General features: G+C 41.1%; 1 protein-coding gene across 1 annotated transcript; it reads left to right on the forward strand.

Moving 5' to 3' along the window:
* The first annotated feature begins 33,363 nt into the window (after positions 1–33,363).
* LOC126481469 (V-type proton ATPase subunit e 2-like) lies at positions 33,364–59,348 on the forward strand. Its single transcript, XM_050105246.1, has 4 exons — positions 33,364–33,562; positions 33,695–33,742; positions 58,035–58,122; positions 58,233–59,348. Exons 1-4 carry the CDS (start codon positions 33,465–33,467, stop codon positions 58,251–58,253), a joined length of 255 nt encoding a protein of 84 aa, XP_049961203.1. The 5' UTR covers positions 33,364–33,464; the 3' UTR covers positions 58,254–59,348.
* The last annotated feature ends 12,741 nt before the right edge of the window (positions 59,349–72,089 follow it).

Raw genomic sequence — 72,089 nt, forward strand, 5'->3', positions numbered from 1 at the left:
ATGACCTAAGATGTTGAGTCCCATAGTGCTCAGAGCCATTTGAACCATTTTTGAACCCATTAATTATTTTCTGATTGGTGATCAATAGACTCCTATTCTAATAGAACTGGTTTTTATGACCTACTTGGACAATATTGGGGAATCACCCTGTAAGTTTTGCAGTGTTTTCAACTTACGACACATAATGTAGGGTGTGGCCAGCACACACCTTTAGATGTGATCTAAAATTGTTATTACTCATTGTGTATTTGGCTAGTGCTATCTTTCCATTGAACAGTATGCAGAAGACCATTCATAACTAACTTGACAGATTTTTTTACACCCACAATGTGGGCCTCCTAATGCACTGGACCCAAAGCACTTGCTAACTCTTGTTACATGGCTACTCTGGCGCTGACACACGTACCAAGTGACCTAATGTAGGTCTCATGCTGCTCTCTGCTTTCAAAGAAGATTGTGTCCTAAAAACAAAAACTATTCAACTGGTTAGTGAATGGTAAAGTCTTTTCTTGGTAACTGGTGATAAGTTACCACATATACTTGGGCTTAAACTGAGTGATGATACCACAGAGTCTTCTTGGTCAAGTGGTCGATCCAAATACTGAGCAGCAGATGGCTCATGCAGGAAGGGTTCGAGCGTGCTTCCTAATTGGGCTTTGTACTGAGGCCTGGTAATCGGCCTGGATTTTACATGCTGCTGCTGACACCGACCTCAGACCTGAGAAATTCTGTCTTCAATTCTTGGAAAGTTCTGTGTGGCTTCCCACAAGTTTCCCACGACAGCTTAACCTCAGCCTCTAATTTACATTCAACGTAGCTCAGTTTCTGGCACTCATTAAGTTACTGAGCTGAACAACTCGTTTTCCATGACTGCATGCGGTATGTTTCGGAGTATTGCCCCCAAATCTAGGCCAATCAGGATCAGCCTGCAGGGACAATAATGTTGTGGTGAGTACTCACACCCAGGTGTCAGTGTACATCTTAGGTCCGGCTGTACGATCGTTGATGCAGGAACAGGATGGCCGGCATTGTTTAGCACTGGCAGCTGGTCGCGCAGCTGGCAGGCTGATGAAACTTGTCCCTGCAGGTCAGCGGCCAGGGTGCTTACTGGGCCTGCTTCCAGGAAGACAGAAAAGTCTGGAAGATTCACAGTAGAAACTGATGATGCACTCTGACACTCAACCAGAGTTAACATCGATACAGCTACACTGGCTGCAGCACCAGGTGTAGAAACCTGCCCATCGCCCAACATCTCATTCACAACGCACCAATTCTTCCAGACATTCAATTTTGATGTTAGCCAATCTACCTTCTGGGACACAGTTTAAACATTGGTGGTGAGGCCTCTACTGCTTCCGCTTGTGCCGTGAGGCTGCCAAGGTTGATCACCATAGAGGTTGCCAGTTCGAATACTGCTGCACAGCTGACGATTTGATGCTTATTTCATTTTGTATAACTGCCACTTGGTTCTCAGGGCATAAAACTAGATCTTGCATTGCTTGATGATCTGTTGCTTCAGTAAACTGATCGTTAAGTTCTTTGCCTGCATAATCAAGTCCTGTGTATACACGAAGTTGCTATATGCGAGACAGTACATCATATCTCTTCGCGCAGATTACCCATGTCTGCTTCATGATTCTGTACCTGTTGACTCAGGCAGTTGAATTTCATATCAAGACGTGCGTTTAAATCCTTCAACTCTGGTGCATGTTGCTCAACACTTGCGTTCAGTTCAACCCACAAAAGATTAAATTTATCTCTTTGATTTGCAAGACCAGAGTACAGAGTGGCAAACCTTTGACTGTGTCCTTGATTTTTGGTAATTATAGGCGCCAAAACCGAAGCACTTGAAACTGGCTGACAACAATGGCTTGTTATTTCGAGGAAAATGTGATGGTGGTGGCGGCACTGTTATCGACATGTTGTGTTGTTTCTGGTGACTGTCTCTGTGCTGACTGGGATCACCCTAGACGTTGCTGGGCGGACGCTCTCATGGTAGGTCACAATCCTTGCAGTTAGTTGCCATCTGGCCACATCATCTCAAAGTGTGCCCCTAGTATCGTCGATTGGTGGAACATCAGGTGGAGGTCACAGATGAGTACAACCTGGCAGCTCTTCTTGTCCTACAGCTGGCATCGCGCCATGTGAGCTTGCATCATCCCTTAGTGCATACTTTGTGAAACAGTTCCTAAATAAGTGTGAGTGCTGGTGCGAAATCTCTTTCGTAGTGGCCACCAACAAATCTCCTTGAACAGAGTATCTCGGAATTACTCGTGACACCTTGCAGCCATAAAAGAAAGAAGAAGTATGATTCTCACTGAAGGAAAAGCGGCTTCCTGGAATGAGCCAGAGCCTTTTGGTATGGGTTGGCTTTGGGGCACTGTTTCTACAACGGGAATGTGGGGGTGGTGAATGAACTGTTCTCACTGGCAAAACTGCTGTTACTAAACTTCTTGCAAGACACATATCTTCATGAAATCCTGTCCATGTTTGTCAAGGTTGTGTAGAAAGGGGGCGAAAGTCTCCTATCACTTCGTTCTAGGTACCAACACAAGTTTGGATGACCCAAAATAATAACTCTTGACTCTTCCTTAGTCTAAAACAACGGCGATGATCCCCTGCATCTGGCAAAACATGGCCAAGTAGTACCAAAGGCAATGGAGGCGCACTGCGTTTGGGGCTCTCAGCGGCAGGCTGTTGGGACTGTATGGTACCCCTCCACATAACGGCCGAAACTGACGCTCATTGTACTAGCTTTCCTGTCCTTATTTGCAACATTTCTGCTTAATCAAATAAAAGCGCTATTATTGTAGCACTTCATGTGATGACATTAGAAGTGAGCGAAATTTTAGTGAGATGACTAGCTGCTCTGACAGTTTATAATTAATGTCTTCAGTTGGATCATTAATTTCGATATTTAAGCCGTAACTTTTCAGAGAGAGGACGGCATCTGCTCTTTTGCACCTGCGCAGTGAGTCCAGTTTTCAAGCTCATTTATATTTGTCACTGGACTAAAAAAAAATGTAGTTATCATTGCCCTTTTCATTTGCAGAAACGATATCTCTTCTCTAAACCTTTTTCAGATTGGCATATGAATGTCTGTAGTCATTATTAGTGTAAGATTCGTCACAGTAAATTTTCAGCAAAATCCATAAGTTATTAAAGTAAGATGTATACTTTATCTTCTGTACAATTAATCATTATGTTTATTGGTAAGGGAACGTAATTCATTAAAGATAGTAGTAATGATATGTAAAAAATAATCAAAACCATCCTTTAGTTACTCATTCTCCAACACAGTGCTCGATCATCTTTGTGGGAAATTTGTTATATTTGTTGGTTTTTAACTATCTCACAGCCCTGGATTCTATTGTACATCATGATCTTTTCTGAACTACGTAATTTTAGGAATATTCCATCATTGCCAGATAACATATGTTTAACAGCGTTTAAAACCATATCACCTTTCCAGATGTTTGTTGTAACATTATCTACAGACATTCTGCCCTGTTGGCTTAAGTTGAGGCTGGAAAAACTGTATGGTTTGTGGGTATCCAGCAGAAAGTTACTTTTTGAAGTTATCATCATCACGTGGTTAAAATTAATTCATGAGCATCTTGATGTGAAGGAAGAAGGCAGCCATTCTCATCAGCCATATGGATTGGACATAACTGTTTTCCGTTTTCATCCACAAAACTTGAAAACTTCCAGTCTGGCAGATGATTTTTTCAACGTTTCAGGACAGCAGAAATGACTCCATTTCTCCAAAGAGTCACGCAGAATCCTGTTATGCATTATCTTGATGCATTTAACAGATTTTATATCAAGTAACACACAATTATTTTCTCATACTGAAGCAAATGCTACCTCACTATCCGGTGCCACATTACATGAATGAAAACAAAAAACAGTGAAATGTATAAAGATATAAAGAAGGTTTCACGAAATGTGCCGTAGACATTTACAAAGTGCAACAATACCCTATTAACCACTTATAAAATAAATGTTGTTTACAAACAGTTTCAATACAAAACAATTTTGTGTTATATTTTCATGACAATTGAGTCCACATGTATAGAAATTAAACATAATCCGAATATGACCATTTAAAAGAACTTAAACTGTCAACACAGACATGTAATATAGTGTAGATGCACAATCAATAAAGAAAGTAACCAAAAAACAGAAAAAATAATATCTATATGTATAGCCCTAGAATTATAAACCAGTGAGTCACCATTATCTGTAAAGGTCTATCGGACAATGCAAGAAATAAAAACGACTGTACCATTTTGAAGTGATTAATGACAATTTCAGCATTATCAAAATTCGTGTTAGTCAAGGTGCATGTCTGTTGAGTGTAACTTTACTCAAGGTGGGATGTGAGAAGGAGACCTTTGGTGTATTGTTTGAAATGTTGGCAGTGTCATAATTGGGCGACCCTGGCAGTCTATCGGTAAGAAAAGTAATGGAACTGCTAGTCTGGGTCACTGTAGGTATCTACCTGACTCCTCATGACACCCTCCTATATTATAGATGAGTTGCTTAAACACAGTGGGAGACCACTAAAGCGTAAATGGCCTCAGCTGACACCAGTCTGTTTGCTCCAGGGATTTATTGTCACCACACTCATTTCTGTCTGTCTGTATAGTGCAGAGTCAAGTGCAGCGGTAGGTCACAGTACGCCCTCCAAGTAAGCACAAAATGCATATACACACAACACTTCATCGTGTGGCGAGTGCAACTATCTCGCGGCATTTCTACATACTGATAGCACCAGACATGCCATAAAACTTCGTCACGACTTTCTCTTTGTAGCCTGAATCGGTTTCTTATGGTTCACTGTTCTCTTTCTGGCTTAAGTGAATTCCCTCCAGCATCAGCACATCACTTCCCTTTCTACAGGTCAAATAAATTTACATTGAATTGTGTAAATTCACTGCAGTTTACCTGAGCATTCTATTCATGTACTTGCATTTAGTAATGCTTAACGTTAGTGAAGGCTGAATATTGCGAAACAATAATTCCTGAATACATATATTTTTTCTGTTAAAACTGCTGTTGATTTTTCTGTCTCTACTATCTTATTCAGTCTCCACACTAAATCAAATATCCTCCAAAAGTATGAACTTTTTGATAGCGTACATGATCACAGACTACACAGATAATCATTATTAAAATCCTGTTAGCCTGTTGACTTTTATTGCTTCTGTAAATTGGCGAAAGTTGATTTCCTATTAACTGTCTGATGTGGGAACACTGTCAACACCCAGTGAGGGAGAGCTGCACATTTTTCTATGACGACTTGGCTATGCTTTCTGTGAGTGTTCTTTCATGAGAGAGCCCAGATACTTGAAAGAGGAAATCATTTAGATTTCACAATATGTGGTGAATGAGAAAACCCATACTGCACATAAAAACAGAGGAGATGAACCCGTTTTCATTAAAGAAGTCAGCAGTAGGGGGACAAGGCCGTTTGTGGTGCTTTTTGTTAGTGCAGGTTGCCTACATCAGGAGCAGGTACTCACTCAGGTATTCGAACCTATTGTTCTGTAATTGCTTTTCCATGTCAACCTATTGTTCTGCTAAGTGCTTTTCCATGTCACTGCACTTAACATATTGTTCCCCAACCCCTCTGCCTCCCCCAACCCCCAACCCCCCCCCCCTTTCACTGCTACAGGTACATTTTCAGGACTGAGCTATTGGAGCAGGCCCCCTCTCTCTCTTATCAATTTGATTCAATACTTAATAAAACTGATCAATTAATTAACCTCTCTGGTGGGAAGTTCAAATTCCATCAGGACAACACAACCTTTACCAACCCAAGAAAATGGCAGGAAGTTAGATCACATTGACTGCTTAATTAATTTGATCTATTAATTAACCTCTCTGGTGGGAAAGTGCCATGCACCCCTGAGATGCCCCCCTCCATGGTGGGAAACTCAAATTTTGTCAGATTTTCGCGAGTGCCATGCCCACCTGGACTTGGAATGAAATAGTTAAAGTCTCCACCACGATCCTCAACCGACCGCCACATCCCCTTACCAACCCATGTCGGCAGGCTAAGTTCAAATGGCCCTAAGCACCATGGGACTTAACATCTGGGGTCATCAGTTCCCTAAAACTTAGAACTACTTAAACCTAACTAACATAAGGACAGCACACACATCCACGCCCGAGGCAGGATTCGAACCTGCGACCGTAGCGGTCACGCGGTTGCAGACTGCCGCGCCTAGAACCGCTCGGCCACACTGGCCAGCACTATTGTGCACTAACATGTACTAATGTGCGGTAATGAGTACTAATGCGCACAGCGCACGGCCTCATACAATATGTTGACGGTGACGTCCGTTGATGATGCAAGTGCTACACCCCCCACCCCCCCCTGGCTGCAAGTTTGAATTTTAGCGAGAAAAAAGGGCAGTTTGGCTACCTCCGCTAACCTAAGTCATCTGACCGCCACCTCTTCCCAGGAAGTGGATGGAGATGGTATATTGTTTATTTATAAAAAAAAATCACTTTGTGGAGGTTGGATTTCTCTTGCTCATAATTCTCGACAGTTTGGAAGCATGTAAGTCTTGCAAGAAGTAATGACATGGGGGAAACATGTTGCATTGGGCGCTGATGACCCCGCTGTTTAGCGCCCGTAAACCTCAAACACACGCACACATGTTGCATAACCTAATGTTAGGCATTGTACTCTGGGTGTCTTAACCTAATGTTTTGGCCTTTGTCTGCACTTAACCCATTGTTCTGTTAAGTGGTTTTCCGTGTCACAGCACTTAAACTATTGTACCGTCTTTGATATCAAATTAAGTAATCAGTTATGTCCTCCCGCCATTTTCCGGAACACTTTTGGAATTTCATATGCTTTTCAGTGCTATTTCTGGCGCATTCTTCTTTGTCACACACCCCTTTAAACTATTGTACTGCGATTTACATAAAAATTATGCAAATGAGCGTAGTGTTCTGCACATAACCTGCTCTTCTGCTCCAAGTCACCCACTCATGCACTCCCTCCCATTAACTACTGTACCGCTAACACCACATTGATATAAAAAATTTATGCAAATTAATTAAATTCTTCACATGTATGGAGTAGTTTTATTTAATTCGCAACATATTATGGGTCGGTGACATCGATGGAACATAGTTTAAACAAAAGATTGCTAATAAAAAACACATCCCGCCACTCGACGCCGCCGCCGCCGGCCCCGCTGCAGCCGCAGCCGCCGCCGCGAGCCCCCGCCAGTCACAAGCCAGAGCGAGCCATCGCTCTCACACAGCTGCAGGTGAAAGTTGGGTCTATTTTCTTGTAGATAGTCAGAATTCTTCGAGTGTTATACTGATGTCACAGAACTCCAAGGCTCGCTCACACAGCTCTCGTATGCGATAGACCTCTCGGCAGCACTTGTCTTTACCGTTGATGACAGAGTAGCACAGGGCGCATTGTTCCTAGCGAAATATTAGACGTCTCTAACCGTGATTAACCGCCCAGCGTGACACGCAACACCGCGAAGTGCTATCGCACAGCTGCGAACCCTTGCATGCGCACCTAACAACATTCTCAATCATATACTGTGTCACATGACTATGTAAAAAATAAGAGCCAAGTCGACCTCGCTGAAATTGCATAGTGTCCCAGAAATAGTTAACGCTCACTTTCTTGATGTCTCAGCTTGCAAGCACGGAAATTCTTGCCATAACAGAACCTGTTTACGAAAATAGCGTCGAATAACGCCGAATGTAGTCCTTCTCGGAGACCTAACGTGGTACCCAGTCCATCATGTGTTACCCTTCCTGCTTTCATCACACACAAACGTTCCCTCATCTGTGTAGAGGCTCCTATATCCCAGCACAAAGGATGTGAATGAATCAAGCATTATGATTGGCTCTTATCGAATTTACCCACAGAATTACCGATGCCGCCGGTATCGAAACACTGTCAGCCATTTTTTTTCTTTCTGTGGACGAGACTTTCAGCAGTTATTTTACACATATCGCCATATTGCACTGGCAATTAAATTTTACAAACTACCGTACATATAGTAAAATACGGAAAGACTCCTACTCAATTACACTAATCTCCCACCAAGGACAGGAGCTTGAATATTAGTGCATGGAACTGATCTCCAACCCAGCGATATATCACTGTGTACCGTGTTGATGTAGTAAACATGCAATTCGAATCCTGTCCCAAACAAAATCAAACCTTTTACATCATTCGTACATATACTGCAAAGACGGACAATACCATATGTATATTCCCCACAGCACTAGATATTTTCCCGCAGCCGACGATCACGGTTCATCCACCCCCTACACGCGATCAGAGCACCCTCAGAGGACCGAAGTCACTCTCAGAACTGTTCTACAAATTCGGAATCGTTTCCCCTCGGCACAAACACGTTAATGTTTCTGCTCCAAACCTGCTTCCTTGATTGCTCACTTTTCTACACACATCTCCAGGTTTGGGGATTACAAGAGCACACGTATTTTTGCATGGTTCGCCACAATATTATACCATTTTCGCGGTACTTCTCGATATCAAGCACTAGGCAGAATCCCACTGGTCACTCACGCAACATAATTCCGAAGATATAGACTAGGAATTATTTCTATACAAACCCAAAACTTTAGCTAGGTGGATTATGCTGTAGACCAATGAGTAACTAGAAACAAACAGACGAAAACTAATATTTCCACCCATGAATACCGATCCTGGTGATGTAACTAATTCGAAATCATCCCTATAATTTACAAGGTCAACTAAAGTGTTTCTCATGTCTAGAGAACCAGCAACTGCGTCTTCCACATGCTAGATGCACACCCCACAGTCGATCTTCTCTCAGCTAAATAAAGGCGCGAAATGTGCAGAAGCAGTCAACCAAACAATTTACATAGGAGGGAATAATGGTTCAGTACAAATGCACATCCATACACAATCTTTTCAAATTTCTACTTGATCACGAAAGCCACCCAAAACATGCTAATTATTAGTTCGCTATTCGATCGTCTAGAGGATGGCAAAGTTAACTCAGATGCGTTCCTACACTCCAACAGGCCTTTGCATTCAGACAGCTGCTGCCATTAATGGGAAATGTGAATCATTCCCACACAGGTCACCGGCGCTGCAGGCTGAGCATGCATAGGTAGAATCAATCATCCTAAGAAATCGGTCACATATATATTTTATCCCCGTACTTACAACTAAATGTTACGATCGCGGTCCAATTGAACGGCATTCGACAATGAGCGCAGTATTGGAAATACACCCTGATGACGGCTGTGGCTCTGGAAATGGAAATACCTGTAACTTCCATACGACTGGACATAGTCATTTCCTTTACACATGTCGAAACACAAACACATCCATTATAAGCCTGATGCTCAAATGCTAACATATCACGAGCCCCCCACTACTACTAAGTATAATACTTGACCAATAAATGATTCCACACGATGCAAAATAATACTGACCGAAAATCAACGATGGGTGAGCATGTCTCTTAGGTTTTTCTTGTGAGTGCTACCACTGTGTCTTGGAAAGAGAGATGTAATCGGCCAGATGTTAAAAATAAACCCAGATCGCAACAACTACTGTATATTACTGTCACAAGCGGCCTTGGTTCTACAGGTGTACGCAAGTATCCATGTTAAAAGCTATACCTGGTTTACAAATCGAGGTACAACATTACCTCTGAATGAAGTGGTTTTTTCCAGACAAATACCATGATGGTGATCGTAGGAATGTGTATTATCAGACCAACACGTAGCCCACGATGCAATCTCTTGATAAAATTACCGCATTTTAAAAGTGATTCAGCTAAGAAACGTGGTATGTAAGCGATATTTGCGACTCCCTCACACCGCCCCAGCAATTCTATAGTATTTGTAATGCATTCTGTGTCGATACCATATCAGAGGTTCCGTGTTATATCCACTGAATTATAGGCGATGATTGATTGAGAAGGAACACAAACAGTAGCAGTAGATGATGTGCTGATTGAGGTCATAAGAAAATGTACACTAGCTTCTCAGATCTCTAGTGTTACGCTGTCCGCTAGAAATGATGTCTGGTATTTTGAAACAGGTCCTTCCATTCAAGTACATACCTGCGTTGGATCCTATTGACAATTCCTTTAATGATCACAACCACTACTCAATCATATTTCTGGCACTCTCATATCTTGAAACGAGGCAACTTTCCCGAGCCTAGCAGCTACAGTAAAATTCCAACGTGGTTTTAGTCACCCCCTACGCACCTTGCAACTGATTTCATTTCTACAGCTTTCCGCATGTGATCATTCTAATTTAAGTTGTAACTGCGCAGAAATCGGAGAAAGACGTATCGACCACCTTCTGCAACCCGCGTAGAAACAGAACGACCTGAGTTAGTGCAACAGAACCGTGTTTTGACCATTCAGCGGAAATGTGTGCAATGTGCTACGTATCCAAACTAGATACAGCTACTACAGTCCGAAGCAGATCCATGTCCATTCAAGTCTAACATGCTATCATCGTTATTCTCTACCCCTCAACAGAGAAAAATTACAAACTATAAAAGGTCCACTAACTTCATCCAATATAGAAATCACCTAGGCACCGATGCTGGCGCAATGACGCAAAGCTGCAGTGCGGTCCAGCGTGGAGAAAGGGATTTCGCAATGCTCCCTAGAATAGCGCAGCGTGCAGCCCTCCAAGCATTCCTAACGGTATACCCCCTCCCTCACCGAATTTACGCATCAAACTGCTGCCTGTGTGACAAGAGCTTATTAAATATACAGGCACTGCAGAGGCCACTTCAAAGTTTAATCACCTATACTCTAGGCGAATGATCTTATCCACAGACTATACTAAGTCGTAAGAGACGCTCCATCTGATACTATTTAGTTGTTTGAACCACTGTTTTCTAACTCACTTTTGTACAATGCCAAACATTTCGTTTTTCTGCCAAGACTTCAGCTCCTGTGCCAGGTTCTAAACTGACATTAAGAAGCTCTGATCTATGGCCTTTCGCAGGAAACTAGACGTTGCATGGTGTAAATCATGTTCTTATGACAGATACCATAACAAGCCATGGATCAAAAGACTGTTACAACATAAGAAAACCGGAAGTCTGCTCGTGCTGTGCAGAGTCTCCAAACTACAGCCCGAAGGTGATTCATGAGCTCTACATTTAGACTCGTCTCTCACACTGACGGAATAGCTGATAACTCTACGTTGCATTTCGACTGATTCTTCATATTGCAGTCACGTATGCAAGCACTGTTTCGCTGCTAGCAACCCTCAGAAGATGTCACCCCTCCACAAAACTCATTCTCCAACTCAGACAAGCGCTGTCAGTCAGTCATTATGTGGTAACCAACAGCGCCAATGCACGGATGGGAAAAAGACACCGCCGATGTACTGTAATAATAAGCATCACAGTTGATAGCTCAAACAATTTTAGCAATTTTACAGTAACTTCAACACAGACCAATGATGCGACAGCACGTTTCCCCAATTTCAGTATCATAGCTAAACCACCCCTTCTCCACTTTGCGAGTATCATTGCGAACGTGGATAGATGACTGTGCAGTACCTCCATTCAGTGTTAATTTCGAACACATAAATCATCAAAGTATACCAGACAGGGCTCCACATATTTCTAACACTTCGAACATAGTGATTAATTTACGATCTATCTCTATGTGTATGGGAGTCACAGAGCATTCTCGCTGTCTTAGGGTAAAATTAGAGAGTGAAAGACCCTCCTCACACTGTCATTGACCAACCCGCCATGCAGCACCATTACCGAATTAATATGCAACCGTCCAGAAGATCGCAACACTCCACGTCTCCTGGATGAATGGAGCTTTCCGATTCCTCACCCATCCAACTGCAAGAGCTTTCTTGAGATGCGCCCATGCGAGGAGCTTAGCACTCCTTATCGATGTATAGTAAAAGATTTCAAAGTGTCGTGATATAATACCAGACGACTAAGAAGAACAATAAACGACTGATTTTTATGCATGCTGGAGATCCAGACAGCTGGAGTTCAAGGTATTTTTACGTAAATGAACCATGCTATCAACTCTAAAGTATTGTTCTAGAGTCTAGGATCGGTACCTGGAAGGTATCGGTAAGAGAGACATAAATACACGCACTCCTGAGGCTACGACGTTCTGCACTTAAAACGAACTATAATGTTAGATCGCCTGCATTTCCAACCTATCAGTCGTAGGGAATGTAGCGTTGTTAATATTCCAGTGTAAGAAATATATTTCAAGCGCATGACATACATCCTTCTTCCTGGTTTCTCTACGATAAACTACGTTATCGAACAGTAAAATGAAAAAACTACTTCCGTAAAACATTTGCTCTACGTGATACGAGCACAATATAGCTTTCCGGGGACATATAGTGTCCAATGTTCACATCCGACCACGGTTCAGAAATTAAACGATGCCTACATCAGACCTATATAAAATGATCGTTAGTAGCAGGGGATACCTCCTACAAGGAAACAGATAAACGCATAGCAGAGCATCTGACATGTGAAAATTACAAGTCATTCCGTCACAAACTTTGTAAACAGCACATCTGCCAGGTAAATGTGTACACGTGGATTCCAGCGCCTCACAAGCTCCCATCGCTAACTTAAGTTACGATGCTGAAGTCTCGATTTTACACCCAGGATGCGACAAGGGGGATGGAGTACATCGCGTAAATCAAAGTTCATTTAGATAAATGTGTCAAGTTTCATCACACAAGTTATGGAAGTCCTCTGCTGACCGACTGGTGTATCACTAACGATCGCAAGTAGACAGTGCTTTAAACCACATACAGAACACATAGCTGTATACGAGTCACGCGACTGATGCATCTGGACAGAACACTGGAAAAACTGACCTGCAGCAACTTTTCCTTGTCGAGAATGCATCAGTCAACTATAAAATCTTACCTCGTTACAGCTCCAGCTCAATAGATCACCCTGTCCACTCCCTGTTATCCTTTAATGCAGATGCAAGTAAGTTTAGAGGTGAATGCTTCTCTGTCCTCCTGAAAAGCATCAAATCAGTAGTCAAATCACGTGTATCACTGGTACCTCATTAGACATACGGTATAATGCTGCGTCGACGGAAAAAAATTGACTGCCTCCCTGATTCCCTTCGTTTCGAAGTCGACATATTCACGGATTCCTCTTGTTGCCGCATACTTGTTCCCACGTACAAATTGTTTGTCGCGAACCAGAAGTACTTCTTCAATTTCCCCGCATTTCGGTGTATATTCGGTCAATTTTACCTATTCCCTCATCATTTTTCGCAATTCTATCGATTTTATGTCAGATCTATCCATGAGATCATGACATAACCACTCGTTCTGTGTTCTAAAATTGCCTGTAAATGTAGCACAGCTGCCAACATGTAGCCCAAATGCACTGATTGGAGGTGTAATATACAGACTGTATCCAGTCACCTTCACATTCGGAGAGCGTTTGCTCTGTTTTCTGTATTCGGTGGGTAAATTCGATGCGATCAAATCATAATGCTCGATTAATTCACATCCTTTGTGCTGGGATATAGGAGCATCTACATAACGGAGGGAACGTTTGTGTGTGTTGAAAGTACGAAGGGTAACACATGATGGACTGGGTACCACGTTAGGTCCGCGAGGAAGACTGCATTCGGTATTATTCCACGCTATTTTGGTAAACATGTTCTGTTATGGCAAGAATTTCCGTGCTTGCAAGCCGAGACATCAAGAAAGCGAGCGTTAACTATTTCTGGGACACTGCAATTTTTAGCGAGGTCGACTGGGCTCTTATTTTTTACATAGTCATGTGACATCAGTATAAGATTGAGAACGTTGTTAGACGCGCTTGCAAAGGTTTGTAGCTACACGTGCGCATTTCGCGGTGTTGCGTTAGTCACGTTGGGCGGTTAAGCACGGTTAGAGACGTCTCTAATGTCGCGATAGGAAGAAAACGCCCTGTGCTACTCTGTCATCAATGGTAAAGACAAGTGCTGCCGATAGGTCTCTCGATTATGAGTGCTGCGTGAGCGCGCCTTGGAGTTCTGTGACATCAGTATAACACTCGAAGAATTCTGACTGTATACAAGAAAATATACCCAACTTTCACCTGCAGCTGTGTGAGAGCGATGGCTCGCGCTGGCTTGTGACTGGCGGTGGCTCGCGGCGGCGGCTGCGGCTGCAGCGGGGGCAGCGGCGACGGCGGCGACGTCGGGCGTCGAGTGGCGGGATGTGTTTTTTATTAGGAATCTTTTGTTTAAACTATATTCCATCTATTGTCGACCAATAGGATGTTGCGAATTAACAAAACTACTCCATACATGTGAAGAATACCGATTTAATTGATTTGCGTAATATTTTTTATATCAATGTGGTGTTAGCGGTACAGTAGTTAATGGGAGGGAGTGCATGAATGGGTGACTTGGAGCTGAAGAGTAGGTTATGTGCAGAACACTACATTAAGTTGCATAATTTTTATGTAAAACGCAGTACAATAGTTTAAAGGGGTGGGTGACAAAGAAGAATGCGCCAAAAATAGCACTGAAAAGCATATGAAATTCGAAAAGTGTTCCGGAAAATGGTGGGAGGACATAATTGATTACATAATTTGGTATCAAAGACGGTACAATAGTTTAAGTACGGTGACACAAAAATCCACTTAACAGAACAATAGGTTAAGTACCAACAATGACCCAAACATTAAGTTAAGACACCCAGAGTACAGTGCCTAACATTAAGGTGAGCAACATGTTTGCCCCATGTAATTAGTTCTTGCAAGACCTACATGCTTCCAAACATCCGAGAATGATAAGCAAGAGAAATCCAGCCCCCATAAAGTGATACTTTTATAAATAAACAATTTACTATTTCCATATTCCATACATTGTCTAAACTATTTAAACAATATTCCACACAGTGCAATCAAATTCCCTCCAAATGATCGATCAACTGAGTCTTTTTCCCGCCACTTCCTGGGAAGAGGTGGCGGTTAGATGACTTAGGTTAGTGAAGGTAGCCAAACTGTCCTTTTTACCCGCCAAAATTCAAACTTGCAGCCAGGGGGTGTGGCACTTGCATCATCAAGTGACGTTATGGCCGCCATCTTGGATGAGGCTGTGCCTTGTGCAGGTTAGTGCACATTAGTACATGTTAGTGCACATTAGCCTGCCAACATGGGTTCGTAAGGGGATGTGGCGGTCGGTTGAGGATCGTGGTGGAGACTAACTATTTCATTCCAAGTCCAGGTGGGCATGGCACTCGCGAAAATCTGACAAAATTTGAATTTTCCGCCTGGGAGGGGGTGTGGCAGGGGGGTGTGGCACTTTTCCACCAGAGAGGTTAATTAATTGATTAATTTAAGTAAGTATCAATGTGACCTATCTTCCTGCCATTTTCTTAGATTAGTAGAGGTTGCATTGTCCTGATGGAATTTGAACTTCCCCTGAGAGAGGTTAATCAATTGATCAATTTAATTAAGTAGTCAATCAAATTGATAAGAGTGAGAGGGGGGCCTATTCTAATAACTCAGAGCTGGAAGTGTACCTGTAGCAGCAAGGGGGAGGGGGTTGGGGGAGGGGGAGGCGTAGAGGGTATATTAGGTTACGTGCCTGTCAATCAAAAGAAAATTGGGGTGACATGGAAAAGCACTTAACAGAACAATAGGTTAACTGAGCCCTGAAATTGTACCTGTAGCAGTGAGGGGGGAGCGGGTTGGGAGAGGGGGAGGGGTGGTGGGACATTATGTTAAGTGCCTGTCAATCAAAGGAGAACAACAGGATTGCCTCTGAGTGCGTACCTGCCCCTGATGTAGGCAACCCACACTAACAAAATGCGTCAGCATCCCCTTCCTAAGGGGAAGGGAAGTAGGAGGTGCTGGGGGACAATAGGTTAAGTGCAGCAACATGGGAAAGCACTTAGCAGAACAATAGGTTAAGTACCTGTCAATCACAGGAGTATAATAGAACAATAGGTTGACATGGAAAAGCAATTACAGAACATTAGGTTTGAATACCTGAGTGAATACCTGCCCCTGATGTAGGCAACCCGCACTAACAAAAAGCACCTCAAACAGCCTTGTCCCCTTACTGTCAGCTGTACTGAAGGAGAAAGATAGCAGTTCTTATGTTATTTGGTTCTTAAAAAGAAAATAAACATAGTGGATAAGGTAAAATGCTCTATGAAGGGGCATTTAATTATTTTTTGATGTGTTATGTATATACTTTCTTTTGCAAAAGAATGCCAATGTTTTGAATCGTTTTATGGCAATTTTCCTAGTGTTTCACTTTATTTTTAAAATAGTTATTCACACAGCTGCAGACATCACAAAACATTGTTTATGTTGTTTGAAACTAGAATAAAAAGGTCACACAGAGAAAAACGGAAGAACTTGATCCCTAAAAAAATTCAAGCCTATGATAAATCGTTCACTAGCCGCATGTCATAGCTGCACTGCGACGGTTTTCTGGAGATTTTTCACTTTGGCGTACTACAAAGCCATTTCGCAATGCCACTGCAGGATAATATACTAAAACAGATACTTGGAAAGTACGATAAACTGCAGGGAAAAGCCTAAACAATAGCAGTGCTTATGTCTTCTTTCCTACAACAAAACCATAGCAACAGCTAAACTGTGACATTTATCATAAAGAATCAAAATGCCCTTGCATTTACCTCTTCGCAGTTTTAAACTAAATATATTCCAAAAATCGGTTACGAATTGTTAAAGTGCCTATGGATCAAGTGTACAATTTCCATAATACTTTAGAACAAGATTTTTCTGTACTGCCAAAGCAATGATATTCAAATCTGCAGGGCACTTGCAGGAAACCTTTACACTGTAACATAGACTCGTGATTTTGGGGGAAATGTATGGCGACGCCAAAAAATTTCTCTTGTGTGCATCTGAGGCTAGGTGTGCACGATCGATTCTTGTGTCATTTGACTATCATTTAGCCAATCAGTGTGCAGTGACATTTTGTAAACTGGGTGTTGGTAGTTCACATGCATTAACATTTTACCATTTATTGACAATGTACACAGATGTTGTTGTTGTTGTGGTCTTCAGTCCTGAGACTGGTTTGATGCAGCTCTCCACGCTACCCTATCCTGTGCAAGTTTCTTCATCTCCCAGTACCTACTGCAACCTACATCCTTCTGAATCTGTTTAGTGTACTCATCTCTTGGTCTCCCTCTACGATTTTTACCCTCCATGCTGCCCTCCAATACTAAACTGATGATCCCTTGATGCCTCATAACATGTCCTACCAACCGATCCCATCTTCTGGTCAAGTTGTGCCACAAACTCCTCTTCTCCCCAATCCTATTCAATACCTCCTCATTAGTTATGTGATCTACCCATCTAATCTTCAGCATTCTTCTGTAGCACCACATTTCAAAAGCTTCTATTCTCTTCTTGTCCAAACTATTTATCGTCCATGTTCCACTTCCATACATGGCTATGCTCCATACAAATACTTTCAGAAACGACTTCCTGACATTTAAATCTATACTCGATGTTAACAAATTTTTCTTCTTCAGAAACGCTTTCCTTGCCATTGCCAGTCTACATTTTATATCCTCTCTGCTTCGACCATCATCAGTTATTTTGCTCCCCAAATAGCAAAATTCCTTTACTACTTAAAGTGTCTCATTTCCTAATCTAATTCCCTCAGCATCACCCGACTTAATTCCACTACATTCCATTATACTCGTTTTGCTTTTGTTGATGTTCATCTTATATCCTCCTTTCAAGACACTGTCCATTCCATTCAACTGCTCTTCCAAGTCCTTTGCTGTCTCTGACAGAATTACAATGGCATCGGAGAACCTCAAAGTTTTTATTTCTTCTCCATGGATTTTAATACCTACTCCGAACTTATCTTTTGTTTCCTTTATTGCTTGCTCAATATACAGATTGAATAACATCGGGGATAGGCTACAACCCCGTCTCACTCCCTTCCCAACCACTGCTCCCCCTTTCATGCCCCTCGACTCTTGTAACTGCCATCTGCCTTCTGTACAAATTGTAAATAGCCTTTCGCTCCCTATATTTTACCCCTGCCACCTTCAGAATTTGAAAGAGAGTATTCCAGTCAACATTGTCAAAAGCTTTCTCTAAGTCTAAAAATGCTAGAAAAGTAGGTTTGCCTTTCCTTAATCTAGTTTCTAAGATAAGTCGTAGGGTCAGTATTGCCTCACGTGCTCCGATATTTCTATGGAATCCAAACTGATCTTCCCCGAGGTTGGCTTCTACTAGTTTTTTCATTCCTCTGTAAAGATTTCGCGTTGCTATTTTGCAGCTGTGACTTATTAAACTGATAGTTCGGTAATTTTCACATCTGTCAACACCTGCTTTCTTTGGGATTTGAATTATTATATTCTTCTTGAAGTCTGAGGGTATTTCGCCTGTCTCATACATCTTACACAGATAGGAATCTGGAAATAGTGACAAGTGTTTAAAACCTAAATTTAACATAATGACAGAAGAAACAGTGGCAAAAATGTTAGGTGCACTCAGTATTAAATGCAAGTCAAGGGAAAGTTGAAAATAATGAAATTTCGCAGGAGAGCTTCTGTGAAGCTTGGAAGGTAGGAGATGAGGTACTGGCTGATATAAAGCTGTGAAGAATAGGTGTGAGTCATGTTTGGGTAGCTGAGATAGTAAAGCAATTGCCTGTGAAACACAAAGGTCCTGAGGTCGAGTCTCGTCCTGTCACACGGTTTTAATCTTCCAAGAAGTTTCATGAATTTAATATTTCATATGAAGAATTGACATTAATCTTTCAAAATTTTGGGACTCCAACAGAATGTTGCGCAACCACTTTGATATGTTACTTCCTATTATTTCCTCTCATATTACATACCAAAATGTTCTTTGAGATAGTATTTCAAGCACAGAAAGGCTTTTAGCTACCCTAAGTTAAGAAAACACACAAAAACAACAATTCCCATTTTGAAAAGTGAGATTTTATTTCAAATTTGTTAGATATGTTGCTAAAGTCGTTCTGTAACACACATCGTCACTACTATTTTCCATTGTTTCAACAAAATGCAGTTCCACTGAACTATGGACTGAAGCTAATGACCTTAGTGCAATTTGGTACAAGTTCAACACACATCAGAGATATTCTAGGATGGGTCACTGGAATGATATCTAAGCACTCTCCTTTGTAGACTGAGTGCATACAATAACAATAACTTGAAATCTACCACCTGCTTTACACATGACTGAACCGAATGTGATCAATCCATTTTACATTCCTACGAAGTGTGAAGTGTTCAACTCAGATATTTGCATGAATTGGTCGATTCCAAGTGTGCCTCACTGGTGCTGTAGTTCTAGGATACTATGTCTTTTTCAAGTTACTTATACATCTGTTGATGATCATCCATCCAGGGTAACTCGCTGCATCCTCTCTACCAAAATATCTTCAGTCCACTCACAAACTTCTCTTGATATTCCAAATGATCATACTTTTGATAATAAGCAGAGATGCAGTACTGAATCAAATGCTTTTCGGAAATCGAGAAATACTGCACTACCTGACTGCCTTGACCCAAGGCTTTCAGTATGTCATGTGAGAAAAGTGCAAGGTGGGTTTCACATGCTCTTTCCCATGGAGGAGGTAATTCTGTTCGCATTATGTTTGAGCTAATAATACGTTCTAAGATTCAAAACAAATTGATGTCAAAGATGTGGTAGTTTTGTGGGTCACATCTGCTACCCTTCTTGCAGATGAGTGTGACCCGAGCTTTCTTCCAGCTTCTGAGCGTGTTCTTTTGTTTGCAGAACCTACTTTAGATTATAATTACTAAAGGGGGTAAGTCAGCCACAAATCCGCTGTGGGATCTGATAGACATTATTATTATTATTATTATTATTATTATTTATTGACTGTCCATTTTATGATGTGCAATGATATAGACTTTGTCATGTTCTGATACAGAAAAAAATTAATAAAACATCTTATGTAATAAGAAAATGAAAAACAGATACATAATAAATTAAATTTTCTTGACATAAACTTACAACAGCGCAGTAAATGCAGTAAACCAATTAAAATTAGTAGTAAATCACACACACACACACACACACACACACACACACACACACACACACACACACACACACATACACTATATACAATATATATGATTATAAGATGTGTGTGTGTATGTATGTATATATGTATATATACACACACACACACACACACACACACACATATATATATATATATATATATATATATATATATATGATTGATAGAAACAACTAGTTATGTAATACGCTTTATTGGCAGATTAATTACTTTTTATGTGTACATAAAAATAAGTAAATTATACTGACCACTATACCATGTGGTTGACACTACCTTAAGCAGCTCTTGATAATAGCACTGCTAATTATGAACAACGAATTTCTGTATGTCTCAGTGCATCAGTCAATCCATATATCCAGGGCCACATGGCAGCATGTAACTTGAATTATGCAGTAGGTATACTGAAATTCTGAAAATTAAAGTATTCTCTAACACTATAAAAATTTTCACTTATTACCATTTATAAGCTCATTTTTAAAACTTCACAACTTCGCTATCCTTTTAATTCTGATGACAAGAGCACTAAGAAGAATTTTGAGATGATATATTGCAATTTTGTGATACTGGTCTTACTTATGTGTCTCTCTACGAAAAGCATTACTGTGTCTTATTGGATATTTATGGAATCCACTGTTAAAGAAGGAAACTGAGGGTGAGACTTTTTATTTCTGAATGTTTACCCCTCTTTAGAAGCTCATCTAACAAAATTTCGAAAAGTTTTTTATTTGGAGTTTTTTGTATCTCTGGTTATCCAAACTTCACAATTATTTTGGGCTTCATATTATTCATCCATAATGTTTTCCTCAATTGCAAATAAACAATTACCTGCTTCTTCTTCTTTCTATTTTTTTGTGGAACTCAGATCTCATTCTGAGCTTTAATAATGGGACTTGCATCATCAGTAAAAAGTACAGCATCAGCTTGTGATAAATAGCTTGATAAATCATTTATGAATATCAAATACAACATGCTTCCTGGCATGTAACCTTGGGTCACTTCACAACTAACTTCTTTATAGCCAGAAAACTGTGACTTCCCTTCATGAGCTATTCCTATTTTCTGGTATCCATCAGATAAATATGATTTATGCCCTGTGTGAGCAATACTGTGGACTTTGCAGTGGTATAGGTTTTTGAGCAAGAGATTATGATCATTAATCTTAAATGCCTTGGATAAATCTATAAACACCCCACAGATTGCTTCATTATGATCAATGGAGTTTAAAACAAGTTTTAGGAAATTATACATAGCAGTTTCAGTTGATTTATTATTTTCTAATACCATTTAATTCATTGACAAATATTCCACTTTTGGTCAGGAAAGCAAAGAGTCTTTCACATATTATTCATTCTATAATTTTTGAGAAACAAGACTCTTGTAGAGGTTTGTAATTTTGTACATCATAAGTATCACTGTTTTTATGTAATGGTTCTGTAATTGATAGTTTATGTTCTTTAGGGGAAGTACCAGTGCTGAAAGAACCGTTAATTATATCTACAAGTACAGAAACAGTACATTTATTGTGTTTAATTTATCTGGATGCCATCAGTGCGAAAGGACAATTTATTTTTTTTACAGGATTCGAGCTAGCCCAGGAACTTTTTTACAATTTTAACGCTTTCAGGTATTTCTCAATGCTACTAACACTAATGTCTGTTTCACTAATCTTTTCTGTGCTACGAAATTTAAATTGGGTCACTACTCCTGAGTTTTCCTTTGTAAAGAACCATTTGAAAACAGAGATAAGAATGTCTGCTTTTGCTTTGCCAATGTCAATTTCAGTTCCTGTCTTGGGATGCTTAATTTAGTGCCACTGACAGTCTTTACATATGACCAGAACTTCTATGGGTCTTGTGAAAGATCTTTTGGCAGTATTCTACTACAGTTGTCAACGAAGGCTTTGCATATTGCTCTCTTCACAGCTAAAAGCATTTCATTCAGCATCTCTCCATCTATAGCCCTGTGCTTTGTTTTACACCTATTATGCAGCAGTCTCTGTTTCCTTAGAAGCTTCAGGGACTGTATGCCATGGAGGGTCCCTGCCATTATGAACCATTCAACTGGGTGTATATTTATCCAGTGCACAATCATCTGTTCTTTTTAATCGAAATAAATTCGCTGAAAGAGAATAAGTTGGCGTCAGTTGTATTAGGTGCAGTTGTTTTACCTGTTGGTGACATGAAAATTTTAACTGGACTGGGATTCGAAGCCGGATTTCCCATTTATCGTGAGTGGTCGCTTTACCTTTAGCTTATTTGTGCACGTGACCTGGACCAACCAATACTTATATATGTCACACTGTCTACTTCCCTTTATAATAACCTCGAACTTTCATCTCTGAATGCTCACAGCTTAATTCTGTATTCCCGCATTAGTGAGAATAAGACTTTGGGGAATCAAGACCTATGAATTATTATTTAATGCCCAACTCAGCATGTAATATTTACATTAATGATGATTGACAGCAACTCAAAATTAGATCAAAATAAATTGGCTGAGTGCGAATAGCTTGTGTCACGTGTGTTATGTGCAATTGACAATATATGCCAGACTGGGACTGGAACCCAGATTTCCTTCTTATTGCGAGAAGTCACCTTAGCATTAGGCTATCTGTACACACCTCTCGGACTGACCCAAACTTCCATATGTCGCACTGTCTACATCCCTATACAACTGAGTTATTTCGATCTAATTTCAAACAACTGTCAGTCGCCACCAATGTAAATATTAATGCTAAGGTGGGAACTAGATGATAATTCATAGGTCTTGATTCATCATAGTCTTATTCTTACTAATGCAGAAATACAGAATTAAGCTGCAAGCATTCAGTGTTGAAAATATTAGACTATTGTCTGGGGATATAGACAATGTGAAATACAGAAATGTATTTTGTGTTCTTTCCTCTCCCTTGCTGCCATTCTCCTAAGGGGTACTATTATCCGCTGTATGTTTGGACTGCCGAAAATTAATAGACCCATTATGTTTGCCTGCACTTGACACAGGACACAGCAGGTTTCCCATCAAATGAAGTGACTCTCACTGGCTCAGTTTCGTTTTCAGTGAAAGGAAGCACCCCAGACTTGTTGGTTAAGGATACCAGTATAACACCTTGAGCTCTCCCTGCCCCCTCCCTTCCTTGCAGGGCGCCCAGCACTATCAGTGACACACTGCTCACAATCAAGTGGACGACTAATGATAGATTCCATACTTCCTACAGAGGAGACAGGATCCACAGGAGAACATATATAAGAGGTACCATTGATATCTCTGATATAAAACTCTGGAGAGCTTTCTCAATGCACAGATTGACAGCTGCTGCTAGCCATTTGACAGTAGTCAGGGTGATTTCCAGCTACTTAAGAAACGTCAACCAACTTATCCTGTGTGAGAGAACAGCATTCATGATGGGGCTGTAGTGTAGCTGCTGCAATGTTTTACAGGACTGTAAGCAAAAAACTTTAAAGCAAGTGTGCTGATTTTCTATTTATCTGTTGAGCTAAATGTATTACTAATTCCATTTAAGAACTAAAGCAGTTAGTACAAAAAACTAGCTTTCTGTTAAAGTAACAGAAAAACTCTGTTAAAAATTACTAGTTTCCTAAAAACTTTTGAGGTTTAATTAGCTAATAAACTCGAAAAAGCATTAATTTATGATAAGCATAGGTGATATACACTTCTCTGGAAAGGAAAAACTATACACACCACATTATTTTACAATATGTGCTACAGTAACTAGATTGTTATATTGTAGCCTGTCAATACTACACAGAGGGCAACTGTTACAGGTACAGAGGTTGGCACTATGAGGTCCAGCTGTTGTCCAACAGTGGCAGCAACAGCGACCGGTGCCGTCCAAATGTTGGCTGTGTGAGTGCCTTGTGTCTAGAGCTGAGGCGCCACTAGCGCCATGGATAATGTGCTTAAGAGGACGTCTGACTGCAGCTCTCCTGATTTGAGTAGTTCCAGTCTAGCAGCACTCGAATATCGTTGTAGCTGCAGTCGCATCTTTCCCTACAAATGTAGTGCAACAGAACGGTCTCAAGACTTAACTTATGTTTAATTCTGTGTATTGCAAGACGGACTTGAAATACGTACTGTTAATATGTTTAATGAGTCCCAACATTGCCCAAGGACTTGTATAAGGATTTTGATGAAGATTCAGTGTAGTAAGTTGATTATATTACAATATTTCTTACAGTGATTGTGTTCTCTCATTCTTTTGATTTTACCCCAGAAACCCATGTACCATCCCAACAGGACACATCATAATTTTGGTGATGAGAATTTACATGGTAACATCATTGGCGTCGTGGATTGTGGGAGGTCCCGTTCCCTGACGACCTAAAATTGTGGCAGATTCATTTTTAGCAAAGACTACTTGGTTGTTTATGTGAGAGAAATTTGGCTGTCTTTATCACGTTTTGCTTTGTGACCCTAGCCATACAAGACATGTCTCTGACACAGGCTATTCGGTTTCAGGTATGGCAGATACAATAATAGATGGAAGGTATGACCAACTTCCTGGACAATCGGACTCAGGTGTCAGCACCGTTTTCCGCCACTTCAGCACCTCCATAGTGAACAACACCTGCATATGCCCTGCAGTTCAGGCAGTTTAAAGCATAGGAAGAATGGGCGAACTATGCAGCGCAGTTACATACACACACTTCGCGGTGCACCATATCCAAGCTATGGATCGACATACACATTTCTTGACCACAGTAGGATTGGAAATGTAACACCTTTGTTGCAAAGCGTTTCCAACGACCAACCCTGAAAGTGTTTCGTATATAGAACTAGTTGCTGCCATTTATAGATGCATTGATGAAAAGATTCATGTTGCAGGTGCTAGATTCAAATTTTACAAACTTTGTAGACATCCCAATCAAACTAAAAGGGAATGGATAGCAGACTTAAGAGGTCTGAATAGACAGAATAAATTCAGAGGTGAGTGTCGAAAGTTCTATAGTGATGAGATGTTACACAACGCCATAACGCAGAATGTCTCTGGCAGTCATATAAGGATCAGATTCTAAAGTATCCAGATCCTATTTTAAAGCGAGTGCTTGATTTGATGGGTACCCCAGACACTTTACACAGTACAGTGGTAGGATTTGTGTCCCCGCTCATATCTGTTGTGCAAAGTAGTGACAGTAAACAGGGCACTGCAGGCAGGTTACGCACAGGTGTCCAACATGGCACAGCCACTGCAGTTCGGCAGAAATAAAAAAACCGCCCCATGCCAAGCATTCATTTCCTTATGTAGGGTTCGTTGAAAAAATTGTAGTCCGTCATATGCGGTAGATGAGAAAGTTATGTGTGTTACATATGGTGAAATACTATCCGTTTTGCATGCTATCATCTGACAAAATTGGTTTCACTTTCTTGAACTGTTTCTGAGATCTGAAGGATGGTATAAATATTTCACATCCACTCTCGTTTTCGCAGACAACTGGAAGCGAGTACGCTACATACAATCCAATTTCTCAAGAATGTCGATAGGTATGGAGCTCGTCTCAAGTTTAAAGAAAAATGCAGTATGTTAGCTCCATTTTGTACACAGCAACATGTGGGCTAACATGGACCAAACACAAACTCATAGCGACCCCAGTTTTTCATTTCAAGGTATTCGAATTTAGCACAGTACATTACTGAAAACAGAAACGTCACAATAACTACGGCGAATAACAAAATGATAGGAAGTTCATCATGAAGATGATAATGAGGCTATGAGATGTATGAGGATAACGTTTTTGTCAAATAGTTTCTTTAAAATAGCCTGAGAAAGAATGCAGTCCAATTGGCATGCACATGCCTCTGTTCTCACAGTATACACGAGGCAGAAAGAGAATGTTTCGTGTTAACGGACGGAGCTCACAGCTGTGTAAGGGACAGGCAACTGGGACAGCCGCCCCTTTGGAACAAAGGGAAAGACTCGCCCAGCACTGAGAATGAAAATGCGTTTCTGCACACTGACCAAGTAATCCTGTGTGAGGTCTAAAACCCTGTCCACAGTGTTTAAATCTCACAAGCAGCAGGCATATACTTGCCGAAATTCACAATGTTACAGTTCTGGCAAGTGTGGTCATTCATATAGTTTGAATAAAAAAGATCATTCATACAAAGTAAGAAGTTCATTTCTATAAACCTCAAGCTGTATGTGTTAATGTAATCAGGTTCAAATTGGCTAGTCAGGAAGAAGAGTGTTACATCAAAATCAAAGTCAGTGTCTGGTTTCCAGAACTTGTGTTCTATTCAAAGACATGTGAACAAGTTGTTTGTGTCATTGGTCAATCACAAGTAGGACGTTTCCATGCATCTTGATACTGGAGTATCTATCATACTTTTGAATAGCCATACTTCTGAACAGCTAGGTCGGCCCCAATTTTGTCAGGCACAATGTTGTCTCCATTTAGTGGTGATGATATCCTTATCTTAGGTGTTTGTACTCCCCTGTCACATTCAAGAAAGTTTCAAAAACAGTTTCATCGGTAGTTCTCTGTGCAAAGGACAGTCCAAACATTTTAGGTAGAGACACCTTCAGCGCCGGTCGCTGTGGACGAGCGGATCAAGGCGCTTCAGTCCGGAACCACTCTGCTGCTACAGTCGCAGGTTCGAATCCTGCCTCAGACGTGGATGTGTGTGATGTCCTTAGGTCAGTTACGTTTAAGTAGTTCTAAGGGGACTGATGACCTCAGATGTACTTAGAGCCATTTGAACCATTCTGAACACCTTCAGCCTTTTTGAGACACAGATAAAAGACAATGTGTTCTCAGTGAATACTTTTGTGCCTAAAGACAGTGTCTCGAGGTTATGTAGTGTGTTTCACGAACTCTTTCAGGTCATGTTAGGCTAAGCTAATAATTTTGAGGTGCACATAACATTAAAAGGCAATGCACAATCGAAATTCTTCCGGGCACAGCCGGTCCTGCAAGCTGTTTTGGACAGTTATTGCAAGCCCATGGTTTTTCTCCTCTTGTAATCCTCACCAAACTGAACAACAAGTTACGCTTGTGTGTTGACTCCAAGTCCACTGTAAACCTCACACAGTTGTAGATTCATATCCTTTGCCACAGTCAGAAGAACTAATTATCAGATTAGGTGTTGGCCAATACTTTTCCGAAATTGACTTGCAAGATGCATATTTTCAGGTATCCTTGGATGAACAATAACAGCAGTTTTTTGTGATCAACACGCACATGGACTTGTTCGAGTTTCTACAGTTACCTTTTGGGAGTGTGTCAGTGTCTGCCATGTTCCAGTGATACTTTGAACAGCTGACAGTAATTGCTCCAATTATTTGGACGATATTGTGGTTTCTCGTCACATGTCAGAAGAACATTTGTCAAATCAGTGAAGTCTTTTGGGCATGCTTTCCTTCTGTGGGTCTCTTATGCAACAAGGACAAATGTTCATTTTTTCAGACAGAGTTCGCCCATCTTCGACGTGTTTTAATGCACAAGGCATTCATACATGATAAGCGCATCTCTCAGCCATTCGTGACTTACCAGAGCCCTGCAATGTCAGTGCATTACAAGTAGTGTTCGGTAAACTTACGTATTATATTCGACTTATCCTGAATTATGTTCGAAACGCAGTTCTGTTACATCAACTTCATACGAAGAATGTCCAGTTAGTGTGGTCCCATGACTGTGCTTCGAATTTCAGGAAATTAAAATACACTTTGTTGAGTAACAGTTGCCGACGCATTTGGATCCAGCCAAACCAGTAATTTTGGCAGTTGACACTTCTTTGTATGGAATTTGGGCAGTTCTTTCTTACAGAATCAAGGAAGCAGACAGAGCAATTGCATTTGCATCAGAGTTGCAGAAAAAGCAACGTAATTACTTCCAATCAGAGCTGGAAGCTCTGCAATGATTTATGATGTCACTAAGTTTCAGCAGTACCTGTGCAGGCGTAAATTCTATCTTATCATAGACCACAAACCATTGGCGTCACTGTTCATCCTGCTGTACATACCTCAGAAACTGCAGCGCTGGTCTCTCATTCTGTCTAATTACCAGTGTGAGGTTGTCTGCTGTTGTATGACTAAGGACTCCAATGTTGGCAACCTTTCGCAATTATCTGTTGAAAGTGACTAAGTTTTTGAGCATTCAGAGGACTCATTGCTTTTACTTGAATGCGCTGGATGCGGCAGTGCGCCAAGATTTCCCAATCACACATATGATGGCTACTCAGGAAATGGCAGTGGATCCTGATTTACAAGTGTAGGTTCAGCACCTCTGCACTGGTTCGCTGTGTACAGCCAAAGCGATTCAGAACTCGTATTTTCCAGAGCGACTTGATCTACCAATTCAGCAAGGTGTGTTTCTCCTCCATATGGAATCAACTCATTCAAAAATGCTTGTACTATGGTCTTTACAACAAGACATACCTCATTTATTGCACAGAGGTCACTGGAGCATGGTCAGAAGAAAACAACTTGCCTGACTCCATTGGACTTGGATCGGGGTGCACTCCCAGATCGAAAAGTTGACTGCCACCTGCTTTCAACAGACGTAAATAGGCTCTACTAACATATCTGGCAGCCTACCATTCCCAGCCGAGATACGGCAAATCACATGTGGAATTGATTCATGACCACTACCATAGAACTCTGCTTCACCTACTGCAGCAATTTCAACAGTTAGCTAAGTACTCTTAAAATACTCAGTTCAAAATTAACAGTGTTGTCTTTATCAAACTGTTCAGAATCTGCAGAAGATGGGAATGTGGACCCATTTTTAAAATTTTGGGTCGTTCTCTTTTCGTCATTCAAGGTCCTTTCAGTGTTCACAGAAGGCACTACAACAAAATTTGTGCGTGTTGGCTTTGTGATCCTGCCTCAGATCTCTCAGTTTCAGATTCCGTGCCACACTGGTCTTGTTGCCAATGCTGTCCACGTCTCCCTTGGTTTCGACGCTACTAGTGGCTGACATGGAGACCATGGAGATTGATGCAGCGGCGCTGATTGCATCTCAGCGCCCACTGCTTTTGATACCAGGTTCAGGTCAGGATCATCCAACTGTCGTTCTTCACGACACCAGTGACACACCAGAAGCTGAGATGTCGTCCACTTCATTAGGGCGTCAGCCACTGGTCACAGGTTTGCACCATACGCCTGGCTTTTCGACCGATGTTAGTGGGCATCCACAAGGCAAATGCTGGGGTGTGTACAGGGATCCTGCATTGGCTGTTGCCCTAGCTCCTGCTTCCTCAGTGACACATGTGGGCAAGCCTCCCCCCCCCCCCCACCCCTTACCGTCGTTTTGCTCATTACAAGGCGATGGTGAGGATGTCTGGGGGCAGGAATATGGTATCATAGCTTCTCGATATCACACAGGGGGAATATTTTCAGGTACAGACAGCAGCAGCGACGAGAGCAATGGTACCCAACAACCCTGAGTTGCATGAGTGCCACTCCCTCCCCCTCCCCATGAGCTGAAGCGCCACCAGCGCTATGGATCACATCTAGAAGGGGCCACTCAACTACATCTCTCCAGAGTTGAGTAGCCCAGTCTAGCAAAAGTCGAGTATCGTCGAGCGGCAGTCGCAACATTCGCTATGGGCGTAGTGGAGCAACCTGGCCTCAATACGTATGTTTAATTCTGTGGATTTGTAAGCTGGACGTGAAGTGTGAACGATTAAGGGTTTTAACTTGCTCTATCGATGCCAAAGGACTTGTAATAGCATTTTAACGAGGATTCATTACACCAAGTTGAGTATATAACAATATTTCTACAGTATTTTGTTCTCCCATTCTTTTGATTTCTGTCGCAGAAACCCACACACCACCCCAGCGTGACACATCACAATTTTGGCGATAAGACTTTACTTGCTCACTTCATAGATCACAAACGCTGATTTATTACGAAATAGCTTATGCACACGACGATTGTAACTTCTGAATGTTTTCAAAATTGTATTTTTATTCCTGTTGATATGCACTGGAATTCAGAGTGAAGTTTTCTTTGACAGTAACTGTAATTCACAGAGGCTGATTTTGTACCAAATAAGTTATCCACAACACTTGTAACTGAGAAAAATTTTCAAAAATTTTTCTATAAGAATCCGCAAATTATCAAAAATAAAACAATTTCTCACGTAATTATATAATGAAATTAGGGATGGATTGTTTCTGAATGAGGATAGTCCTACTGTTGTCAAAAATTTATGAAAATCGCAATTTAAATTTAGGCCTACTTCTGTTGTAACAGACTAGTGATTTCAATCTGCACTGCAGTTCATCTTCAGGTCTGGCACCGCAAAGGACAGTTTGTTGCCTAATAAGTATTTTATGTTAGTGACAGACTGCACTTTGAGGTGCCAGACATGAAAATGATCCACAGTGCAGACTGAAACTGGTAGTCAGTAATAAAAGAAGTGACGCAGATGGAATTTGTTTATTTATAATTACACCAATATTTCTATTTACTTTTTTGGGACACCAACAGTTGTATAAATTCATGTGGGTTGGATTGGTATCTCACAATCTGATGCCATGAATCCTGCGGGCCTGTCCATAAATCCATAAGAGTACGAGTGGGTGGAGATCTCTTCTGAACAGCAAGCTGCAAGGCATCTCAGATATGCTCAATAATGTTCATGCTGAAGAGTGTTCCTGGATGCACTCTGTAGTAATTCTGGATGTGTGGGGTCTGCAGGTGACCAGACAGGATGCTTATGTGTGTGTCACCTGTCAGAGTCGTATCTAGACATATCACAGATCCTGTATCACTCCAACTGCACAGGCCACCTACCATTAAAGAGCCTCCACCAGCTTGAACAGTCCCCTGCTGACATGCAGGTCCTTGAATTCAGAAGTTGTCTCCATACCTGTACATGTCAATCTGCTCGATACAATTTTAAACGAGATTCGTCTGACCAGGCAACATATTTCCAGTCGCAAATAGTCCATTTTCGGTGTTAATGGGCCCAGGTGGGGTAAAGTTTTGAGTCATGCAGTCATCAAGGATATACGAGTGAGAATTCGTCTCCCAAAGCCCATATCGATGACGTTTCGTTGAATGGTTCGCACACTGACACTTGTTGATAGCCCAGCATTGAAATGTACAGCAGTTTGCGGGAGGATTGCACGATTCTCTTCAGTCGTCGTTGGTCTCCTTCTTGCAGGATCTTTTTCTGGCTGCAGAGATGTCGGAGATTTGATGTTTTACCCGATTCCTGATATTCACGGTACGCTCCTGAAATGTTCGTACATACTCTACTTCATCCCTACAATGGAGATGCTGTGTCCCATCGCTCGTGCGCCGACTGTGACATCACATTGAAACTCAATTAAATCTTGATAACCCGCCATTGTAGCAGCAGTAACCGATCTAACCACTGTGTCAGACGCTTGTCGTCTTATATATGCATTGCCGACCGCAGCGCCGTTTTCTGTTTGTTTACATATCTCTGTATTTAAACACACATGCCTATACCAGTTTCTTTGGCGCTTCAGTGGATTTCAAGATACTGTTGCACTGGATGGGTCTTCTGTGCTCAAACAGTCTTCTGCAGCTGATGATCGCATTGATATCAAAGTTTGTGTGTGATGTTTGAAAACATTGGAAGTGGTCTGCCATTCCATTAATGGTGGTAACAGAAAAAACAACTCATTAAAATTTTTGTATTTTTTCGCTCCCTTGTGGCATGCACGGTCTTTTCACACCGTGTTACACTTCTTTTTAAAACAAGATCTTAAATTTTGACAACAAATTTATTTTTTTTTCTGTAAAAAATAAAATACATGCACTGTTTTCAATTTTACGTGGTTTTATAAAACATGTAAACTATTAATAATACTGTCCACAGATATTTATCCATAGGGAACAGCTTCCAATCCCTAGATTCCGAATATTTTCTTGACGGTACAACTGTTAAAGAAATAGTTAGAGATACATATATTAAATTGTGGAAATGACTGCAACCTATTTATATGTCAAAAAGACAACTGAAGCTGGATAAATAAATCAGAATGTTTTATTTACAAACTCATTTTCCAATTTATTTTGGAGCTCTAGGTGGGAGATATATGCACGTGAGAAAACCAAATAATACAGTTCACCTCCAAATCACTCTTTTTATGAAGCACAAATTATATGTGCATGTATGAGAAGTGTCATAATAATTATGTTTCCAGATGGACTGTTCCAAGATCTTCCATTATCAGCTGAACACAATATTCTGACTGTATACTTCCTTAGAACAAACATGGTGTACTTTTTTTGCTACTCTGTCATGACAGACATTAGATTATTACATAGGATAGTACTGAGTGAAAGTATGCCAACAATCCCCCAGCACTACATTTAATAGGTTTAGTTACTTTGGTTAGCTTTTTGCGGTAAACAGTTCACAATACAATGAATTTTTTAAATTCTGTTCCGTTTCTGTATTTGCTGTAGGGGCAGCCCCAAAGCTTTGTTTTACACTTAGCGTACAATAATTGTTTAAAAGTTTCTTTACAGTGACTGTATGCAACGCAGTTTCCCTTCTATTATGAACTTTTCTACTGAGTACTTGCGTCTGTCCAGTGCATGGTCAACTATTCTTTTAAACTTGAGCCAGAGATCCTTTACATGGTCCCCTCCTGTGCTGACAGTTTCAAGTTTCTGACTGAGATATGACTGATTTTTCTAATTAGTTTTCTGAAAATATATATTATTTTAGTTGTCCTTTGAACTTTGGTAATCATTGTTGCCACAAACGCGTCATTGTCAGTGATACCAGTTTCAATGTGTACATCCTCAAAGAGGTCACGTCTATTTCACTGACTGAATAAACTGCTGACTCAACACGTTTTAGCACCAGAGTTGCGGCTGTCTCCTATCCACACGCTACAGTTTCCTTGTACAGATGTGTGATCTAAACCTACAAATTTGAGTAGTCTCTCTCAAACTTCTCAAAACATCAGGCTTTGCGCACATGTCGTATCTGCGCAAATCTTCTTCTAACTCGCAATAATCAGTTTGCGCAGATACGGTATTCACAGTATTTTGCGCAGGCAACCCGTTGCGTGTTGAGGGTCTTAAGAAGAATATCCTAAACCTAACAGTCAGGATTTCTCCAAACTCGGATATCTTTTAGACGTAGAAATTAATGTACACCGGATGCACAGGAGGTAAGTTGTTGTTATGATGTATTGCTACCAGTACAATGCATCTTCTTGTTATATCGATCAGAAGAAATCGACATCCTTTCGAAGTTTGAGAACATTTTGTTACAATGTTTGTATCACTGACGTAACAGATCATATGATTAGTGATTGCTGAACAGGAGAAAAGGAGGCGTGTACGTCGAAGAGACTTAGAATCGTGTTATTATTAAAACGCACTAAACGAGATGGGAGCCGCAGCCACTCCTATTATTATCTTTACTGCAATCTGGGGTGTTGTTGGTATTGTTTTACCATTTGTAGTGCCTAAAGGACCCAACAGAGGGTAAGGAAATTGGGTTGTCAAACGACAGAATTTGTCCTATTTATGTTACAGTGGTATAGTTTCTGCTTTTATGCCATGAATATTTCATGCATATGTTACTTACAGAAAGCTAACAGTTAAAACTTTTCACAGGGTATTACAAGTTGTATTGATGCTGACGGCTGCAACTTGTTGGCTCTTGTAAGTACAATTTTTTTCCTTCTTTTCGCAGTATCTTAGCTCTCGTTCACAACAATCTAAAGACTTGAAGAGTATAAATTCATACTGTTCGGGGAGGATATAGGTATTTCGTTTTTTTTGGTAGGATTGTTGTGAAAATAGAGAAAGACTTTATGAGCTAGGTATGCAGCAAATCTTGCATTATTTTATTGCGTGTGACAAGCTGCAGATTGAGAGAGAGAGAGGCTCGATATTGACTAAAAATTTTGGTACAGTATGTATTTTGTATCACGATACACCATGTTGTAGTTTGCAAACACTGTGTGTGTGTGTGTGTGTGTGTGTGTGTGTGTGTGTGTGTGTGTGTGTGTGTGTGTGTTGGAGAGTAAAATCCACAGTGAATTACTTTATGGTGTTCTCTAAAATTAGTGGATCATGGCCCTATAAGTTCCTGCATGTTGTGTATTGTGTAATTGTAATGAAGGACTTTGTATTATGCATATTACACTGAGGTGCTATAACGATAATCAGGATCAAAACAAATCATTAGCGAAGTCTAGATGAACGTACTTGCTCTCTAAACTCAATGTTGTAGGTAATCAGTGTTCCAAAAAATGACTTCTTTCTCTTCTGCAGTAAGCCAACCTTGATACAATGCCATCAACAGTATTTGAACAAAGAGGATTGACTAAACTACACCTTTATAGCGATCCTTGAGCATTAATGGCCGTTCTCATTATTTCAGGGAAGTCTTACATTGCATTGTCTTGCCATTGATGAATTGACAGATGCAGCTCTGTAATTGGGTTTAAATGCAACCAGACTACAGAATACTGTACAGACTTAGCTTCCTTGGGTTAACACTAACCACACTATTTACTAGCCTGAGATTAAATAATCCCATATTTGTGCTTGTCGTATTAGTCTTTTCACAACACGTGGTAGAGTTTTGGAGTTAATGGGAAGACTCTCCAATGAAAGGGAATGCACAAAAGTACCTAATGCTTGTAAGGAAGTGACACTCACCACTGAATGAACTTAGATTACTGAAAATGATTAAGCATTTTTTCTGACATCAGGCACAACCAGTCTAAATCCTGTTTTTCATTCTTGACAGCCGATAATTAGAGTGACAGGAAAATTTTTATTCGGACAGTAGTGAAGTCTACAACTATCAGTTCTCCACATGTTATATGGTATCAGTCTTTTGTCAAAAGATATTCTTGTCTGGTTGTTCAATAATATGTGGTAAGCTGGTTTTGATCCCAAATTTTGAAGAGAGGACATCCATCTTGCAACAGAAGGAAAACACCTCACCCATAGTGAATCATAACATTGCACTGTATATGTAACAAAATTACTGAAAGGGATTATAGGCCATTGTATTGTATCATACATACATACATGCATTACTCCTTGTTCCATAGATCATGAATACGACATATCATAATGATGTGTATTGTGTCACTTTAATGTAAATTTTCTTTACATAAAATAATTAATTAATTTTTTTATGATTACTTCATATCTAAGAATTCATCCATTGAGTAGGAGGAGTTGTCATTAACAAATTATTTTAATTTGCTGTTAAATGGTGGTTGGCTAACTTTCGGACTTTTAATACTATTTGGCAAATGACCAAAGATTTTTGTGGCAGCATAATTCACCCCTTTCTGTGCCAGAGTGAGATTTAATCCAGAGTAGTGAAGATCATCCTTTCTTCTAGTGTTGTAGCTATGCACTGCACTATTATTTTTGAATTGGGCTGGGTTATTAATGACAAATTTCATAAGTGAATATATGTATTGCAAAGGTACTGTGAATATCCCGAATTCCATAAATAAATGTCTGCAAGGTGATCTTGGGTGGGCTCCAGCTATTATTCTGATTACATGCTTTTGTGCAATGAATACTTTCTCTCTTAATGATGAATTGCCCCAAAATATACCATATGAAATCAGTGAATGAAAATGGGCACAGTAGGCTAATTTACTGATATGTTTATCACAAAAATTTGAAATAACCCTAATAGCATGAGTAGCTGAACCTAACCGTTTCAGCAGATCATCGATGTGTTTCTTCCAATTCAATTTCTCATCAATGCACACACCCAGAGATTTTGAGTATTCTGCCTTAGCAACAGACTTCCATTCGTAGTCTATATTTATCAATGATGTTATGCCATTTACTGTACAGAATTGTATAAACTGTGTTTTCTCAAAATTTAGTGAGTCCATTTGCAGAGAACCACTTAATAATTTTCTGAAAGACATTGTTTGCAATTTCCTCAGCTGATTCCTGCTTCTTGGGTGTGATTACTATACTTGTATCACCAGCAAAAAGAACTAGCTCTGCATCTTCGTTAGTATAGAGTGGCAAGTTGTTAATATATATTAAGAACAATAAGGGTCCCAAGACTGAAACCAGTGGGACATCAGTCTTGATATCTCTCCAGTTAGAGGACTCTGCTGGTTTTTGCAGACTATCTGTACTGTTAATTTAAACCTTCCAGTTAAGTATAAATGAAACCATTTGTGCACTGTCCCACTCATACCACAATACTTAAGCTTCTCATGAAGAATTTCATGATTCACATAATCAAACGCCTTTGAGAGATCACAAAATATCCCAATGGGTGATGTTCGGTTATTCAAGTCTGTCTGGAAAAGTGCCCTGTTTCAGTGAGCTACTATACATGTGGCTGATAGTGAATCTTTAACAGTGAAGCCTGTTTTTCATTGAAAATAATGAAGATTGGTTTGGGGAGGTTGCTGCAATAGAGATGATGAGAAATAGGTCTGTGCTGATCAAAACATTTCATGCCAACCAATCGCAAGCACTTCAGGCCTGTGTCAAGATAGGAGATATACGTCACCAATTCTCCTCATAACAAGCTCAATAAAATTCAAGGTGTTATCTTCTATTGAGACCTAAGGGTACAAACTGATGAAGATATGCATACTGATCTGGTGCAGCATGGAGTCTATTTTGTTAGGCACATCCAGAGGGGACCCAAGGATAATAGTGGATACCGGAGCTTTTATCCTAGCCTTGGAAGGCAATGTTTTGCCTGACAAGATTGAGGTCATGGTTTATCAGTGTGATGTCAGACCTTATTTCCTCCTCTGATAAGATGCTTTAGGTGCCAAATGTTCAGATACATGTCCTCCTGCTGTTCTAATGAGGCTGTCTGTAGGGCATGTGGTCTGGTGTCCTGTGAGGACAGCTATTATGACCAATCCGCACAGTGTGTCCATAATCCTCTGTGGGATAGTGGCACTCCCTCTCGCTGAGGGAGAGTATAAGAACACCTCCTTTCAGAATTGGACGTCTGCCTATTCGACACTGGAGCTGCAACACATTTCAGTGCAGACCATGGAACACTCAACTATTGATCTCACATTTTGCAACCTGAGTGTTTTACCCCTGATTCAATGGAGCATCCGTGGTGATCTTTGTGACAGTGACTATTTTCCTATTGTTCTCTCCCTCTCCTCTCAGACATCAGGGACATGCTTCACGTTAGTGTCTTCAGAAAAGTGACTGTCAGGCTTTCTCCTCTACAGCCACTTAAGCAGCCGTACGTGTGACAAATGTTGACAAAGTGGTACAGAATACTATTGATACTATTCAAGTTGTAGCAGCAATGATGCTCTACTCCTCCAGCTCATCCTAATAACCACCAGTGCCATGGTGATTTGAAGATAGTCCAGCTACTAGGGGATGCTGCAGGGAGCTTAAATGGCACAAGTGCCATCCCTCTACGGATAATTTAACAGTATTCAAGAGAGTATGGGTGAAGGTGCACTTTTTAATACAGAAAATGAAACAGGAATGTTGGGAGCAATATGTATAATCTATGTGATCCCACACCCCATCATCATAAGTATGGATTAAACTATGCCGCATTTGTGACCATCCACAAACCAAGGCAGTTCCTGGCATCATTGTCAGTGGTAACATCTACACTGATTCCGTGGTATTTGCTGAATTGTGGCACACTTCACTGAAGTGCCTGCTTACAGTAATTACATCCTCATTTTCTGACCTGGAAACACCTTACTGAATGCTGCCCACTATCCTTCAATGCACACAGCTCTCTTTACTCGTGAAGCATCAACAAAGGCTTTCGCTTTTCCACTGACAAAACCTTTTGTATGAATTTCTGGAGTCTGTACGTCTTGGGCCTGTTGCTCTTCCATTAATTGACACTGCAAAATTCCTGAGGCTCATGCTTGATAGGAAACTTTCTTGGTCCTCCACGTGTCTTACTCGGCTGCCTGCTGTACCCAGTCCTTCCCTATGTGTCTTTGGCAGTATTTCCAGGGAGCGGATCTGATCTCCCTCCTCCATTTGTACCAGTCCCTTGTCCATTCGACTATGGGTGCTTCATTTATGCATCTGCACCTCTGTCCATCTTATGCCACCTCAATACAATGTCCTATCATGACATCCATTTAGACTCAGACTAACCGTGGTGTTGGGTGTGCCTTCATCGTTGGCACCAACAGGTTTCAGTGCTGGGTTCTGGAACACAGCTCAGTATTTACAGTGGAGCCCTGTATCAGGCCATGCAGTGCATCTTGTGACACACACTTTTAAATTGTCATTTGCTCTGAATCTCTCAGTGCCCTTCAGAGCCTCTGTGAGCTGTACAGTTTCCATCCCTTAGTTCAACAAGTCCAGGAAAGCTATCACTTGATCGCTCTTGATGAAGCCACTGTGATGTTTGTCAGCCCCTGATCACGCCAGTCTGACAGGCAACAGAGCTGCTGATGGTGCTACCAAAGCTGCAGTCCTTGAATCTCGGCTCACTAGTTCTTCCCTTCCCTTAGGTGATCTCTGTGTTGCCCTCTGTCAGCAGGCAATGTCACTTTGACATCACCACTGGTCTTCCCTTCATGGGAACAAGCTCCGGGGAATGAAACCTCTCCCAGCGGCTTGGCTGCCCTCATGGCCCTCTCACTGCGAGGAGATAATTATAGCTAGGATGCATATTAGACAGTGTCGTTTTAGCCATTGCCATTTGTTATGTGGTGATCCACCTGCACTTAGTCCTCATTGTCCTCAGTCATTGATGGTATGCCATTTCCTGACTGAATGTCCTCATTTAACCACTTACATTCTCATGTAAGTTTGCTGTATGAGTTATCGGCCATTTTACCAGATGACATGTGGGCTGTCAACCGCGTTTTACTTTTTATCCATCATAGCAATGTGGCAGAGGACATTTAATCTTTAGTTCAAGACTTCTGCTGTATCTATGCAGTATTTTATGGACTTTTCTGCAAGTCCATGTTTTTAGCTGTCTTTCCTTCTGTCAGTTGGGCTTAACATGTAGCCGTTTTTTAACTCCTTTTTTGCCTTTGTACTCTGCAGTTCTGACATGGACGTGTATGATCCTAGTTGTTTTTGTGCCCTAAAACAAAACAAAAAAAAAAAGGCTGTCTATCATACAATGTTAGCAAAATCTCCAACCAAACACTCGGACATCTTCGTGCTGACAGCATGAAACATGTTCTCAGGTTTTTTAATCGTATTTACGGAAAGAAGACTTTCCCTCTCAATGTGGAAGGTATTATTATTCTTGTCCTGAAACTGGGAAAGGGGACACACATTTTTACTAACTACTGGTCAGTCTCTTATGAATGGGCTGTGTAAGCTGTTCGAACGAATGGTCAATCGCCGCCTTTGTTGGTGCCGTAAAGCCGGAGGGCATGTATCATGATTCGAAAGTGGCTTTCGGGCTTTTCAGTCCATCAAGGATCATTTGGCTCATTAGGAATCTGCAGTTCAGTGCTTTTGCGCATCACCAACATCTGATTGCTGTGTTCTTTGACCTACAGGAGGCATAAGATACTACCTGGCAACATCACATCCTATCTACACTAGGTGTGTGTGGTTTCTGGGGCAGTTTACCCATTTTTATTCAGAATTTCCTACCTCTGATTTTTTAGGGTTCAGATAGGTTCACTCTCAGCAACAAATATGTGCAGGAAACTGGAGTCCCTCAGGTATCTTTTCTGAGCATAATTACTATCACTACCAATGGTAGTGGGTCCTACAGTCTCTTTGTCGCTGTGTGTAGATAATCATTGTCTATATTAAATCTCTGAACCACTGTGCTCTACTGAACACGAACTTCAGGCGACTGTCTGGAGTGTACAAGACGGGACCGTGTATCATAGCTATCAATTTTCTCTTTGCAAAATCATGAGTTGTGCATTTTTACTGTGTCTGGACTGTACACCTACACCTACAAATTTATCTTGTTTTTACTTGAAGTTATTGAAACTTTTCAATTCTTATGATCTTTTTTGATAACAAGGTAACTTGGCTATCATGTGTCCAGTGGCTCAAGGTTGCCATATCTCAGGCTTTGTGGTACGTCAAATCCCTGACCTTGACGAACTGTAGCGATTCCATGAGTTGCTTAAAAAGCATATTCCTGTGCTGTCCCAAAAATCTTTAGGTCGCCACCATCCAGAACCCACTGGCTGAACTCCAAAGCTCTGAAAGGACAGTGACAGTCATCTGGACACCAAGCCACATAGGCATTCCAGGAAATGAACAAACAGACAGGCTAGCTGAGAAGCAAGTACAGGAGGTCAACTTGATGTCAGAGGACTGAACACCAACTTATAATTACAACTTTGGTGGTCTGGGAACAGGAACAGCAGGTTACTATGACCCAAAACAAGTTGAGAGTGGTTAAAGGGTCCACTAAGGTGTGGCATACGCATTTCCAGGCCTCTCGGAAAATGCCATTGTGTTGTACCAACTGCGCTTCGGCCACACGACTCACCCACATGTTCCTTCTGTGTCAGGTGGGTCCCCCTCACTGGAGCTGCAGTAGTCTACTGATGACAGCGCATGTTATTGTTGAGTGTGCCTTGCTGGTCAACCTGCGGTATGCACTCAGTTTGCCTACCTCACTATCTCAGATGATTTTGGATGATGCAGCCATTACCAAAGTATTACATTTCCTGAGGGAGAGTGGATTTTACACTGAACTGTAATACTCCTCCACTTTCAGTATTACAGGTGTTTGTGGGGAGGAGAGCCTACCCCTGCGGCAGGTACCCCCCCCCCCCCCCCCCCCCCCCCATGAGACCACAGGTTACTTTCTTCCCCCTCTCACATTGTTGTGCCTTTAGACCCTCTTGTGCAAGATGCTGCTTTGATTATCTCTTTTCTTTTACGTATCGTGTCACAACTACTGTCACACCCTTTTTCAAACTCTTTGACTTGCTTATGTAGTTGCAGACAAGTCCACTTCCCCCCCTGCGGATCCGGGGATTAGAATAGGCCCGAGGTATTCCTGCCTGTCGTAAGAGGCGACTAAAAGGAGTCCCTCCCCCTCAAGGGGGTAGTTAGCGCCTGCGTCCGGAGACGGACGGTTCCACGACCTGTATTTGCGGTCATTTTACTTTTTCACTTCTCGTTTCTTCCTTCCTTTGGTTGGTTCCTTTCTTTGCTCTTCTCCATCTCACTGTCTTCCTTCCTCTTTCCCTTGTCTTCTTCTCCTTGCCTTCTCATTGCCTTCTTCTCCTTGCCTTCTCTGGTCTCCGCCTCGGCGTTTGAGACAGTCTGTCCTCTCTCTCTCTCTCTCTCTCTCTCTTCTTTTTCCTCTTCTTCCTTCCTCCCTGTGCGCGCCTGCAGGCCGACCCACGCGTTCGCACGCGTAGCCGGTGACGGGGTAACGCGTAATTCCCCGCCCTGGGTAGACAAGTAAGGCACGCACGTACCCCCTGGTAAAGGCCAGGCCCAGGGAGGGGTGATTGCCTGAGCTGATACCTTCTGACCATGCCGATTGGTCCCTCCGTCTGTTTCTCGGGAGGTGTGACCTGAGGTGTAAACCTTCACCTAAGGCGGGAGTGCCCTCTGAGAGGGTCCCCACAAGGAAGGGGCGCGCCACCGGAGACGCTGGCAATCATGGGGGATTCCTTCGCAATGGATTTCTCTTCTTCTCTCTCGACTTCTGCCCATAAATGGAAACTTGACCAGCCACCAGTGACAAAAGTACTACCGCCTGCCCCACAGTTCCTCGTAGTTTCTCGATCTGAGAATGGCAAGGATTTTTCCTCTGTCAACCCTTTCGTTATCCAGAAGGGTGTAGATGCCATAGCCGGATCTGTCAAGTCGTGTACCAGGTTGCGTAATGGTACCTTGTTACTAGAAACTGAGAGCGCCTTTCAGGCACAAAAACTGCTTCGGGCCACACTCCTGTACACGTTCCCTGTCCGGGTGGAGGCTCACCGCACTTTGAATTCGTCTCGTGGTGTGGTATATACTCGATCACTTGACGGATTGACTGACGAGGAGATTCAGTCTTTCCTCGCTGAGCAGGGCGTGACGGCTGTCCATAGGGTCATGAAAAAGGTCAACAATGACCTTGTACTGACCCGGACACTTTTCTTGACCTTTGACAGTGTTCAGCTGCCGTCGCGTATCAAAACGGGCTACGAGGTTATTTCTGTTCGCCCCTATGTCCCGACACCTACGCACTGCTACCAGTGTCAGCATTTTAATCACACTCGCCAGTCTTGTTCCAATGCGGTTAAATGTGTCACTTGTGGCAGGGATGCCCATGAGGGTGACTGTCCACCTCCGTCTCCTCGTTGTGTGAACTGTCGGGGTGACCATGCAGCGTCCTCCCGCAACTGTTCATCTACAAGGAAGAACGCTGTATCCAAGAAATTCGGGTGAAAGAGAAAGTGTCCACCTCGGCTGCTCGCAAGCTATTTGCTAGTAGGAAGCCCATGCTGCTCCCAGCGGGAAAGTAAAGTGCTGTCCTCGCCTCTCCTCGGACTACCAGGGAGGTGGCGACGAAACCATCGATCTGACCTTCGGCACCACGGTCGTCTGTTCGGCCAGTGCTAAGATCGCGCGGTCGACGTCTCCTCTTCCTCCCGTCACCCCTCCAACACAAGCACCTTCATCAGCTTCTGCCAAGACGAAGACCCAGAAATCAGATGCACGGGCCTTCAAGAAGGAACCGTCCTGTGCAGACTTCCTACATACCTCGCACTCCCAGCTGTCGACCAGTACTTCCACTAAAAGACCTTCCAAGAAGGCTCATAGGAAGCACAGTTCTCCTTCTCCTCCACGGCGCATTTCTTGTCCTGCGCCACCCAGCGGTTGCCGCCCCAGGCCGTCATCCGTTTCGCCTGGCCGCACCGCTGGCAGCCGAACATCTGGCCATCCACCGGCGGAGGAAGTTCCTCCTCCTGGCCATCTTAACGAGATGGCCGTTGAACCTATAGAACCAATGGACAATGACTGTCCGCCTACTGATAGCGGCGGCAGTACTCGCTTGAAGCCAGGTCCTCAGCGGCCTTCGAGGTGACCCCTTCTTTTCTTCTCACAGTGGCACTTATTCACTGGAATATTCGCAGCATTCGCTCCAACCGAGAGGACTTGAAGTTGCTGCCCCACTTGCACCGTCCGCTCGTCGTACCCCTCCAGGAAACGAAGCTACACACATGCGATCACATTGCCTTGGCGCACTACACGTCTTTGCGTTTTGACCTACCCCCTGTGGTAGGTATTCCGGCTCATGGAGGGGTTATGTTGCTGGTCCGGGATGATATTTACTACGATCCCATCACATTGCACAGCGGCCTGCAGGCAGTTGCCGTCCGAATTACTCTCCCCACTTTTACATTTTCTATTTGTACCGTTTACACTCCATCGACGTCTGCCGTTACAGGGCAGACATGATTCAACTTATTGCTCAGCTACCTGCACCATTTTTGTTAACTAGAGACTTCAATGCCCACCATCCCCTTTGGGGCTCTCCAGCATCCTGCCCGAGGGGCTCCCTGTTAGCAGACCTTTTCAACCAGCTCAATCTTGTCTGCCTCAATACTGGCGCCCCTACTTTTCTTTCGGACACATCTCACACCTATTCCCATTTAGACCTCTCTATATGTACTACCCAACTTGCACGCCGGTTTGAGTGGTATGCACTTTCTGATACATATTCGAGCGACCACTTTCCGTGTGTCATCAATCTCCTGCATCATACCCCCTCTCCGTGCTCAGCTAGTGGAACATCTCCAAAGCCGACTGGGGGCTCTTCTCTTCCAGGGCGACCTTTCAGGATCAAACCTTCACAAACTGCGATAGTCAGGTCTCACACCTCACGGAAGTCACTCTCACTGCTGCTGAATGTTCCATCCCTCACACTACTTCTTCTCCACGTCGCGTACCGGTCCCCTGGTGGACCGCAGCATGTAGAGACGCTTTACGTGCTCGTCGACGTGCTTTACGCACCTTTAAACGCCACCCTACAGTGGCGAATTGTATCACTTATAAACGATTACGTGCGCAGTGCCGTCGTATTATTAAAGAAAGCAAGAAAGCCAGCTGGGCTGCTTTCACAAGCACCTTCAACAGTTTTACTCCTTCTTCTGTTATCTGGGGTAGCCTGCGCTGTCTATCTGGCACTAAGGTTCACTCACCAGTTTCTGGCTTGACGGTCGCGAGAGACATCCTTGTGGCCCCTGAGGATATCTCCAATGCCTTCGGCCGCTTTTTCGCAGAGGTTTCGAGCTCCGCTCATTACCACCCTGCCTTCCTCCCCCGAAAACTGGCAGAGGAGGCTAGGCCACTTAACTTCCGCTCCTCGAATCGTGAAAGTTATAATGCCCCTTTGCCCCTTTCACCATGCGGGAACTCGAAAATGCACTTGCCCGGTCATGGTCCTCCGCTCCAGGGCCTGATTCGATTCATATTCAGATGCTGAAGAACCTTTCTCCTGCGGGTAAAGGTTTCCTTCTTCATACTTATAATCACATCTGGATTGAGGGACATGTTCCCGCATGCTGGCGCGAGTCTATTGTTGTACCGATTCCTAAGCCGGGGAAGGACAAGCACTTGTCTTCCAGTTATCGACCCATCTCGCTTACCAGCTGTTTCTGTAAGGTGATGGAGCGAATGGTTAACTCTCCTTTGGTTTGGCTGCTCGAATCTCGGCGCCTACTTACCAATGTACAATGTGGATTTCGTAGGCACCGCTCTGCTGTTGACCATCTGGTTACCTTGTCGACCTTCATTATGAATAACTTCTTGCGGAAGCGCCCGACCGTGGCTGTGTTCTTTGATTTGGAGAAGTCTTACGACACCTGTTGGAGGGCGGGCATTCTCCGCACCATCCATACATGGGGCCTTCGCGATCGCCTCCCTCTTTTTATTCATTCCTTTTTAATGGATCGACATATCAGGGTACGTGTGGGTTCTGTCCTGTCGGACACCTTTCGCCAGGAGAATGGGGTGCCACAGGGCTCAGTTTTGAGCATCGCTCTCTTCGCCATAGCGATCAATCCAATAATGGATTGCCTCCCAGCTGATGTATCAGGCTCCCTTTTCGTGGACGATTTTACCATCTATTGCAGCGCGCAGCGTACATGTTTCCTGGAGCGCTGTCTTCAGTGTTCTCTTGACCATCTTTACTCCTGGAGTGTCGCCAATGGCTTCCGTTTTTCTGCCGAGAAGACGGTCTGTATTAACTTCTGGCGCTACAAAGAGTTTCTCCCACTGTCCTTACGACTCGGTCCCGTTGCTCTCCCATTCGTGGAGACAACAAAATTTTTAGGTATTACATTTGACAGGAAACTTAGCTGGTCTCCACATGTGTCTTATTTGGCTGCCCGTTGTACCCGTTCACTAAATGTCCTCCGTGTTCTCAGTGGTATGTCGTGGGGAGCGGATCGAACCATCCTACTTCGCCTATATCGGTCGATTGTCCGCTCAAAGCTGGATTATGGAAGCTTCGTATACTCCTCTGCACGGCCGTCTATCTTACGCCACCTTAACTCCATACAACATCGGGGTTTACGTCTTGCGATCGGAGCATTTTATACTAGTCCCGTCAAGAGTCTTCATGCTGAAGCCGGTGAATTACCACTGTCCTACCGGCGCGATTTACTGCTTTGTCGGTATGCCTGTCGGCTACTGTCAATGCCCGACCACCCGTCTTATCGTTCCTTTTTTGACGACTACCTCGATCGTCAATACGGGTTGTATGTCTCTGCCCTGCTACCCCCTGGAGTTCGCTTTCGTCGCCTCCTTCAACACCTTGATTTTTCACTCCCTGCAACCTTTAGAGTGGGCGAGAGCCACACGCCACCTTGGCTCCAGGCTCAGGTTCGCGTCCACCTTGACCTCTGCTCGCTCCCGAAGGAGGTTACCCCCGGTTCAGTCTACCACTCCCGTTTTGTCGAACTTCGTTCGAAGTTCATTAATATGACCTTCATTTATACAGATGGCTCTAAGACCAATGACGGGGTCGGTTGTTCTTTTATTGTCAGGGGGCACAGTTTCAAATACCGGCTCCATGGCCATTGTTCGGTCTTCACAGCTGAGCTCTTTGCCCTCTACCAGGCTGTTCTTTACATCTGCCGCCACCGACATTCTGCTTATGTCATCTGCTATGATTCCCTGAGCGCCATCCAGAGCCTCAGTGATCCATATCCGGTTCACCCTTTCGTGCACCGGATCCAACGCTCTTTTCAGCAGCTGGTGGACGACGGTTCTCCGGTTAGCTTTATGTGGGTTCATGGCCATGTCGGTATCCCTGGGAACGAAGCTGCAGATGCCGCGGGCAAGGCTGCGGTCCTCCAGTCTCGGACAGCTTCTTGTTGTGTCCCTTCATCAGATTGTAGCAGGGTCATTTGTCGGCGCATTTTATCGCTGTGGCATGCCGATTGGGCTGCACTTACGGACAACAAGCTTCGGGCCTTGAAACCTCTCCCTGCGGCTTGGACGTCCTCCTCACGCCCCTCTCGGCGGGAGGAGGTAGTTTTGGCCCGGTTACGAACTGGACACTGCCGGTTCAGCCATCGCCATCTGCTGACGGCTGCGCCGGCGCCATTCTGCCCATGTGGGCACTTGCTGACGGTCCGCCACATTTTAACATCCTGTCCGGATTTTACTACACTGCGTCTTGATCTTGGCCTGCCATGTACTCTCGATTCCATTTTAGCTGATGACCCAGGAGCAGCTGCTCGCGTTCTTCATTTTATCACATTGACCAGCCTGTCTACGGACATTTGATTATGCCGTTTTTTTTTTTTAATCCTATGCCTGTAGATCTTTTATCGTGTTTTTCCCTTTTAGTTGCTGTTTTAAACTTGTGCCTCGCAGTGCATTCCTAACGTAGTCTGGGCGCTAATGACCGTTGAAGTTGTGCGCCCTAAAACCACGAAAAAAAAAAAAAAAATGGTCCACCTTCATTTGCTTTTTGTACGTTTTGTGTTTCTCTCATGAAAGCAATAGAGAAATGATAACTAAATATCATTTTCATTGAAGACACTAAATAACACCATGCTCATTATCTTCTTGTGTTTCAATTCCATTGTCTGACTTCAAATTTTGATAAAAGTTATTGTAAACAGGGCTACAAACTTCGACACAAACATTCTGTCACACAGTATAGCAGCTTTGATGGACCTGCTATTAGGATACTTAGGTTCCAAAACAGTGTCAGTTATTTTCTTTGGTTACCTATGCCTTCATGCAGATTTGTGCTAGTTTAGTAGGGCATGTTAAATATTTTGACTTCATTCTTTCAAAAAATGACTGAGCGAGGTGGCGCAGTGGTTAGCACACTGGACTCGCGTTCGGGAGGATGATGGTTCAATCCTGCGTCCGGCCATCCTGATTTAGGTTTTCCTTGATTTCCCTAAAACGCTCCAGGCAAATGCCGGGATGGTTCCTTTGAAAGGGCACGGCCGACTTCCTTCCCTGTCCTTTCCTCATCCAATGAAACCAATGACCTCGCTTTCTGGTCTCTTCCCCCAAACAATCCAATCCAATCCAATACTTTCAAAAATTGAGGGGGTCTTAAAGTTGTGTTTTGGTTAGCAATTCCCAATTATATCTACAAGAAATGGCAGTTACATTGTTTTGCTTGGTAAATAGCTATTGCAGGTTCGTGGTATTTTGATGTTTCATGCAAAATTTGCCCAAACTGTCTTCTTTCAAGAACTGCCTTATCATTATTTCTCTCTGTACTTCTGCCCTAAGGATAAGAATATACTGTAAAATCTGTAATCATTTTAAACCACCTGTAAAAGTTTTTAATCTAGCAATACTCATTTACAGCAGTGTCTTTTTCTTAATATCGCACAAATAGTTAAGTTTCTTGTTTTTCTTTTTCCAAGCACAAATAGTTTCTTCCATTTTCAAAAACTGGAAATTAGGAACCACGGCTAGTAAAAGGAAGACAAGGCTGGAAACTACCACTCAAATGAGTTACTTTGTAGGAACTGGTTGAGAAATGCTGCTTTCTGAACTCCGAACTTTGCTTGATGTCCTAAGATATGTGCATCTGCTAAGAGACAAAAGTGGATAGAACACCAGAAATTACCCTACAGTCACTCTTGCAAAGGATATTTATCCAGAAGTGCTTGAAAAGTGGTTGCTAGGAAGTAGTTGTTTTTTGATACCAATTATAAATTTTAGAATCACATGTAGTGATCCATGCCATTCATGGAAGGGCATGTATCACATACGTCAAATATAGAGCTCAAAGTAAAGATGCGCGTGATTGCAGTTAGGTGGTAAATATGGAGCAACATACTGTGGGAAAGCATTACTCAATAGGTGCAGAGTCTACCTGCTGGAGTGCATTTGTAACCTCTGTGGAGCATGAAGGAATGAAGGAGCTGTGTTACTTGGGAAGACTTTCAGCCCAAAGGAAGACTAATATGATGTATATCAGCATTTGTTGTTATATACTATTCATATAATATTAACGAGAGGTCTTTGAGGCAGTAATATTAGTTGGTTTCCATGTAACGTGTAACCTTTTGTGAAAGTTTGTGGTAATATACAGAGTTAATAATAACCAATCTCCACTTTGAGTAGAGAAGCAGTGTTTTGTTTTATAGCCACTTCATTTATAGAAATCTGCCTGGAAGAAAGAAGTAAAATGCTGAGGAAGAAGGGGGCACAGCATAGCTGGATCTTGAGGTAAATCGTGAGAGTTGCAAGGCTGAATTCCAAAACTAATGTAATAAGGGGGTGTTATGGCAGTGGTGTTACGTCTAGCTGCAGGGAATAATAGGTCTAGAACAGACATTACTTAAGCAGTTAAAAGATCGCCGCACTAGCCAAATACAGAAGTCATCAGCCATTTAATAAACACTCCACACAGTCCTGAAGAAGGGAGAGGAAAACTGGGAAAATGCCAAAACATATCACCTGGCAGAGGAAAAGTGAAACGTAGCAACGTTAGACAAGCACCTTGATATCCTCAATTGCAAGTGTGAGATTAAGCTATGTTCAGAATTTGAGGGTCAATGTCCAAGGGAAGCTAACTGTAAACATGGAGTGCACATCTCCTCCTCTTGTTCTAAGGATGTGAAGATCCCTGTCAAAGGGCTGATGTTTATTAAAGGTCAAAGAAAGTTGGATCTGTTGGTCGGCATCAGATTGGGTTAACAGATATACCAGAGCACAGAAGACAAATTAAAATGCAGAAGAGGCAAGAAAATGAATTAAGAAGACTTCCTGAATATAGGCAGAAAATCAAGAAAGAGTTAACATTACAATCAAATGAAATTATTTTCTCTGATAAAAGATGAAGAGGCAGATGATGTTAGAGATGAAGATTCTGAAGACCCTTTGCAGACATGATGTGATAATCCTGATGTAGCCTCTATTTGAAATACAAGCTAGTATTATACAGTACAATTGCCCAATGTTGCAGTGCGAAGTATTAGATATGGTGCCACTCTATGTGCTACAGATGCCATTGAAATAGCTACACATTTGGTGCTGGATTAATTACTGAAGGAGACAGGAGACAAGTGGTTTATTACAATACAGTAAAAAGGACGCAAGAGAAAATCGTGTATAACTTGTAGAATTTCATGATCGATGCAGGATAGGCAAGATTGAATGTATGTTATTTGACGAACCCCAAAATTCCAGTGAAGCTGTGTTACAAGCAGATAACTCGAGCTGTCAGTTTCCAAGTATTGTGAAAAAAGAGCATTACACTGTTTGCATTCAGCCAGGTGGAAGGTACCTTTGCCAATTTACTCCAGAGAACAACTTAATTGGAAGTAAACCTGCTGAAGTTATTGATAATCATTTAGTGGATTTTTTAAAAAGAAACAGTATTTATAGAAGTTTGCAGACTATTGGTGGAGACTGAATGAATTTTAACACTGGTTGGGAAGGAGTTATGCATTGGGTTGAGACAAAGAAGAATCGTAAACTCATTTGGTTGGTTTGTGCTCTTCATACTAATGAGTGTCTTTGAGCCACTTGATCAGTTGGATGGGAAAACTTTGTCTAACGCTAGTGGAGCTGTAACTTTGGCAACATGCTTCATAGTGGAACAGAATTTGAAATCAATCCTCTTTTCTCATAATTTCCTTGCCAGAGCTTCTGGTTCCAATGAGTGACACTGTTGTAAAAGACATCTCTACATGTCAGGCTTGTGGTCACAGGATAACTCTGACTATAAGGGCAGATGCACTTCCAACTGAAATGTCAGTATTAGAAATTGGTCCTGCAAGCCACTCTTGGTGGTTAACAACTGCAAATAGGGTTTGTTGAATACAGCTTTGAAAACGTGGCCTTAAAAGCAACAACTTGGTGGTGTTAAAACTGTTATGGAATTCACTGATGCCTTTTACTATCCCTGTTGGTTTACAATCAAAATCGAAATTCTCTCAGATGGAAGGACCCCACCACATTCTTCAACTGAAGCTTTTAAAATCCCAGAAGAAGGCATTAGCATATATTGTTTTGCCATCAATTCAACGTTCATCATGGTTCACATTTAGTGAATTGGTGCGTTAGACAGCTTATGCATGGAAGACCAAGAAGAAAAGAAAGCAGGGATGCAGAAGGAAGATGACTGAATTGAGGAATGAAGATGATGATACACCAGGAAACCTATCTGTTCCCTCTAGGAAGACAGCTACAGTAAATTCATATGCAATTTCAGTTTTAGAACTGATAGAGTGGTCAGAAAAAGTATCTGAACCTTCAGTTACTTTTAAAATCAAAATAGATTTATGAAAGTTTGTTCTAGAGCCAATGTATGTTCAAAAATAGCCTATTCATAGACAGTCACTAGATAGGTGTGTGAAACAAGGAACAAAGGCTTCTGGCAAAGCATGTATTCCCAAGAAGCGAGAGGGGTGTGCTAGAGGCCAGGAAGCACTCAAAAGAATGATTTCTAGGAACGAATCGGAGCAAGGTTTGATGAATATTGGTGACTGAAGCTTTTTACATTTTTATAATGTGTTTTAGTTGTTTGACAGATTGCAAAGAAAATTGAGTTCATTAAACCACTTTTTGAACAAATTTTTCATTAGTTTATATTAAATTATGACCCTTTTGTTGGATATTTAGATATGCATTATAATCAAGCCCAAATGTACTGAGCTAAATGTTTATCGATTAAGAAAAACCTTTTAAAAAGGATATTACACATCAAAAGCCAAATTTTTGGGCCCCCTCATTCACAAAAATCATGAAATTTTATTTTTGCCCTCTAAAAAGACACACCCTACTAATATAGTCGCCTTATATCACTGTACATGAACTTTATGCCCTCCCTGAAATCTTGGAACTGATATCTTTTGAAGGTCCTACCAGACAGTTTGTGTTATTTTTGTTAATGGAGTTAAGCCAACAAAATCATCTTTTTGCATTTCCACTGCAGCAGACAGTTTGTTTTTCCTTCCATTCGGATCAGGTCTGCCTGATCTTGAGGGCTGTAAACATGTTGTGTGTGTCAGTAACTTTCCACTGATGTCAGAATCTGCATCAAAAGACAAATAGGTATGGCCAGGTACCAAAAATCTTTTCTCCATACTCTCAATCCAGCCTATTTCAATCAGGGAGATCCAAACCCACATAAGTTCTTATTTTGTCCTACACAAAAATCACTATAAACAATGTGTTAGTTTTCTCTAATTTTGGGATAGCTTGAAGCAACAAGCTACCCACTTCATCTGCTCCCTGTCGTGCTGTACACTCTGGCCAAACACATGCAAGCACATCAGTTGTATTACAAACATGAACACCAAAGTTTTGGGTCCATAGTTGTCTTAAATAAAACACAACTTTGGTTGAAATTGTAGGTGTCAGTAATGCTTTTCTGTTGCAATAATCAGTGTGTCACATGTGGGATTGAAAAACATTTTCTTTGCTTCAGATGTACTTCTGTAGCTCAGGTTAGTATTCTTTAGATGTAGAAGATTATGTAAGACCATATCTTCATGTGGGATGCTTGCAGCTTTGTCATTATCTTACGTATGCCCTTTCATAGAAGTTTGAGGAATATGTTGAAATAGTTACTGAAAACTAATCTGTATTCACGTAGGTTTAAAGAGCAACTATGTGACATACAGTCGATACACTTCTTAACTGAACTGAAATTGAGAATATAAGGTCTGTGTACAGTCTGAGAAAGTGAATGAGATCAGTACCTAGTGAACAATGTAGTGTGCTGCTTTGCAGATTTGACATCATATTTGCACACATGAGGTCTGTTGTGGTATTTTCCATGTCTGTTGGAGTATGTAAACTAGATGTCTTGCCATTGGTGTTTGGAGGAACAACTTAAATAATACTTACAATGACTATCTCCTGTTAGGAACTACAAATACATTTTATCGTATTTCAAAACTGAGATTTGCGCTATATTGGAGTAGTCTTGTGAGTATGAAATAGTGTCAATAACCTTCATACTAATTGAAACTTCATTAAGAATATAATTTAGGAGACTTAGAATCGTTTTTTGAAATAATAAATGTAATCTACACCTTTTAAATAATCGAATCGCTTCTTTGAGATTCCATGTACAAACAGGAATGCACTTTTTGCACAACTTGACCTTGGTTATTGTTTTAACATTATATTTAAAACTTTCGTCTTCTTCATGCTTCAGCATTTAATGTCTTTAATGTACTGTCTATTACAAGAAACCCGTTTAACTGAGCCTAAAAGATAGCCGTATTGAGCATTTTGAACTCCTACTTTATTATAAGTATTACAAAGTCCTTTCTTTCTGCCTTCTGCAGTATCTTTGTACCTACACCATTGTACAGTATTTGGCAGCATTGAATGCTGATGCGCACTTTTAGCAGGTATAATTTTACCTCTGTAATATATTCTTGTCCACAGTTAGATGCCTTCTTTCCGCTGTAATATTTCCAATGTTCTGGATTTCTCTTCTTCTTTTTGCCTTCAATTTTTATAGTTTCGTTATTTGTAAGAAAATTGTCACTTGATGTGTCAGTTATGTTTATAATAAACTCAAGGTATAAGGCTGCTCTCCCATTGGTCAGTTCAGTAACCAGTTAGCGATTCAGAACCCAGGTATCAGTGAAATACGGGATAAACCCTTATTCTATTTAGAAGTTTTGAGACTGCTTTGTAAGGTCTGCTATCTTACCCTTCTTAGAACTGATGTGGAGCTATCCTGTACTCTTGATAGATCAATGCACTGATGCCGGATGGACCCAGCTCACATAATGTGCACCTAGTTAAATTTTCATCACACTGGGGGATACCCCATTAGTTCACTGAGCCCTTCAAATGTCAAAACCACCTTTAGTGAAATTGAAAGTAAGGGTAATGAGAATTCCACAGTTAAGTGGACAGGAGAGAGCTGGTAGGCGGAAAGAGTACACCAAAGGCCTCTAAGAGTGCGGGGACTTGTTGGATGTAGTAGAAGAAGAAATAAGAGTTGATATGGGAGACACAGGTCATCCAGTATTAGTTAGTTCAATGCAGATTTGGAAGACTTGTGATCAAATAAGGTAGAAGAGGTAGATAATATTCCTAGGGACTTTCTGAAATCTTTGGGGAACTATGAACCAAGTGACTACTTGTCAGTGTATAGAATCTGAGTTGGGAGACATAACATCATACTTTCAGAAAAACATCATCCACATAATCCTGAAGATAGCACTGGCTGATAACTGCAAGGATTATCACACATTCAGCTTAACGACTTGTGCATCCAATTTGCTGACGAGAATAATGTACAGGAGACTGGGAAATAAAGTTGAGGACCAGCTAGATGATGATCAGTTTGGCTTTCGCGAAGGTGAGGGCACCAGAGATGCAGTTCAGATGTCGTGTTTGACAATGGAAGCAAAACTGAAGAAAACTCAAGACAGATTCAATGGATTCACTGACTTAGAAAAAGCTTTAATAATGTAAAATGATGCAAGATGTTGGAAATTTGGAGAAAAATAGGAGTAAGCTATAGGGAAAGACTGATAAAATACAGCATGTACAAGAAGAGGGAACAGTGAGAATAGAACTGCTCTGACTGTTTGTCTACTGTTTCACCCCTCTATAGCATATGAGAAAAATGGACACCTAAGATTCTCCATGCAAGCTCCAATGTATCATATTTTACTACGATAGTCATTTCGCTCTGTTTTGTTGGGAGTCAACAAAATATTTTCGCATTTGGAGGAGAAAGTTGACTGAAATTTCACATATCTGAGTAACAAGAAATGGCTTTGTTTTAATGATTTGCATTCCAGCTCAAATATCAGATCAGTGATACTTAGCCTCATTTTTTCCTTATGATACAAAATGAGCTGCCCTTCTTTGAACTTTCTGAATGTCTTCCATCATTGTCATTGTTGTAATGTCAAGTTGAACACTTATATTTCAAAACGACACAACACATGTAAGTCACTGAGCAAGTTGACCAAGCAAGACATGTGAACACGGTAACATTCAAATAAGCACTGAGTCCAAGTCTAGCGGCCGCTGGCTGGCTGGCCGCTCAGGTGGCGTGGCTGCTTCATGGCTGGCAGACAGCGCCGCATGTAGAGGACGCGCGTAATTGCGCGGTGGCACTTTGAATGATCGGTGAGTCACAACAGTCATTCAGTACGAAAACTGTACTGCCCAGCTGTGCTACAGATGAGAATGGACATCTTATTAGATTTGTTACACCTTTAAAATGTTGTGATAAAATGCAATCTTTGGTTCACCTTCCCCACAATTTTTGTTGTCTGATAGTGTCAGTTCATTATCTGTAACTGTGATCCCAGGATGTTGAGTTCAGCTGACTACCTTTAAAGTTCTTTGATTTATCATGTAACCAGAAGTTATTATTATTTTTTTTTTTTTAGTCTGTGCAGAACCTCACAGTTTATTTTTTGGGATCAGTTGCCACTTTTTGCACCATGCAGAGATATTGCCTGAATCATATTGGCTGATAACTTCATTTGCTGATGATGCTGTCAGTCTAATAATATGAGTGGGCTGCTCGGATTGTCTCCAGATCATTTATGTAGGTTAAGAATAGGAAATAACTTATAACTCTTCCTTGGAAAACACCACATATTACTTGAGTTTCTCTGGATGACTTCCCAGCAATTACTACAAAGTATGACTTTTCTGGCAGTTAATTACAAATCAATTTGCATAGTCATGACAATACCCTATATGTGCACAATTTGATCTGCAGCTGCTTGTGAAGAACTATGTCAAAAGACTTCTGGAAGTCTAAAACTATAAAAGATTCCATTTTTATAACACTCTTTACCTTTTGTGAATAAAACTACATCTTCTGAATCTGTGCTGATTGTGTGTCAATAGATCATTTTCTTAGAGATACTTGTAATGCTGGAACTTGGTATGTGTTCCAAAATCGCTTTACAGATCTGTATCAAAATATGCATCTATAATTTGGTGTATTACTTCTATTTCCTGTCTAGTGTAATGACGTCATCTATGAAACTTTCCAGCCTTTAGGTACAGATCTTTCATCAAATGAAAAGTTGTATACAATTACTAAAAAGTGGAGCTAGTTCGTCAGCAAACTCTGAAAGGGACTTACTTCATTTACAGCCTGGACTGAAAAGCTTGTATGAAATTGCTTCATTACATGTACCTCTAAATCATTCATGATGACAGCTGTTACTGATTTAAATTCAAGAATACTTACTGCAAATTGTGTGACTCCACTTTAGTTGCTTTCAGTCAGTAACATTACCAGTGATACCACACAGTGAAGGTATTGATTGTTTTTTGCTACTGGTGTACATAACTTTTCTCCATTCACAATCCAGTCTTGATGTTACTGATTCCACAATAAATGTGCCCAGCTTTGCACTGTTGCAAGCTGCACTTGTACACTAGTAGATTAATGACATGGTTTCCTTATAGCATGACGTAGACTTTGAGAGAATACATTATACCCACATTGAAAGCACAAGAACAAATACAGAAAATCATTCTTTGTTGAGCACAGTGCTTACATTGTCTTTGAATTGTGTTCCAAGACAGGAAGAACTTCTTTCATTTAAAGATGACATAATTCCATGTGAAGATATGTAACTTTTGGTGAGGAAGCTACATTGCAATTGTAGTTAATATACAGGGCTATTACAAATGATTGAAGCGATTTCATAAATTCACTGTACCTCCATTCATTGACATATGGTCACGACACACTACAGATACGTAGAAAAACTCATAAAGTTTTGTTCGGCTGAAGCCGCACTTCAGGTTTCTGCCGCCAGAGCGCTCGAGAGCGCAGTGAGACAAAATGGCGACAGGAGCCGAGAAAGCGTATGTCGTGCTTGAAATGCACTCACATCAGTCAGTCATAGCAGTGCAACGACACTTCAGGATGAAGTTCAACAAAGATCCACCAACTGCTAACTCCATTCGGCGATGGTATGCACAGTTTAAAGCTTCTGGATGCCTCTGTAAGGGGAAATCAACGGGTCGGCCTGCAGTGAGCAAAGAAACGGTTGAACGCGTGCGGGCAAGTTTCACGCGTAGCCCGAGGAAGTCGACGAATAAAGCAAGCAGGGAGCTAAACATACCACAGCCAACGGTTTGGAAAATCTTACGGAAAAGGCTAAAGCAGAAGCCTTACCGTTTACAATTGCTACAAGCCCTGACACCCGATGACAAAGTCAAACGCTTTGAATTTTTGGCGCAGTTGCAACAGCTCATGGAAGAGGATGCGTTCAGTGCGAAACTTGTTTTCAGTGATGAAGCAACATTTTTTCTTAATGGTGAAGTGAACAGACACAATGTGCGAATCTGGGCCGTAGAGAATCCTCACGCATTCGTGCAGCAAATTCGCAATTCACCAAAAGTTAACGTGTTTTGTGCAATCTCACGGTTTAAAGTTTACAGCCCCTTTTTCTTCTGCGAAAAAAACGTTACAGGACACGTGTATCTGGACATGCTGGAAAATTGGCTCATGCCACAACTGGAGACCGACAGCGCCAACTTCATCTTTCAACAGGATGGTGCTCCACCGCACTTCCATCATGATGTTCGGCACTTCTTAAACAGGAGATTGGAAAACCGACAGATCGGTCGTGGTGGAGATCATGATCAGCAATTCATGTCATGGCCTCCAAGCTCTCCCGACTTAACCCCATGCGATTTCTTTCTGTGGGGTTATGTGAAAGATTCAGTGTTTAAACCTCCTCTACCAAGAAAGGTGCCAGAACTGCGAGCTCGCATCAACGATGCTTTCGAACTCATTGATGGGGACATGCTGCGCCGAGTGTGGGAGGAACTTGATTATCGGCTTGATGTCTGCCGAATCACTAAAGGGCACATATCGAACATTTGTGAATGCCTAAAAAAAAACTCTTTGAGTTTTTGTATGTGTGTGCAAAGCATCGTGAAAATATCTCAAATAATAAAGTTATTGTACAGCTGTGCAATTGCTTCAATCATTTGTAATAACCCTGTATTTGTAAGATCAACAGTATTGAGAAACACTTTATTGTGGTCTTCACCCATTACTCAAAAGGCAGCAACTTGTGGCATGTATCTCAAAATGCCTCTTACGGTAGAATCAAAATGAAACAGTTGAAATGAATGCTCACAAAAGCACACTAGACAATGTATCAACCTCTCATATGTTTACTTAAAATATGGTGAATACTTAAAGGAGTTTTTACCTTCTGGTACCTTTACCATTCAGAACCACCACCTTGGTACAGGAGCCATTGTCCTAGGGTGGTGTATCACAGGGCACAGAGAATAGCTTGCACACAAGAACTTGAGAGAAGGATGGCTGGACCTCAGCAACTTGTAATAGGGTGAAGTGAGGGCTAATATGCACTTTTTAAGAAAAACCTGTTTAATTGTTAGCCACATCTATTTTAATACACACAAACTTTCAGTGCTGGTTTAAAGAGGTGTGTGTGTGTGTGTGTGTGTGTGTGTGTGTGTGTGTGTGTCACACATGTACACTTTTCCATGTTGCATCCCTCAGTTGAATGTTTTTCTATTCACTCATTGCATTATTATTATTATTATTATTATTTTCCAGCTGGTTATGTTGTTACATGGCTCAGATGAATCCTTTGATCGGCCCTAAAATTTCAAACACAACTCTTGCAATTATGGCCACTCAGTGGGTGAGTATTATTTGTTTTCTGATTACATGCATCATAATGTCTGACTTCTTTTTCAGTCTTAACATGATTTTATAAGATACGTGAAAAATGCATTGAACTGTTTGTTTCAGAGTGGATACACACCAAAATAAATGGGTCACAAACATAACATAAAATAGGGAGGACATCTCTCTACACATGAGAATATGGTTTTGTGTTACCATTCTAGTTCAGGAAAGAACTGTCACTTTATTTGTTGGTGTTTGTATGTTTGTGTACATGTAGCAGAAAATGATTAAGTTATTGTCAAACAATGTAAAATCCAAGATGGAATAACAATATGTAAAGGATTCTTAACTACTCACCACACAGAGGAGGCATTTATTCATAGAGCAGCACAGTGAACAAGAATGCTAGATATATTCAGCAATCAAATCCTGTCGCACACTTAAGAATTCACTAATTTCACTTGTTCTCTCAGTTGCTCTGTCGTACTGATTATAACTGCTGGAAGAGTTACCCCAAGTCAGTGTTTCAACAATTGCATCAAAATATGTCCCCATGAGCTTCTTTTCAAGTTTTGTAGCTGCTGCTCATTCAGATTTGATTAGCATGCTTCTCCTTGTAACAGACTTCTTTTCAGTGCTAATCTATTTTGCCATCATTGAATAACCAGTGGCTCGGAAACTTGAAGAAAGAGCTGATGAGGCTGGATTTTGAAGCTTTTGAAACAATTTCTGGGTGAGGTGAGACTTCATCAGTTAGTCTGTATAACAGAGTATCTGCAACAACAAAAGTATTTTGTTAACTCTAGAGGTTCACGTGCTTTACCTACTGAATATATCAAGCATTCTCTTTCATTGTACTTGTTTGCTGCTCAGTCTGTGAGTAGCAATTTATTCTTTCCATTAAGTTGTTGTTATTGTCTATAATATTGTCAGAACTGTTCATCATTTCTGAAAGCATTGTAAATACTGTTGTATAATAACATTTATTATTTAAAATAAACTGATATAATCATTTAATAAAAACATTCCAGAAAGGGTAATAGGGTGTTTGTGTACAGTCATGTAGTTGTATCCAAGTAATTGTTATCAGTTCTCAGCTGTTACAATGTTTTAGAGTAGCATAGATTTCTGGTAGTGATACTTACTATCTGTGAAAGCTACTAACGTAAATTTTTCATCAGTGTAATAAAATATCTTGTTTCATTATTGTCAATAAATTGATTACACATGTCTTTTAAATCTGGCCAGATGTCATTGTAGTGCTGCACTTACCTTTAAAGGTTTGTCTGTTTTATTATGGGAACTGATCATACAAAGCAGCGTGGTCTTGCACTTTAAGTGCAAGAAGTAGACAAAAATATGGAAACACCAAAAACAAAACACATTACCATGCCTAACACAATACTGAGAAACTTTTGGCACTCGAAACAGCTTAAAGTCCTCTTCAAATGGAGAAATACAGGTTCTTTGTGGTTTGTAAGGGAGTCTTACACCATTCTTCCCCCAAAATAATGGCAAGTTCTGAGATGATGATAGCGCTCCAGTACCGTTCCCTCCAAAGTAGACCACAAAGGCTCAGTGATGTTTAGGTCTGGTGACTGGTGGCAAGAAGAGATGTGACAGTTCATCCTCATGCTCACTAAACTAGTCCTGGACAAAATGAACAGTGTGAACAGGGACCCTGTCTTGGAACATATATTGTACAATGGGGTGCACTTGATCAGCCAAAATGGTCATATAATCCTTGGTGATAATGCAACCTTGCAGAATAACCATGGGGCCCATAGAACTCAATGAGGCGGCTGCCCAAATGACCACAAAATCTCTGGCATACTTCACTCTTGAGACGTAAACTCGGTCAGAAGTTGGAAACAGTGTGAAACAAGACTCTGACCAAATGATATTCTTCCATTGCTCCATAGGTCCAGATTGGGTTGCCAGAATCATACATTTTTCTGTTATGGGCATTTGTGTCGCTGATGAGTGCTGTTGGAATTCCAGCTTGCCCTACAATTCCCTGCGTTTGGTACTCCATTCATTTTTGGATGCTGACAGGGTTCGAGTTCACTCATTGAGTTCTGCAGTGACTGTTGCAGCTGTTGTTCTATTTTGCATCACAATCCACTTCAGTGACTGCTATGATCACTCGACACACTTTTGTCCATTTTATGACATAGTGTATGATGTTTTTCCCACTTTCCCTGCATGTGATACAAAAGTTAGATATGGTAACTTGGTTATGGAAGCACCCACTAGAAAAGTATCAACAATTTGCCCACATTCCAGTTCAGTTAAGTCCAGCATAATGCACTCATAACTAGACAGAATACTGATCTGACCATGACTGACATTTGCAAAATATTCAGGACATCACACAGGTGCTGTTCATAGTGGAATACAACACTGAAGGAAATTTTATAGCCAAGATCACATTCAGACTGGTTTCAACATTTAACTGTCACCTTCTGATCTATAATGTAATGCATTTATATGGAGTACATGTACAGTCATTATTTATATTTGCCTTCACAAATGAATAAATGGAAATTCTGTGTTTCCATACCTTTAAATAATTTGTTATATGTCCTATTCCATTATGACAGTATCACACACACCATATTGTCATTATAGTGGATAGTATGTAGCACATTCCTCAGAGGTTTGATAAAGCTGTTTTTATTTTTAAGAAACCTGTGTGGGCTGTGCTACTTACTATCCACTACAATGTTAACATAACATGTATGATACAGTCATAATGGAACAGGTTGGTGACAAGTTTTTTTAAAAACATGAAAACATAAAATTTCCATTTCCTCATTTCTGATGGCAAATATAAATTTTTGTACAGGTGCTCTACGTAAATGCATCACTTTAGAGATCAGAAGATGAATCTTAACTGTTGAAATTGGCATCAGGAATAAGTAGGACTGAATGCAATCTTTGATATTATGTTTTATTTAAAGCAATTATCTTTCCTTCTTACTTCTATTAATTATGAATAAATTTCAATTAAATACAACAGTGGAGTCTGCAGGCATTTATTTTGAACCATGCATTTCTCATCATGTTTCCATGCGTTTTTCCAACCGCTGTCTATTTGCAGTCTTTGTAGTTTCTTGCAAAATACAATAGAAGCATACACTACATGATGAGATAACGCTTCCAAAGTCCAAAATGTGTTCATTGTGTAACATGGGCAGGGATATGTGATTTTTATATACTGACACAGAGTTGAATTGTTGTATCAAAGAGTACTTCCATATAGAAGACATTCAGGCTAGACTGATAGTATGAAATAATCAGTTTCCTCCGTGTACGAAAATTCATTATTAGTATAATATAACTACCAATGATGTTATAAATTTGAAAAATATGTTGTGGGCCAGACAGACCCTATTGCTGGGTTGTCATTGAATTAAGATAAAAAGGATACTGAAGTCTCGTAAAGAACAAAATAATGATTACATGAGGCGAACAAAAGATCATGAATTACTGTTGAAAGGGTGAGTGATAGAGCTACCAAAGTGGGTATTTCCAAAGGATCTATGCAAACTGTCTTACAAAAGAACAGAAATTGTGCAGGGAGTGTAGTTCATAAGAGTTATGAATGCTGGATGATAATTATCAGATGATGACCTATAGTAAAGCAAGATCGGTACACAGTCAGTCAGTTCCTGGTGTTCACATATTCAGTTGGTGCATTCTAGACATGTGTATTTCTCACAAACTAGAGCGGAGTTACAGTTCAGCACATTGTGATGCCATTGGAGAAGGGGTGGGGTGCAGATTTCCCAAGTTGTCATTCTTTGCAAATCTGAGTTAGTTTGGTGTTGTGCCACAAGACACACAAAACCTGGTATATCCAAAGGACTGATAATTTTCCACAAAATAATTTTCATAGTATTAATATGATTATTGATGCCATTTTTTAACTTAACTATCTGAAATCACGTCTCCACACAATTAAAGCCAACAGGTGCCAAAATACCCACAAATTGTGAAATAGTTACAAAAGTATACTCAAATGGATTATTCATTTACCACATTGTTAGATTATCATTGAATTAAAGAATTTAAATAGAAAATCATGAAAAAGTCTGAGATAAGTGATGGATACTAATAAAAATGTTAAGTGGCGCTGACAAGTAACCTTAAAGTGGATAAACAGGAATTCAACTTTGATACGATCTACATTGTGTTTCAGAAATACATTTACAAAGTTGGGGAAGCGAATTCCTTGCTGCAAAACAAGAAAAAAAATCGAGCTTCATTTTATCAAAATCGTAATGTAAAATGCTGTAAAGGTACTTTGTTTTATGCGAGACACCATGTAGTTTTAGTAATAAAGAAAAATGAAAGAAATGGTGTCTTGCATAATGTGGAATATTTCTAAAACTTTTATCAGGAATCATGGAAAGAAAGGAGTGCATCAACATTCAAAAGATTATTATGTACTATACACTATCTGATAAAAAGTATCTGGTCACCCATTACTGGACATTAATATTGTGTGCCTTTGATGGCTTGAACTCTGTGGGTGACACTTTCAGTAAGGCGTCTAAATATCTGTGCAGGACTTGCAATCAGTCTTCAAGAGCTGAAGGCAGAAAAGGACCGAGTGAGATGGTGCAATGGCTAGCACACTGGACTCGCATTTGGGAAGATGGGTGGTTCAATCCCGCATGTGGCCATCCTGATTTAGGTTTTCCGTGATTTCCCTATATCCCTCCGGGCAAATGCTGGGATGGTTCCCTTTGGAAGGGCACAGCCGACTTCCTTCCCCATCCTTCTCTGATCCGATGAGACTGATGATGACCTTGGTGTCTGGTCTCCTCCCCCAAACAACCCCAACCAGAAAAGGTAGTGATTTTGGACACTGGGATATGAAATGAAGTAGACATTCTAACTCACCAGAAAGATGTTTCATTGAGTTAAAGTTGGGGGGTACCTGCCCTAGGCGTATTAGGCATTTGATTTTGGTACTTTGTGAATTATATTCTGTTGTGTTATAAAAATGACCATTTGTGCCCAAACAGTCTCGTTTACTACTTGATGTATGCTAAAATTGCTGCAATATTAGAAAGCCTATTTCGTTTTATCTAGCAGTCGGTGACAAAATAGATGTAACGAGATCAAGAAACCACACCAGTCTTGGGTACTATGTATTAACAGCTTTTTCAGTATTAGACAGTGACATTTCGATTTTTCAAGTTGCAAAATGTTTGACGAACTTTGATGAGATAATAGATTCATTCGCAGAAAGGAAGGCACACCATGTAAAGCTGTAGCAAGATTAGAGAGAAAAAAATTGCTAGGACCTAAGGATTGAAGAAATGTGTACTGTCTTGCTTGTCTCTTGCCTTTACTGGTTTTATGTATCCTACATTTAATTTTATGTCACACAAAACAGCAAGTTATTAGCTAATAGGCAATAAAGATTGCAAATTTTCAAAAGAGTTCTTGTTCTTCCGGTTACAAAAACATCAAGTATTAATTTCAAGGTTTTTTTTAAAGAGTGGTAGGTTTGTCAGACCGGCCGACTGGGAGCAGGAGAGGCACCACAGGACATTTTAATTTCCACTGTCCTAAATATAGTTTGATGGCATCCATTACAAAATATACATGCTTGAATTCCACAGAGCGAAATACAGTGATGTGCAATAGAAGAGTGCTGTATGAAGAGGCATAGCACTGCACTTTGGCACACTTAAAACCAAATAACATGTCTTACATTTCCTCAAACATGTATATTTTATGTCTCAGGCTATTCAGATAGATGTGTGTTACAAAATGAACACATTTTTGAAAATGTCTCTGTCTAGTATTGCCCCTGTTCGGAAATATCTTAAATCTGGCAATCAAGCGCAGAGCAATCTGCATTGTAGTGGGGAGGTGGGTAGTCTCCATGCGACACGTGTTTACATTTAGTGATTTTGCTGTTTCCTCTTGGTTTACTGCTCTCACGTCAAATAAAAACAGAATGCAGTGACCGGAAGCTATAAAGTGAATTAAAATACAGTCACATAATTATGGAAGGCTAAAATGTGTTATTAGTATTAATCACCTTACAAGCTGACACAAAAAACTTCATTGTTCTGCTACAGAAATTTGGCTTTTATTAATCTTTTCTGCTGAGGCAGTCAATTCATTTGAAACGAAGTGTTTATTTCCACACTATTGGCTAGTTTCAACTGTTCACTGTGTTGAAAGTGCGCGTTTTCGTATTGTAGCATGTGTGACATTGTGCCATAACAAACAACCAAACATGAGATAATACAGTACTGGTACTTCAAGAAAATTTACATCTAAGCCACACTAATATCAGGTCGAGGTCTGCACTTCATTGGGAATCTGAACATATGACTGTGCACTTTAAGCTGAATTTTGCATTTCAGTATGGTTCACAAAATTCCGATGCTCGTGGAGTATCCTCTGATTTCTTTTATGACGTAATGTAAGATCTTTCAGTGTTTTACATGTACGAACATATGGGCTTCCTACGTCATTGTAGCTGCGCAAGCGCAGTGACGCTTGTTATCTGGCACTCTCTGGCAACTGCTAGAACAAACCTGTTTCTTTCTGGTTGCGGGAAAATATTGTGAATGAATGGTGGTTTGAAAAGTGTTACTTTCAAAGTAAATTTAATTTTACCCAAGATGAACTATGTGTGAGAATGTACAATGAATTTCTTCAATCACAGTGTGTTTGACTCCCATTTAAAAATCGACTCTTTGATGACGAGATATTTAGAAGAATTTTGAGCCCAGAAGATCAGACATTTATGATGTTATTAAAAATTTTACTGGCACATTTGTGTGAAGTATCTTAAAGTATAACATGCACAAAAAAGATCAACATTACATGTGAAAGGTTAGCTTCTCTTGCAGCTTATTAACCCTTTGTCATGGCGTCCTCATATAAGGACATACCAAATAAATGCTTAGTTTATTAAAATTCATTAAATTTTATTATTTGTGATTGTTGTCCTCATATTGTCACATGCAGAGAGTGTATTTGAGAACAGTGTCGACATCTCCTGTCAGTCTGTGGTACCACAAAACAAAACTGAATGCGCACAGTCAAATGGGTGCTTCCCAGTAATCTTTGTACCTTCCATCAGTCTGTTAATATCTTCTGAGTTTACCTAAAAAAAATATTTGTGTGTAGAAAGGTGCATTCTTGAAGGTGAAAACTAAAGGTGCCTTTCAGAATGAAAGGTAAGTGACGTATTTATAACTTTATACAAGTCTCCAAATGAGGACATTGTGATTGAAAGGTTGTAATAGCATAGAAATTTGGGATATTTTGCTGTCTTTTTAGCCACCTTACGGTGATTTCACAATGCCCCGAGTCTAAGATAGATGAGGCCACTTGGAGGAGGAGGAGGAGGAGGAGGAGAAGAAGAAGAAGAAGAAGAAGAAGAAGAAGAAGCTATAAAGCTCCTTAATTCATCTGAAATTGACGATCAATTGGAGGATTGTGGCGATAATTTTCAGCAAGAGGACAATGATGGAAGTAATGTTAATCATTTTATACCACACGGTATACAGTGAGCTGAGTAGTCCAGACACAAAGCCCACTAACTGCATGGTAAGTGACACTGAGATACTCGCGAAACACTCTTCCCATACAAACGACAATGCATTGGCTGCGAGAATGTTATTGTTGTGTACGAATTTGTTACAGCGCAGCCAGCCTAAAGCTGAATAAGAAAAATACCCAGTCTAATCGTAACAGACTGAAAGGTAGCTTTGAATGTCAGATTGATAATTCTGATGTCTGTTCCCATGATTTGTGTCCGGACATGGCAGGGTGACAACCACACCTATTGAGCATTTAGCTGGCTTTGCACCTGAAGGCAACATGTTGTTTGCTGCTTTTGAAACCGCACATGATTTTCAACAACCAGGTTTGTTCATGCAGTTGATATTGCATGTGTAAATGAATGGACTAAGTACAAGAAAATTGCATCAGAATTAGGTGTTCCTAAAAAATAAGACACTTGATTTGCTTCACTTTAGGGCAACTGTGGTCAAAGTGGTGACAAAAATAGATAAGCCAGCTGCCAGGAAAAGGATGGGGGGGGGGGGGGGGGTCACACTAGTGAGAGTCCAATGCCTCCTCCAAGTACTTCAAAACGAGTCAACGTGGAAGTTCGTCCAGAAGCTGATGTTCGTTTGGACAACATTGGGCATCTTCCAGTGGTCAGTGACAAAAAGATCATTTGACAGGTGCAAGAAACTGGGTTGCTAAGGCAAAACCAAATTTTATTGTGTAAAATGTAACATTCTCTTATGTCTGGATAGAAAAAAGATTCTTTATCATTCTTCACAAGTGTAAAACCATAGTTTATTTATATAATCATTAAGTAAGCTTTTGTGTATTTTATGTATTTTGATGGAAAAAAAATCAAATAAAATACTTTTGAGTTTTCGACCTATACTGCACCCACTTGAACACAATGTTCTCATTTGGGACACTTTGTGTCCCCTTCTATCCCCCCCTCCCCACCACCACTCTTGGCGGCACAATCATAATTTAATTCGAAGAACTGGATAGCAAAGACTTTTATTTTTTTAAAGGAAAAAAATTCATGGCCGAAAGGGTTAATCTTAGACCAATATTGTATGTGATAGCTTTGCTTTTCTTGTAGCAACACTATGTATATTAATTTAAACCATTAACTTTTCCTATTTGTGTGTTCGTGCTACTGGCGGACTACATCAAGTGTCATATGCTCTGAATATCCACTGTCATCGGTTGGTGAGATCAAGTGACATATGAGCTTTACAAAAGTGCATCGTGATCTAGATTTCAATCCTTCGGAAAGTAACATGCGGTGTTTGGTGGAATTTGAATTCAAACTTTTGTAATAAGAAAATATGCAGCATACCTGTTACTGCACATCAAACATCTTTACAAAACACATTTTTCCCCCCTTAGTTTTGTTTTCTAAATTTCCGGAAAATTCTTAGCCATTCAAAGGATTGATAAGTTTTACAATTCTGGCTGAAAGTATACTGTCACTTAACATGGAAAAAGTGAATTTTCACCCGGGAGAAAGTGTATTTTTACCGGGAAATCTGAGATTTTTTTCCTTGTCCGCGTGTACATGCTGAATAAGGGAACCTCACCCAAACCATGAAAAATATACCCATACCATCACACCACCTCCATCGTACTTCATTGTTGGCACTACAAATTATGGTAGGTAAAGTTCTACAGGCATTTGCCAAATCCAAACACTTTCTTTGGGTTGCCACAGGGTATAATGCGATTTATTGCTCCAAATCACTGATTTCCAGTCATCCACTGTCCAACGAATTTGATCTTTCCTCCACCTCACTTAGCATTTGACTACAAAAATGAGTAGTTTACTAAGCCCTGTTCGACCATTGTAATCTGTTCACTTTAACTTGCTACACACAACTTGGACAGCTTTAGAAGGGTTGAAATGCCCTTGATAGATTTGTTACTCAGGTGACATTCAATAAGCTCTCCTGACTGATGCAGTCAGCTCTAACTGACCCTCAACCCTCCTTTTACAGTGAGATACCTGGCTCTAGTGACATTTAGTGGACAATTCCACATTACATACAGTTATCTGGATACTTTTGACTATACAGTGTAAGCTCGATATTGATGTATTAAAAAAAAGAAAAAAAAACTTAAAATTCATTTTGGCAGGTAATTAAGTGATAATATTGACAGAAGCCAATCTGCTGCTGTAACTTCTATGGAGATAGTGTGATACGTGACATTTGTTCAAATTTGAACTACAGTCTAGTATGTTTTACACGTGTAGCAGCAGTGACTTACTTGATAGGTATTCCGATTATCAGTGGGGGAATATTGTCACGAGAAAGTAGATGTAATTTTTATATACTGACATAGAGTTGAATTGCTGTATCTAAAAGTACTTCCAGATAGAAGACATCAGTCATCTAACCTTCGCTGCTGTTGCATGCCATGTTGCTGATACATGATATACGTCAGCACAGATTGTTTATGAAGGAATACTTCTGTGCTTGACTAGAAAGAATGCTGTCTGCATTCTGTTGAACCATATGACACGAAACTTTACTGTAATTAGTTACTTTTCATAGTACAACATGAAGATTACTTCAGACAGTTCATGCATCTGTATCATATTCAGTTATCTACCAGTAACTGAACACAGGAGAACTTAAGCTAATGGTTGGTTGCTCAGACTGTCAATTAGTTGTCCGTATCTCTTCAGTCTTGTTTACAGATCAAGCAACATGTAGAAAAGGTAAATATCACATTTTCAGCCAAAATTTTTGGGAGGGGGGGGGGGGGGGGGGGGGGGGGAACCTCGTGGCGAGACATGAGCACCATGTAAGATTAATGTATGAACTAGAATTTAGGTCTCTTCTTTCTAGATTCATTCTTTCTCCCACTGCATATTATAATAGGTATCAACAAGGACCATCCAGAACAGTGATGGGGCTGTAGTTTTAACAGTGGAGAAGGTAAGGGAGGACTAGGTCTGTGCCTGTTTGTTCTCCCAACCTCGGTCCTTGGTGTTATCTGTGATGCTACCTAGGTTGATTGGTTTGAGAAGTGACCTCTGAGTTTCCTTTGCTATCATGAGGCTATATGCAAATGAACTATTTGCTGGACTCAGAAATCTATTATAAATTCCCCCAATGCGATCCTTATGCGCTTAATGACATCTGAGTGTGCAATCCAGGCCTCTGTTGAAGAATCAGATTGGGTGAGGTTGCATACCTCGTAGAAAATAGTTACACTTGTAAGTTATTAACATCAACTTAACACCACCAAAATTTGTGACTTGGTTTTAGGTAAGGGTTAGTTTGTTGATATGTGTAATCTGAAATATTGGGAAAGATAACCATATTTATCCCAGTTGACAATTACATATACTAACAAATTGAATTAATGATGTGATGCCTCTTGGTGTGGACTGTTAACATCTTAATAAAGAGAAAGGGGTGTAACTTGAATGTGGATTGGCATTTCCCCTGAACTGAACGAGAGTACAAGATTTTAGGTCAGGTTCTTTCCATCAGTATCTAATCACAGAAATAATGCCAGAATGTTGTGCAATGCTCGAAGGGTCAATGACAAACAGTATAACTTGAATGAACTGCAAGGCTGGTTGTGCTATGGCTGGAGCTGTGTGTTACCTATTCTGCCCCACAACAGGGTACCGAGCTGGCTGTTCTCATTGTGCTGTTATGATGATCAGGTGTGATGTTGCAACCACAGCAGTGTGTGTATATGACACAATTCCACAAAATTATCCGGAGTTGTGGATAAGGTACACAGTTACTCCACAATTACTTCGTATCGCATGGACACGAAGCATTTTTTTTGTGCTGTCTGTTTGTTGCTTGCCAACCACTGTAGAAAATATGTTTAAACAAGGTGAGAATATGTGAAAATTGGAAATTAGAAAGGCAAGGCAGAGGTCCCAAGTATGTAAGGCTATTGCGGCCTTCGCGAACAGACGCTGAAATGCAAGTGTGTCATTTTTGCTGAAATATTTTGCTGCATGTGGCTCTACTACTGTGGCTATCCAATTGCAACATTTTAATTAATTTTTCGCCAATGAGTGCTACTTCCAATCGGCTGTAAGTGTGTGGGAAACATTGCTTATGTCACGCCGATCTGCCCAGTCAGTCTCCATTGGGATCACCTCTTGTCCAAACAACTTTCCAGACATTTCCTTGGCATCAGCAACTAAACGGACACACTCTGCCCCTCTGTCGCACCCTCCAAAAATGTGGAGTGGGGGATCCTTGCTGGCAATGTCTCCCGTGATGCTTTCTTGAGTCCAGAGTGACACGGGCGCGTGGAAAACAGCGTCTGCCTGCATTATTCACTTGGAGAGACATTCTGCTTGCCTCACAGTGTTCTGCCGGAAATGCTGGCTGCCTGTTGGGTAGCATCAAAGCCCAGCAACTGGAGCCTGTCCTAGCAGAGTCAGCACCTGCTAGGGTGCTGCAGGTTGTAAAATTTGACCTTCAGGCTAAAGTGCTGCTGGCTTCATGCTACTGGCTCCCTGGGTACAATCCCACACAAAACTCTGCCTGCAAAAAATATTTGCACTTAACTCAATGCAGTACATTCTCATTTATCTTTTCTCATTCCTTAACCATCTCTGTTAGCATAGCGCAAATTTGTTCACATCAGTGCTGCTACTTGTCATTACTTCTGTAATTAATTATTAAACAAAATGCAAAGTGGCAACTGATATGCGCCTTGCACCTCCAATACAAGGCCCATATAGGTTGTCACCTTGCATTGGCCCCTTCTTAACACTAGAATTTTTTGCTGGTCTGTACATAGTTTAGAGCAAGATGGGTGTGGTACAGGTCCAATAAAATTCTGTATGAGTAGCTTACATATGTGCTAATTGGGACAAATGTCAAAAATAAATCGAAGATTGGGTGCCAGTCCACATAGTGTAACATGTATGTACAAATTTAGATGAAACACAGATAGACAATATACTAAAGGAAATATACAACCTCTGACAATAAGGTTTGGTGAATGAAGTCAGAAAGGTCGATCAGGTAACACCGGCGACTCTCAATGTTGCACCTGCATAGCAGCTGGTGTTGACAACCTGCCCATGCCGTAGTTCAGTTTAGCAGTATGTGTGTTCCATGTTAGACCTGTTGGATGAAGTGCTCGTTTAGTGCATTGGTTCTGCACTGAGAACAGGACAATGAACAAACAAAGGATCAGTTTAAAGTTTTGTTTTAAGCTTGGCAAGACACCAAAAGTGATTTGGAGAGTGGTGGTGACTTGTGCCACTGGTGTAGCCTCTGACGTGATGAGCACACTAAATTGCATCAGCCTTATTGACACATCAGACCAGCACGTCTGCAAGACATCTAGAGCAGCTGGGCGAACGGTGTAGATGGTGCTACGTGCGGTGGCGAGTGCCACCTGACAGCGAGTCTGGGAGGCCCTCAGCCTGAGTGTAGACCACCCATGGTGTCTTGTGACACAAGGGAGGGGTTCCCCAGGATGTGACCAGGAAATGGGTCACTGGCCTGTGGCGAGCCTGTACAGAATGCCGGGGGGGGAGGGGGGGGGAGGGAGGGAGGGAGGGAGGGAGGGGCTGGCCTGAGCAGGCTGCATTCCCACTGAAAGGAACAGCTGTCCAGGTAGCAGCTGGTCCTGACTTTACGAGACTTCCCACCTTGCATAGCAGCTTGAGGCTGCGTGCCACATTGTCCGCCTCTTCTATCTTGTCTTGTGGCAGGAACCTGTTGGTCCCCCTCCACGTGTTCTGCACCCTTGCCTCTGTGTCTCTGCTGGGTGCAGCTCTGGCGATGTGTGGTTTGCTAGACATGAAATACATCCAAGACAGTTTTGTCCACAATCCTTTACAAAGGAAATTCAACCAATACACTTGAATAAACTAGATTTATTACAGTGTGACAAATTACATTTAAAAAATAACATTTTAAACAGTAGACGGTAATAGTGGCCATCGTAAGGATAATAAAGTAACTTATGTCAGGATACCCCTGTAGTTCTATAACTGGTGTGATGAAGAAAAATGTGGGAAAAGTTAAAGAAGAGAAATGTGCCAAGCACCATCTAAAGGAACCATAGTACTTTTGAGCATGCAGTTGTTAGTGATGGTATGGTAATAGTACTTGAAATACTGCAGGCCTGCGTAGATAAATATGAATTGCCCAAAACTAATTCTTATTGTGTAAGCATTTTTTTTGTGCTGTCTGTTTGTTGCTTGCCAACCACTGTAGAAAATATGTTTAAACAAGGTGAGAATATGTGAAAATTGGAAATTAGAAAGGCAAGGCAGAGGTCCCAAGTATGTAAGGCTTATTGTGAATGCGGCATTGTGCACTCTGGTGTTTGACAACTACTCTATGAAAGGGCTCACTGCAAGGCCATACACATCTCTGCAGGGCACATGAATACAGTGCCGTAGTAGGCCTTCTCATCTTGTGAAGC

The sequence above is a fragment of the Schistocerca serialis genome, chromosome 5 (assembly GCF_023864345.2).
Source record: "Schistocerca serialis cubense isolate TAMUIC-IGC-003099 chromosome 5, iqSchSeri2.2, whole genome shotgun sequence".
NCBI classification, from domain to species: domain Eukaryota; kingdom Metazoa; phylum Arthropoda; class Insecta; order Orthoptera; family Acrididae; genus Schistocerca; species Schistocerca serialis.

Excerpts from the sequence above, each read along its gene's own strand:
- LOC126481469 (XM_050105246.1), top strand. The coding sequence starts at position 33,465 with ATGGGAGCCGCAGCCACTCCTATTATTATCTTTACTGCAATCTGGGGT. Across the intron at positions 33,563-33,694 it reads CCTAAAGGACCCAACAGAGG|GGTATTACAAGTTGTATTGA; the intron begins GTAAGGAAATTG and ends AACTTTTCACAG. Across the intron at positions 58,123-58,232 it reads CAATTATGGCCACTCAGTGG|AGTGGATACACACCAAAATA; the intron begins GTGAGTATTATT and ends TGTTTGTTTCAG.